General features: G+C 48.9%; 1 protein-coding gene across 2 annotated transcripts; it reads right to left on the reverse strand.

Moving 5' to 3' along the window:
- Window positions 1–2363: 2363 nt before the first annotated feature.
- shc2 (SHC (Src homology 2 domain containing) transforming protein 2) lies at window positions 2364–60463 on the reverse strand. Of its 2 annotated transcripts, XM_078198511.1 has the most exons (13): window positions 59842–60463; window positions 48090–48160; window positions 45878–45938; window positions 45029–45148; window positions 42231–42284; window positions 39619–39670; window positions 38457–38583; window positions 34842–35010; window positions 26299–26395; window positions 25526–25702; window positions 21124–21416; window positions 4535–4671; window positions 2364–2857 (listed from the first exon to the last, which is right to left on the reverse strand). In XM_078198511.1, exons 1-12 carry the CDS (start codon window positions 60325–60327, stop codon window positions 4543–4545), a joined length of 1836 nt encoding a protein of 611 aa, XP_078054637.1. In that variant the 5' UTR covers window positions 60328–60463; the 3' UTR covers window positions 2364–2857; window positions 4535–4542. The 2 variants fall into 2 exon arrangements, with proteins under 2 accessions (XP_078054637.1, XP_078054638.1); XM_078198512.1 differs by lacking the exon at window positions 42231–42284.
- Between the last annotated feature and the right edge of the window lie 485 nt (window positions 60464–60948).

Genomic DNA, 60948 nt, shown 5'->3' on the forward strand with positions numbered 1-60948 from the left:
GACAGTGCGGCACTCTCTCAGCACTGACCCTCTGACAGTGCGGCACTCCCTCAGTACTGACCCTCTGACAGTGCAGCACTCCCTCAGCACTGACCCTCTGACAGTGCGGCACTCCCTCAGTACTGACCCTCTGACAGTGCGGCACTCTCTCAGCACTGACCCTCTGACAGTGCGGCACTCCCTCAGTACTGACCCTCTGACAGTGCAGCACTCCCTCAGTACTGACCCTCTGACAGTGCGGCACTCTCTCAGCACTGACCCTCTGACAGTGCGGCACTCTCTCAGCACTGACCCTCTGACAGTGCGGCACTCCCTCAGTACTGACCCTCTGACAGTGCAGCACTCCCTCAGCACTGACCCTCTGACAGTGCGGCACTCCCTCAGCACCGACCCTCTGACAGTTAAAGCAGGACTCTATCTTCTTTCTGGGGCGATTTTGAAAGTTTCAGTGTGATCTCTCTCCAGTTTCCTGGGCTCCAATATTTCTGCTGGAACCAACATGACAAATTATCCATGCTGCGGGATCTTGCTGTGCACAAACGAGTGTCACATTCTCCACATCAGCCTCTTCAGTTCACATCTTGTTCCTCGTTTGTAAAACGCTTTTGGATTCAAGGACATTGTAGGCGCTACAGAAATGCAAAGTCTTTATATTATTTTCCTGGCAGCTGCTGCCCCCCCTGGGGAACCAGGTCCCAGTATGGGGTGGGGGGGGCAGTCCCTTCACCTACTCCTGTCACCTCCACTCAGGCCTGTCTGGGGATCAGGTTCTGGGACTCACTGAGCCATTTGGAATTAGTCTGGGGGTCGGGATGGGAAACTGCGGATTCTGAATCCTGAGCCAGGCTGTGAGAGGTCGGACACGGCTCCGGGAAGAGACCCCAGGGGCAGAAAGCTCTGCAGCCCACTCCCACACCCTGGGAGACTCCGTCTGACACTCACAGAGCAACACCCTGTGGCTGCACCAGGGACGGTGACCTGGGTTTGCGGGGTGGGGAGATGGAGGGAGTGGGGGGGATGGTCGGTGGTGGGGGGGTGATAGTGGGGTGGGGGGGCTGGGGGTGGAGCGGTTAGCAGGGGGGTGGAATGGGTGGGGGTGTCTCGGAGGCTGATGAAGAAATTGGCCCCCGACACGATCACATTCTGCTGCATTCTGAACCCGAGGTTTCCAGTGCGGGAGGAGGCACCAAACACAGGAAAATAGGATTCACACAAAACACCTTCCAATCCGGACTTTCATTTCAAAGATTCAGAAAAGAATCTTAATCACAAAACTTAATATAATCAAATATCACCAGAGGCACACTGCAGGAGAGAGAGACAGAGAGAGAGAGACAGAGAGAGAGAGACAGAGAGAGAGAGAGACAGAGAGAGAGACAGAGAGAGAGACAGAGAGAGAGAGAGAGAGAGACAGAGAGAGAGAGACAGAGAGAGAAAGAGAGAGAGACAGACAGAGAGAGACAGAGAGAGAGAGACAGAGAGAGAGAGACATAGAGAGAGAGAGACAGAGAGAGAGAGAGACAGAGAGAGAGAGAGAGACAGAGAGACAGACAGAGAGAGAGAGAGAGAGAGACAGACAAGAGAGAGAGGGGGGAGACAGGGGGGGGGGGGGAGACAGAGAGAGAGAGAGACATAGAGAGAGAGGGGAGGAGACAGAGGGGGGGAGAGAGAGAGAGACAGAGAGGGGGAGACAGAGAGAGAGAAACAGAGAGAGAGAGAGAGGGAGAGACAGAGAGAGAGAGACAGAAAGAGACAGAGAGAGACAGAGAGAGACAGAGACAGAGAGAGAGAGACAGAGAGAGACAGAAAGAGACAGAAAGAGACAGAGAGAGACAGAGAGAGACAGAGAGAGAGAGAGAGACATAGAGAGAGGGAGAGAGAGAGAGACATAGAGAGAGGGAGAGAGAGAGAGACAGAGAGGGGGAGACAGAGAGAGAGACAGAGAAACAGAGAGAGAGTGAGGCGGAGAGAGGGAGACAGAGAGAAAGGGGGAGACAGAGTGAGGCAGAGAGAGGGGGAGACAGAGAGAGAGGGGGAGACAGAGAGAGGGGAGACAGGAACAGACCCCTCACCAGTATTTGGTCCCCAAATCAGTTTTACAGAACTGTTTGTGGATTTTCTCTGGATGATGAAACAGGAACAGGATATTCACATTCCTCCATCAGCGTCTCAAATCCTGGAGAACTGAAGCGACAATTCCACCTAACCAGCAGTGTCGAGGCTGCTCTTCCACAGTGTCGCCCGATACTCATTCCCATGTTTAGTTTCTTTGGATTTTCCCATGTGGGGTTGTTGGAGAATGTCTCTCCCCCAATCCAATCCCTTTCCCCAGCAAATCCACACCCACCCCCACCCACTCCCTGACCCACAATCTCCAGCGCCGGACCAACCAGCTCAGCTGCTGGCTTCACAATCTGTAAATTGATATTTGGACAAGAGACACACAGACACTGTCGTCCCAGCCGAGGGTGGGTCATCCCTACTACCCGCTGTGAGCTGTTCAGGAGCTGACACTCGCACACAAACAGTCCCAAAAGTCACGATTCCTTCCACCTGTTTATCCTGGTCATGGCGAGATGTCCTGTTCACAATATTAACATTTACTTTTCAAGTTGAGTTGATTCTTTGTTGAGGTTTTGATGATGACTCTCTGATTGCAGTAAGTAACATTATCAGAGAAGCAGCAGCCAGGGGAGAGACAGACAGAGGCAGAGAGGAATCTCATCCCTCCTGGAAACACCGGCACACCCGTTTATAATCAGAGCAACTCCTGCTGCTCAGGTATATCCAATTCCCAACTAAAACCTCCAGAAATCTTCAGAATTCAGCGTGATGTTCACATCTCATCATCCACTCCCTGTGAGAAACACAGAAAGCTGAATAAAGGTCGGAACAATAGTGACATTCGCAACAGCAAGAGAAACAAGATCGATAGCATCCCCCGTGTTCAAATCCATGTCCTCACCTCTCTCTATCACTGTAACCTCCTCCAGCCCCTACACCCCCTCCCTATCACTGTAACCTCCTCCAGCCCCTACACCCCCTCCCTATCTCTGTAACCGCCTCCAGCCCCTACACCCCCTCCCTATCACTGTAACCTCCTCCAGCCCCTACACCCCCTCCCTATCTCTGTAACCGCCTCCAGCCCCTACACCCCCTCCCTATCTCTGTAACCGCCTCCAGCCCCTACACCCCCTCCCTGTCTCTGTAACCGCCTCCAGCCCCTACACCCCCTCCCTATCACTGTAACCTCCTCCAGCCCCTACACCCCCTCCCTATCTCTGTAACCGCCTCCAACCCCTACGCCCCCTCCCTATCTCTGTAACCGCCTCCAGCCCCTACACCCCCTCCCTATCTCTGTAACCGCCTCCAACCCCTACGCCCCCTCCCTATCTCTGTAACCGCCTCCAACCCCTACGCCCCCTCCCTATCTCTGTAACCGCCTCCAACCCCTACGCCCCCTCCCTATCTCTGTAACCGCCTCCAGCCCCTACGCCCCCTCCCTATCTCTGTAACCGCCTCCAGCCCCTACACCCCCTCCCTATCTCTGTAACCTCCTCCAGCCCCTACACCCCCTCCCTATCTCTGTAACCTCCTCCAGCCCCTACACCCCTCCCTATCTCTGTAACTGCCTCCAGCCCCTACGCCCCCTCCCTATCTCTGTAACCTCCTCCAGCCCCTACACCCCCTCCCTATCTCTGTAACCTCCTCCAGTCCCCTCCACCCCCTCCCTATCTCTGTAACCTCCTCCAGCCCCTACACCCCTCCCTATCTGTAACCTCCTCCAGCCCCTACACCCCTCCCTATCTGTAATGTCCTCCAGCCCCGACACCCCCTCCCCATCTCTGTAACCTCCTCCAGCCCCTATACCCCTATCTGTAATCTCCTCCAGTCCCTACACCCCCTCCCTATCACTGCAACCTCCTCCAGCCCCTACACCCCTCCCTATCTGTAACGTCCTCCAACCCCTACACCCCCTCCCTACCTGTAACCTCCTTCAGCCCCTACACCCCTATCTGTAATCTCCTCCAGTCCCTACACCCCCTCCCTATCTCTGTAACCTCCTCCAGCCCCTACACCCCTCCCTATCTGTAACCTCCTCTAGCCCCTACACCCCTCCCTATCTGTAACCTCCTCTAGCCCCTACACCCCTCCCTATCTGTAACCTCCTCCAGCCCCTACACCCTTCCCTATCTCCGTAACCTCCTCCAGCCCCTACACCCCTCCCTATCTGTAACCTCCTCCAGCCCCTACACCCCTCCCTATCTTTGTAACCTCCTCCAGCCCCTACACCGCTCCCTATCTCTGTAACCTCCTCCAGCCCCTACACCCCTCCCTATCCCTGTCTCCCGGTCTGTGTATCTCGGATGTGTCTGTGATTCTCCCAGTCGCAGAGGCCACATTTGAAAGCCCAGGATTCAATTTCTGGAGAACACTAAGCAGGGGAGGTTGCTGCGTGTGACCTCCCCCCTCTGCTCTCTCGCTAACACCTTCCTCTTCAATTAGTCTCTAAGGCAGACTCAGTGACACTTACAGCCGCACTCAGTGTCTCCTCGGTATGATCTGTTTCAGACGAACTTCACTCTCAGCAGCAACAATGGGAACCTCACTCTCAAAGTGATAATTAATCAGGTGAGTGATATTCTCAAACTGTAAATCCTTCGTCCGAACCTGCAAAGAACAAACAGCGTTAGAGCCACAGGGCAGAGGTGGAGGAGGTGAGTGGGGGGAAGGGAGGAGGCGAGGGGGTGGACTGGGGATGGGGAGGGTGGGGGTGACAAGGTGAGGCTGGGGGGGGTGAAGGTGGGGATAGGATGGGGAGGTGGTCTGGGGATGGGGAGGGGTGGGAAGGCGGGGGTGGGGTTGGGGTGGACTGCGGATGGAGAGGTGGGGGCGGGGTGGGTGTGGACTGGGGATGGGGAGGGTGGGGAAGTAGGGGCAGGGTGAGGGTGACAAGGTGAGGCTGGGGGTGGGGTGGGGGGGGGGGAACTGGGGATGGGGAGGGGTGGGGAGGTGGGGGCGGGGTGGGGGTGGACTGGAGATGGGGAGGGTGGGGAAGTGGGGAAAGGATGAGGGTGACAAGGTGAGGCTGGCGGTGAAGATGGGGGTGGGATGGGGATGGGGAGGGTGGGGAAGTGGGGAAAGGATGAGGGTGACAAGGTGAGGCTGGCGGTGAAGATGGGGGTGGGATGGGGAGGGTGGGGAGGTGGGGGCCGGGAGGCAAGGTGGCTAGCAGAAGGAGTGAGGCAGGTGTAGTATAAGGGTCTGGTATATAGCTGGGTGAATGTGGGATTGGGCATTGCCCCTTCAGTGAGGTATCTGGAGCCTGGCTCAGGTTGCGTTAGTCAGACATAGAGTCATAGAGGTTTACAGCATGGAAACAGGCCCTTCGGCCCAACTTGTCCATGCTGCCCTTTTTTGTTAAAACCCCGAAGCTAATCCCAATTGCCCGCATTTGGCCCATATCCCTCCATACCCATCGTACCCATGTAACTATTCAAATGCTTTTTAAAAGACAAAATTGTACCTGCCTCTACTACTGCCTCTGGCAGCTTGTTCCAGACACTCACCACCCTCTGTGTGAAAAAATTGCCCCTCTGGGCACTTTTGTATCTCTCCCCTCTCACCTTAAACCTATGCCCTCTAGTTTTAGACTCCCCTACCTTTGGGAAAAGATATTGACTTTCTACCTTGTCTGTGCCCCTCATTATTTTATAGACCTCTATAAAGTCACCCCTCAGCCTCCTAAGCTCCAGAGAAAACAGTCCTAGTCTACTCAGCCTCTCCTTATAACTCAAACCATCACGTCCTGGTAGCATCCTCGTAAACCTTTTCTGTACTCTTTCTAGTTTAATAATATCCTTTCTATAATAGGGTGACCAGAACTGCTCACAGCATTCCAAGTGTGGCCTCACCAATGTCTTGTACAACTTCAACAAGACGTTCCGACTCCTGTATTCAATGTTCTGACCGATGAAACTAAGCATGCCAAATGCCTTCTTCACCGCTCTGTCCACCTGTGACTCCACTTTCAAGGAGCTATGAACATGTACCCCTAGATCTCTTTGTTCTGTAACTCTCCCCAACGCCCTACCATTAACTGAGCAAGTCCTGCCCTGGTTCAATCTACCAAAATGCATCACCTCACATTTGTCTAAATTAAACTCCATCTGCCATTCGTCAGCCCACTGGCCCAATTGATCAAGATCCCGTTGCAATTGGAGATAACTTTCTTCACTGTCCACTATACCACCAATCTTGGTGTCATCTGCAAACTTACTAACCATGCCTCCTATATTCTCATCCAAATCATTAATATAGATGACAAATAACAGTGGACCCAGCACTGATCCCTGAGGCACACCACTGGTCACAGGCCTCCAGTTTGAAAAACAATTCTCTGCAACCAACTTCTGGCTTCTGTCAAGAAGCCAATTTTGTATCCATTTAGATACCTCACCCTGGATCCCGTGAGATTTAAACTTATGCAACAACCTACCATGTGGGACCTTATCAAAGACCTTGCTAAAGTCCACGTAGACAACATCAACTGCACCGCCCTCATCTACCTTCGTGGTTACTCCTTCAAAAAACTCAATCAGATTTGTGAGACATGATTTTTCCACTCACACAGCCATGCTGACTGTCCCTAATCAGTCCTTGCGTCTCTAAATGCCTGTAGATCCTGTCTCTCAAAATACCTTCCAACAATTTACCCACCACAGATGTGAGGCTCACTGGCCTGTCGTTCCCAGGCTTTTCCCTGCAGCCCTTTTTTAACAAAGGCACAACGTTTGCCACTCTCCAATCTTCAGGCACCTCACTCGTGACTATCATTGATTCAAATATCTCTGCTAGGGGACCCGCAATTTCCGCCCTAGCCTCCCACAACGTCCTGGGATACATTTCATCAGGTCCCGGGCATTTATCTACCTTGATGCGTTTTAAGACTTCCAGCACCTTCTTCTCTGTAATATGTACACTCCTCAAGAGTTTAATCCGGATAAATGCGAAGTGATGCATTTTGGAAGAAATAATGTAGGGAGGAGTTATACAATAAATGGCAGAGTCATCAGGAGTATAGAAACACAGAGGGACCTAGGTGTGCAAGTCCACAAATCCTTGAAGGTGGCAACACAGGTGGAGAAGGTGGTGAAGAAGGCATATGGTATGCTTGCCTTTATAGGACGGGGTATAGAGTATAAAAGCTGGAGTCTGATGATGCAGCTGTATAGAACGCTGGTTAGGCCACATTTGGAGTACTGCGTCCAGTTCTGGTCGCCGCACTACCAGAAGGACGTGGAGGCATTGGAGAGAGTGCAGAGAAGGTTTACCAGGATGTTGCCTGGTATGGAGGGTCTTAGCTATGAGGAGAGATTGGGTAGACTGGGGTTGTTCTCCTTGGAAAGACGGAGAATGAGGGGAGATCTAATAGAGGTATACAAGATTATGAAGGGTATAGATAGGGTGAACAGTGGGAAGCTTTTTCCCAGGTCGGAGGTGACGATCACGAGGGGTCACGGGCTCAAGCTGAGAGGGGCGAAGTATAACTCAGACATCAGAGGGACGTTTTTTACACAGAGGGTGGTGGGGGCCTGGAATGCGCTGCCAAGTTGGGTGGTGGAGGCAGGCACGCTGACATCGTTTAAGACTTACCTGGATAGTCACATGAGCAGCCTGGGAATGGAGGGATACAAACGATTGGTCTAGTTGGACCAAGGAGCGGCACAGGCTTGGAGGGCCGAAGGGCCTGTTTCCTGTGCTGTACTGTTCTTTGTTCGTTGATCACTATTTATTTCCCCAAGTTCCCTAACATCCATGCTTTTCTCAACAGTAAATACTGATGAGAAATATTCATTTAGGATCTCACCCATCTCTTGTGGATCCGCACATAGATGACCTTGTTGATCCTTAAGAGGCCCTACTCTCTCCCTAGTTACTCTTTTGCTCTTTATGTATTTGTTGAAGCTCTTTGGATTCTCCTTTGCCTTATCTGCCAAAACAATCTTGTGTCCCCTTTTTGCCCTCCTGATTTCTCTCTTAACTCTACTCCTACACCCCCTATACTCTTCAAGGGATTCACTTGATCCCAGCTGCCGATGCATGTCATGTGCCTCTTTCTTTTTCTTGACCAGGGCCTCAATATTCCGAGTCATCCAGGGTTCCCGACTTCTGCCGGCCTTGCCCTCCACTCTAAGAGGAATGTGTTTACCCTGAACCCTGGTTAACACACTTTTGAAAGCATGCCACTTACCAGACATCCCTTTGCCTTCCCACAGACTCCCCCAATTAACTTTTGAAAGTTCCTGTCTGATACCATCAAAATTGGCCTTGCCCCAATTTAGAATTTTAATTTTTGGGCCAGACCTATCATTCTCCATAGCTATCTTAAAAGTAATAGAATTATGGTCACTGGTCCCAAAGTGATCCCTCACTAACATGGAGACATCGCTCGGAATGTTCACAGTTACAATTCGTTCATAAAAATATTGTTAACATATAAAAAAACGGCAAAGATTTCTTTAATTGATGCATTCTGTAACCAAAATCTTTATAATATAGAACATAGAAAAAATATAGCACAAACAGGCCCTTCGGCCCACAAGTTGCGCCGGTCATGTCCCTACCTACCGAGGCTTATATATAGGCTTACCTATAACCCTCAATCCTATTAAGTCCCATGTACTCATCCAGAAGTCTCTGAAAAGACCCTATCAAGTTTGCCTCCACCACCACTGACGGCAGCCGATTCCACTCGCCCACCACCCTCTGTGTGAAAAACTTCCCCCTAACATCTCCCCTGTACCTACCCCCCAGCACCTTAAACCTGTGTCCTCTCGTAGCAGCCATTTCAGCCCTGGGAAAAAGCCTCTGAGAATCCACCCGATCTATACCTCTCAACATCTTATATACCTCTATCAGGTCACCTCTCATCCTTCGTCTCTCCAAGGAGAAAAGACCGAGCTCCCTCAGCCTATCCTCATAAGGCATGCCAACCAATCCAGGCAACATCCTTGTAAATCTTCTCTGCACCCTTTCAATCATTTCCATATAGCAACAGCCAGAGAACAAAAACCCTCAACCGCACCGGACAGCTGAAAATCTCCAACGGATTCACGAGTGAAAGAGGCTCAGAATCCAGCCAAGAAAACACGGAGAAAATCCATCAGCAAAGTTTCACACTCCATAGAATCTCCCAGGAGGCCAGCAGCATCACCCATCACCCAGCGCCATCGTCCAGCACCCAGCCCCATTGTCCAGCCCCATCGCCCAGCACCCAGCCCCATCACTGAGTGCCCAGCACCCATCATCTAGCGCCCAGCGCCAGTGCCCAGCCCCATCGCCCAGCGCCCAGCTCCCATCGCCTAGCGCCCAGCCCCATTACCCATCGCCCAGCCCCATCGCCCAGCACTGAGTGCCCAGCACCCATCACCTAGCGTCCAGCGCCAGTGCCCAGCCCCACTGCCCATCGCCCAGTATCCAGAGTCCATCACCCATCACCATCGCCCAGCCCCATCGCCCAGCCTCCAGCACCAAGTGCCCGGCACCCATTGCCCAGCCCCATCGCCCAGCTCCGAGTGCCCAGCACCCATCGCCTAGCGCCCAGCCCCATTGCCCATCGCCCAGCATCCAGAGTCCATCACCCATCATAATCGCCCAGCACCGAGTGCCCAGCACCCATTGCCCAGCCCCATCGCCCAGCACCATCGCCCAGCACCCATCGCCATCGCCCATCACCAGAGCCCATCGCCCAGCACCCATCGCCCAGCACCCATCGCCATCGCCCATCACCAGAGCCCATCGCCCAGCACCATTGCCCAGCACCAGCGCCCATCACCAGAGCCCATCGCCCAGCACCCATCGCCCAGTGCCATCACCCATCGCCATCACCCAGCACCATTGCTCAGCACCCATCACCCATCGCCATTGCCCAGGGCCATTGCCCAGAGCCCACCGCCATCGCCCAGTGCCCGTCATCCAGCACCATCGCCCAGTGCCAACGCCCATCACCCAGCGCCGTCGCCCAGTGCCATTGCCCAGCGCCAAGAGCCCAGTGAGGGTGGCTAAATCTTTCTAACTTTGACAAATGTTTTCATCTTCAAGTGGAGGAGACAGAGAAAGTCCCCAACAAAAGGGCAAAAATGCTAAAGACAATACTCAAACAAACTACATGAGGGTGCCAAAGAGGCACAGAACTTTCTGGAAGCTCCAGTAATATATCTCTATGGGACACCAGGGCCGGAAGTCCCAAGTGATTCCCTTTCCAAAGACGTTGGTGTTTCCAGGACTATGCCAGCAGCTGGGAGGGAACAACAAGGAGAAGCCTCATGGAAGAATGTTCATCTCACAGCTGAGTGGGGAGAAATCAACCTGAAACACAGCCAGAGATACTCCAAAAGATTAATGTCTTGGAAAACTCTTTGACAATCTGATGTGTGTCTCTGGAAAAACATGAGCAGTTATGATAGGCTATTTCAGGACGAGCTGCGTTTGGAGCTATCTGCAATGACAAAGCTGTACACTGATGTGCAGCGTGAGAAAACAGTAAATAAATAGTTGAAAGAGCAGCCAAGGGATGCGTATTCAGAGACTACCCCTGAGTAAGACGCAGACTGAGTGAGCAGTGAATTCGGTTCACATGAGTATCATAAGTCATTGGAGGCAAAGTCCCTTCACCAGAGTCCCTTTATTCACAATTCCAACAGCAGTGCAGAGAGTGCTCGCAGTCAGCAGTCTACCTTTGGGAGTGCCAGAGGAACTGACATTCCCAATTAAATACAAGGAAAGAACTCCCCGATTGGCCCATCAATTGACTCCTTAATCAGGGACATCTTTTGATGGTCACAAGGTTTACATTAACACTGCAATGAGGTTACTGTGAAATTCCTCTCGTCGCCACAGTCCGGTGCCTGTTTGGCTCAATGCACCTATGATGTGGTGATGCTGGCGTTGGACTGGGGTGAACACAGTAAGATTTTAACAACACCAGGTTAAAGTCCAACAGGTTTATTTGGTAGCAAATGCCATTAGCTTTCAGAGCGCTGCTCCTTTGGCAGATGGAGTGGATATCTGCTCTCAAACAGGGCACAGAGACACAAAATCAAGTTACAGAATACTGATTAGACTGTGAATCTCTACAACCAACTCGGTCTTAAAGATACAGACAATGTGAGTGGAGGGAGCATTAAGCACAGGTTAAAGAGAGATGTGTATTGTCTCCAGACAGGACAGCCAGTGAGATTCTGCAAGTCCAGGAGACAAGCTGTGGGGGTTACCGATAGTGTGACATGAACCCAAGATCCCAGTTTAGACCGTCCTCATGTGTGTGGAACAATGCATCTAACCAGCACATCTTTCAGACTGTGGGAGGAAACCAGAGCACCCGGAGGAAACCCACACAGACACGGGGAGAATGTGCAAACTCCACACAGACAGCGACCCAAGCTGGGAATCGAACCCAGGTCCCTCACGCTGTGAGGCAGCAATGCTAACCACTGTGCCATCGTGCCAACCCACTCCTTAATCAGGGTGTTCATATTCCAATAGACCAACCTCAATGGCCTGCTTGAAGACATTGCAGTAAGAATTCAGGACACATTGGAAAGAAGTTCTTTAAGGTTAATTGCAACTAGTAAAGTGTATTAAGTATTAATTAGATTTATCAGTACCAGTATTATTTATCAATAGTTATAAGGTTCATTAAGTTAAAGCCAAATAAAATAACGTTAATATAAGTAAACAAAAGTTAAAAAAGTAAAATAAAGTTAACCCTGGTAAGGTAAAGGCACAGTAAGAAGTCTCACAACACCAGGTTAAAGTCCAACAAGTTTATTTGGTAGCAAAAGCCACTAGCTTTCGGAGCGCTGCCCCTTCGTAAAGGCATTGGCAGCTTGCTCCCTGGATTAAGTTCCTGTGGTATTTGGGTAGTTATGAATGATACCCAGCTGACCACCTGTGCAGAAAGTGTCACCAGCTGCAGAAACTCGAGCTCTGGGTTTCAGCGCTTGGGTAGCGGCTGGAGTCACTGTGACACATCTACAAGGCTGAGAGACAGGCCAATAGCACGTTCTGAGGGGTGGTCACACCACAGGCTAAGAGCATAGAGGTGGAGATGCCGGCGTTGGACCGGGGTGGGCACAGTAAGAAGTCTCACAACACCAGTTATAAGGAGAGGCTGGATAGACTGGGACTTTTTTCTCTGGAGTGTAGGAGACTGAGGGGTGATCTTATAGAGGTCTATAAAATAATGAGGGGCACAGATCAGCTAGATAGTCAATATCTTTTCCCAAAGGAGTCATAGAGGGCATAGGTTTAAGGTGAGAGGGGAGAGATACAAAAGTGTCCAGAGGGGCAATTTTTTCACACACAGGGTGCTGAGTGTCTGGAACAAGTTGCCAAAGGCAGTAGTGGAGGCAGGTCAAATTTTGTCTTTTGAAAAGCGTTTAGACAGTTGCATGGGTACGATGGGTATAGAGGGATATGGGCCAAATGCGGGCAATTGGGACTAGCTTAGGGGTTTAAAAAAAAGGGCGGCATGGACAAGTTGGGCCAAAGGACTTGTTTCCGTGCTGTAAACCTCTATGACTCTATGACCAGGTTAAATGAACCGGTTTATTTGGAATCACAAGCTTTCGGAGCGCTGCCCCTTCATCAGGTGAGTGATTCCAAATAAACCTGTTGGACATTAACCTGGTTTTGAGAGACTTCTTACTTGGAGCATAGAGGCAGAAATGGAATGGGTGACCATCAGACTGTCAAAGAGAACCGGGCGGATAGTATAGGAATCCCGACAGAATATTTCTTAAATAGTGAGAGGTTGGGGAGTGCGGATGTCCAAAAGGACCTGGATGTCCTTGTTACTGAGTCAGTAGAAGCCAGCATGCAGGTGCAAGAAATAATTAGGAAGGCAAATGGGACATTGGCCTTCATCACCAGGGGATTTGAGTAAAGAAGTAAAGATGTCTTGCTGTAGATCTCATCTGGAGTATTGTGTACAGCTTTGGTCTCCTTATCGAAGAAGGGATATAGCTGCCATGGAAGGAGTGCAATGGAGGCTCACCAGAGTGATGCCTGGACAGGAGGGATTGGCTTATGATTTGATTTGATTTATTATTGTCACATGTATTAACATACAGTGAAAAGTATTGTTTCTTGCGCGCTATACAAACAAAGCATACCTTTCATAGAGAAGGAAACACGAGAGTGCAGAATGTAGTGTTACAGTCATAGCTAGGGTGCAGAGAAAGATCAACTTAATGCAAGGTAGGTCCATTCAAAAGTCTGACAGCAGCAGGGAAGAAGCTGTTCTTGAGTCGGTTGGTACGTGACCTCAGACTTTTGTATCTTTTTCCTGAAGAAAGAAGGTGGAAGAGAGAATGTCCGGGGTGCGTGGGGTCCTTAATTATGCTGGCTGCTTTGCGGAGGCAGCGGGAAGTGTAGACAGAGTCAATGGATGGGAGGCTGGTTTGCGTGATGGACTGGGCTATATTCACGACCTTTTGTAGTTCCTTGCAGTCTTGGGCAGAGGAGGAGCCATACCAAGCTGTGATACAACCAGAAAGAATGCTTTCTATGGTGCATCTGTAAAAGTTGGTGAGAGTCATAGCTGACGTGCCAAATTTCCTTCATCTTCTGAAAATGTAGAGGTGTTGGTGGGCTTTCTTAACTATAGTGTCGGTGTGGGGGGACCAGGACAGGTTGTTGGTGATCTGGATATCTAAAAACTTGAAGCTCTCGACCCTTTCTACTTCATCCCCATTGATGTAGACAGGGGCATGTTTTCCTTTGTGCTTCCTGAAGTTGATGACAATCTCCTTCCTTTTGTGGACATTCAGGGAGAGATTATTGTTGCCATACCAGTTCACCAGATTCTCTATCTCATTCCTGTACTCTGTCTCATCATTGTTTGAGATCCGACCCACTACGGTGGTGTCATCAGCAAACTTGAAAATTGAATTGGAGGGGAATTTTGGCCACACAGTCATAGGTGTATAAGGAGTATAGTAGGAGTCTTTGAAACTGTATTAGTTTCAAAGAATGAGGGGTGACCTCATTGTAACCTATAAAATTCTTACAGGTGTGACAGGGCAGATGTAGACAAGATGTTTCCCTGGCCTGGGGCATCGAGAAGCAGGGGACACGGTTTCAGAATAAGAGGCTATTTGGGGCTGAGAGGAGGGGGAATTTCTTGTAGAATATGGAATGGGTGTGGAATGGACTGCCTGCTGTGATAGTGGAGTCGGACACTTTAGGAACTTTCAAGCGGTTATTGGATAGGCACATGGAGCACACTAGAATGATAGGGAATGAGATGGCTTGATCTTGGTTTTGGACAAAGCTTGGCACAACATCGTGGGCCGAAGGGCCTGTACTGTGTTGTGCTGTTCTATATTCTATATTCATTCTGAGGTGGAGAATCTTTGGAGGGCTGTGGAAACTCAATCATTGAACAAATCCAATTGACTTCATCCGAAGGCCTACAAAGAAGTGAGAGAGTTGTTGTATCGGTTTTAATTTTCCAAAATTCCCCAGATTCAGGGAAAGTCCCATTAGATTGGAAGATAGCAAATGTAATTTATTCAGTAAGGGAGGGAGACAGAAGGCAGGAAGCTACAGGCCTGAACATCTGTCACAGGGAAATTGTTCAAAGCTATTATTAAGGAAATTATAGATGGGCACTTGGATAAGCTCAAGGTAATCAGGCAGAGTCAACATGGTTTTGTGAAAGGGAAATCATGTTTAACCAAATCATTGGAATTCTTTGAGGAAATAACCTGTGCTGTAGATAAAGGGGAACCAGTGGATGTACTGGACTTAGATTTCCCAAAGACATTTGAAAGGTGTTAGATCAAAGGTTATTGCAGAAAATAGAAGCTCCTGGTGTAGGGGGTAACAGATTGGCCTGGTTAGATGATTGGCTGGCTAACAGGAAGTAAAGAGTAGATATAGATGGGTCTTTTTCAGGTTGGCAGAATGTGCTGAGTGGTGTGTCACAGGGATCAGTGCTGGGATCGCAACTGTTTACAAGTTATATACATGACTTGGATGAAGGGATTGAAGGAATGGTTGCTAAATTTGCTGATGACACATAGATAGGTAAGAAAGTAAATTGTGAAGTGAACGTAAGGAGTCTACAAAAAGATATAGAAAGGTTAAGTGAGTGGGCAAAGATCTGGCAAATGGAAGGTAGTCTGGGAAATGTGAAATAGTCCATTTTGGCAGGAAGAATAGAAAGTCTGAATGGTGAGAGGGTACAGAGGGATCTGGGTGTCCCAGGGCATGAATCACAAAAGGCTGGTGTGCAGGTACAGCAAGTAATTCAGAAAGCTAATAGAATGTTATCACTTACTGCAAAGATTGAATACAAAGGTAGGGAGGTTATGCTTCAGTTGTACAGGACACTAGTGAGACCACATCTGGAGTACTGTGTACAGTATTGGTCACATTTAAGGAAAGATGGAAATGCATTGGAAACAGTTCAGACAAGGTTAGACTAATACCTGAAATGGGCGGGTTGTCTTATGAGAAAAGGTTGGACAGGCTAGGTCCGTGTCCACTGGAGTTTAGAAGAGTAAGAGGCAACTTGATTGAAACATACAAGATCCTGAGGGGTATTGACAGGGTGGCTGTGGAGAGGATGTTTCCTCTTGTTGGAGAATCTAGAACACGGGGTTCCTGTTTAAAATAAGGGATAAAAGCAAATTACTGCGGATGCTGGAATCTGAAACCAAAAGAGAAAACGCTGGAAAATCTCAGCAGGTCTGGCAGCATCTGTAAGGAGAGAAAAGAGCTGATGTTTCGAGTCCAGATGATCCTTTTGTCAAAGCTTTCAATGCCTTCTTTGCCTTACCAAAAGGTCATCTGGATTCGAAACGTCAGCTCTTTTCTCTCCTTCCAGACGCTGCCAGACCTGCTGAGATTTTCCAGCATTTTCTCTTTCGGTTTATAAGGGGTTGCTCATTGAAAACAGAAAACATGTTTTTGACGAAGAGAAGGTGTTACAGGCTAGGCTGGAGGAAATAGATGTTCGGAGGGAGGATGTCCTGGCAGTTTTGAATAAAGTGAAGGTCGATAAGTCCCCTGGGCCTGATGAAATATATCCTAGGATTCTTTGGGAGGCAAGGGATGAGATTGCAGAGCCTTTGGCTTTGATCTTTGGGTCCTCGCTGTCCACGGGGATGGTGCCAGAGGACTGGAGAATGGCGAATGTTGTTCCTCTGTTTAAGAAAGGGAATAGAAATGATCTTGGTAATTATAGACCGGTTAGTCTTACTTCGGTGGTTGGTAAATTGATGGAAAAGGTCCTTAGGGATGGGATTTACGACCATTTAGAAAGATGCGGATTAATCCGGGATAGTCAGCACGGATTCGTGAAGGGCAAGTCGTGCCTCACAAATTTGATTGAATTTTTTGAGGAGGTAACTAAGTGTGTTGATGAAGGTAGGGCAGTTGATGTCATATACATGGATTTTAGTAAGGCGTTTGATAAGGTCCCCCATGGTCGGCTTATGATGAAAGTAAGGAGGTGTGGGATAGAGGGAAAGTTGGCCGATTGGATAGGTAACTGGCTGTCTGATCGAAGACAGAGGGTGGTGGTGGATGGAAAATTTTCGGATTGGAGGCAGGTTGCTAGCGGAGTGCCACAGGGATCAGTGCTTGGTCCTCTGCTCTTTGTGATTTTTATTAATGATTTAGAGGAGGGGGCTGAAGGGTGGATCAGTAAATTTGCTGATGACACCAAGATTGGTGGAGTAGTGGATGAGGTGGAGGGCTGTTGTAGGCTGCAAAGAGACATAGATAGGATGCAAAGCTGGGCTGAAAAATGGCAAATGGAGTTTAACCCTGATAAATGTGAGGTGATTCATTTTAGTAGGACCAATTTAAATGTGGATTACAGGGTCAAAGGTAGGGTTCTGAAGACTGTGGAGGAACAGAGAGATCTTGGGGTCCATATCCACAGATCTCTAAAGGTTGCCACTCAAGTGGATAGAGCTGTGAAGAAGGCCTATAGTGTGTTAGCTTTTATTAACAGGGGGTTGGAGTTTAAGAGCCGTGGGGTTATGCTGCAACTGTACAGGACCTTGGTGAGACCACATTTGGAGTATTGTGTGCAGTTCTGGTCACCTCACTATAGGAAGGATGTGGAAGCGCTGGAAAGAGTGCAGAGGAGATTTACCAGGATGCTGCCTGGTTTGGAGGGTAGGTCCTATGAGGAAAGGTTGAGGGAGCTAGGGCTGTTCTCTCTGGAGCGGAGGAGGCTGAGGGAAGACTTAATAGAGGTTTATAAAATGATGAAGGGGATAGATAGAGTGAATGTTCAAAGACTATTTCCTCGGGTGGATGGAGCTATTAAAAGGGGGCATAACTATAGGGTTCGTGGTGGAAGATATAGGAAGGATATCCGAGGTAGGTTCTTTACGCAGAGAGTGGTTGGGGTGTGGAATGGACTGCCTGCAGTGATAGTGGAGTCAGACACCTTAGGAACATTTAAGTGGTTATTGGATAGGCACATGGAGCACACCAGGATGATAGGGAGTGGGATAGCTTGATCTTGGTTTCAGATAAAGCTCGGCACAACATCGTGGGCCGAAGGGCCTGTTCTCTGCTGTACTGTTCTATGTTCTAAATGAGGAGAATTCTAGTTTCTCTCAGAGTCTTGAGTTTTTGGAACTTGGTGGAAGCATCTTTGAATATTTTTAAGGCAGAGGTGGATAGATTCTTGTTCAGGGAGTGATGGATTATCAGGGGCAGGAGGGATGCGGATTTGAGGATACTATCAGGTCAGCCATGATCCTATTAAATGGCGGAGCAGGTTCGAGGGGCTGAATGGCCTTCTCCTGCTTCTTGTTGATATGTTGAAGACTGAAATCGATAGAGTTCTGGATACGATACAAGAGAAAATACTAATCAACAGAGAAATGTCAACTGATTGGTATTTTCTGGGCAGAGTAAAATTCCTCTGAGCAAACGTTCCAGCTCACATTCTGTAACTGCCTCTGCTTCTCGTTTCTGAAAGATCTGATGCAGTGTTTGAGAACTTCTACCTTCACTCGCTATAGAACAAAGAACAAAGAAAATTACAGCACAGGAACAGGCCCTTCGGCCCTCCAAGCCTGCACCAACCATGCTGCCCAACTGAACTAAAACCCACAGCTATGCTTCATCTTCTCCATCTCTTTCCTCTTGGTGAGTGTAATGTTTTCCCAGCGTCCTGTTTCTGTCGGTGTTGCCATCTCTTTCTTGTGTCTCTCACTTTCTCCCAGAATAGTGAACATTCCGGAATCTTCTCTGATAAATTGGGACATCGGTTCTTTCAGAATGGCATTACGTTTATTTGGTTTTGTTCCCATATGTTTCCTTGGGACAAACCCGGACCGGAGGAATCCTCGTCTCGTGTGAAAGTTCTTCAACACCGTTTCCTTTGAATTGTGAAGCTCAAGTACTTTGTCTTGAGTTTTCTTCGCGGGAGTCTCGTTGAGTTTGCTCTGCCACTCAGGGCTTTCTTTGTTCTGTCCTGTCGCTGATGTACGTAATCCATCACCAGCCTCTCTCTCCTCTGAACAGCGATGCCCGAGTCCCTCCAGATCTCCTCCGGACAGCACAGCATGACGACCACTGTCGCTCGCCACTCAGAGCAGCAGAGTCCTGAGACCTCGGACACCAAACAGATCCCGCCTCAGATTGCACCTTCAATCTCCTGTCTTTCTCTGTGGAGCAGGTTTGTCCATTATCCTGAGGGACAGGATTTATGAACATTTAGAGAAGTTTAGTATGCTCAAAAGTAGTCAGCACGGCTTTGTCAAAGGCAAATCGTGCCTTACGAGCCTGGTGGAGTTCTTTGAAAATGTGACTAAACACATTGACGAAGGAAAAGCGGTAGATGTGGTTTACATGGACTTCAGCAAGGCGTTCGATAAGGTCCCCCATGCAAGACTTCTCGAGAAAGTGAGAGGGCATGGGATCCAAGGGGCTGTTGCCTTGTGGATCCAGAACTGGCTTGCCTGCAAGAAGGCAGAGAGTGGTTGTAGATGGGTCTTTTTCTGAATGGAGGTCAGTCACCAGTGGAGTGCCCCAAGGATCTTTTCTGGGACCCTTGCTGTTTGTCATTTTCATAAATGACCTGGATGAGGAAGTGGAGGGATGGGTTGGTAAGTTTGCCAATGACACGAAGGTTGGTGGTGTTGTGGATAGGTTGGAGGGATGTCAGAAGCTGCAGCGTGACATAGATAGGACGCAAGACTGGGCGGAGAAGTGGCAGATGGACTTCAACCCGGATAAATGTGTAGTGGTCCATTTTGTCAGGTCAAATGGGATGAAGGAGTATAATATCAAGGGTAAGATTCTTAGCAGTGTAGAGGATCAGAAGGACCTTGGGGTCCGGGTCCATAGGTCTCTTAAATCGGCCTCTCAGGTGAAGGAGGTGGTTAAGAAGGCGTATGGGGTGCTGGCCTTCATCAATCGAGGGATTGAGTTTAGGAGTCGGGAGATAATGATGCAGCTTTATAAGACCCTCGTCAGACCCCACTTGGAGTACTGTGCTCAGTTCTGGTCGCCTCATTACAGGAGGGATTTGGAAATGATTGAAAGGGTGCAGAGAAGATTTACAAGGATGTTGCCTGGATTGGTTGGCATGCCTTATGAGGATAGGTTGAGGGAGCTCGGTCTTTTCTCCTTGGAGAGACGTAGGATGAGAGGAGACATAATAGAGGTGTACAAGATGTTGAGAGGTATAGATCGGGTGGATTCTCAGAGGCTTTTTCCCAGGGCTGAAATGGCTGCTACGAGAGGACACAGGTTTAAGGTGCTGGGGAGTAGGTACAGAGGAAATGTCAGGGGTAAGTTTTTCACTCAGAGGGTGGTAGGTGAGTGGAATCGGGTGCCGTCAGTGGTGGTGGAGGCAAACTCGATAGGGTCTTTTAAGAGACTTCTGGATGAGTACATGGGACTTAAAAGGATTGAGGGTTATAGGTAAGCCTGTATATAAGCCTAGATAGGTAGGGACATGACCGGCGCAACTTGTGGGCCGAAGGGCCTGTTTGTGCTGTATTTTTTCTATGTTCTATTATCATTGCAGCTTCTGGAACGTCCCCAGTTTACTGGACCAACCCACCGTCCGCAAAGTTACCACCACATCTCCACCAGAAGTGGCAACAGAGCACCCGGCTTCCTGAGAAGCCTCTTCCTCTGATGGTAGCGATGGTCAAGCTGGTCGACATGGCAACCACTGCGTGCATACCGCAGCTTCCAGGCAGCATGCCACAGCCAGACGGGACGCTGGAGCCCCGCTGCTGCTCCCCCAACATCCAAACAAAGTGCAGATGGGAGCACTAAACCCCGAAACCTTAGAATAGAATCTCTACAGTGCAGAAGGAGGCCATTCGGCCCATCGAGTCTGCACCGACCACAATCCTACCCAGGCCCTACCCCCACAACCCCATGCATTTACCCAAGCTAGTCCCCCTGTTACTCAGGGGCAATTTAGCATGGCCAATCCACCTAACCGTACATCTTTGGAGTGTGGGAGGAAACCGGAGCACCCGGAGGAAACCCACGCAGACACGGGGAGAACGTGCAGACTCCGCTCAGACAGTGACCCAAGCCGGGAATCGAACCCGGGTCCCTGGTGCTGTGAGGCAGCAGTTCTGACCACCATGCCACCGTGCGTGCCGGCCCATCTCCTGACCCCACAGCTCACCCTGGGTCTGAGAGAGCATCAAGGTGGCTCACAGCGAGAAAAGCAGTGCCAAGAAGCTGGATACCATGTTCGTCCACCCCCACCCCCCGCCCTCCCTCCCACCCCGTTACTCCCATAGCCTGGGGAGTGGGAGGCACCTTGGCTGGGAAGCCATTCTTTATCATTGCACCTGGTAGTGAATGTCAGAAAACTATTTGATCACAGAGGCATCATCCTCCCCAGCACCACCTACTGCCCCACCCACTCCCCCCATCCACACCCCCACCCACTCCCCCTCCCCTACCCACTCTCCCACCCACCCCCTCCCCCAACCCCCCACCTACTCCCCCACCCCCGAACATTCTCACAGTTGACATTACACAGCCATGGGCAACAGGAACCCTCCCTAACCCACAAACACCCGCCTCCCCCAACCCCCTGTTGCTCACCACTCCCTCTGGGTCGACCAGTAGCAGGTGCTTGGCTTGGTTGTTGTGCATTCCAGTCAGGACGTACTGCCCACGGCTTGTCAGACTCTCTCTCACCAGAAAATCTCCGTCCAACACCAGGAGCCTCTCAGCCACTTTCCGACTAATCTTCCCATGATACCAGGATTGCTGCTTTAACTGTTCCTCCTCAATGGCCCTGGCTGTGCCAAAATGTAACCGCGAGATACCCGTTCCTCGACCTTTACACTTGCCGGATTTGGCATCGTGCAGTTTTAAGGCGTCCTCGAATGGCCCTTTGGTAGAAGTAATGAAGGTGAGTTAGTGCGCGCTGTAACACTAACAGGCTCCTTTCACACTCTGAGAGAGCTCCTAACGCACTCACACCGAGTCCCACAGACAGACCTGTGCACAATATCACACAGCGTACCACAGGAGCGTGACTCAACCACACACTGTGGTGTCAGGACAGATGACCTGAAGCTTGGCCAAAGAGGTTTGAGCAGCATCTTAGAGGAGGGGAGAGGAGGAGAGAGGGGTACAGGAGGTTTAGGTAGGGAATTGCAGAACTTCAGGCCGGAGAAACTGAAGGTTATTAGTTTAGTTTATTTATTTATCAAGGGATGGGCACAATTGAAATGTGGAGCTTGTTCAAGGAACAGCTACTGCGTGTCCTTGAGAAGTATGTACCTGTCAGGCAGGGAGGAAGTGGTCGAGCGAGGGAACCGTGGTTTACTAAAGAAGTTGAATCTTTTGTGAAGAGGAAGAAGGAGACTTATGTAAAGATGAGACGTGAAGGCTCAGTTAGGGCGCTTGAGAGTTACAAGTTAGCCAGGAAGGACCTAAAGAGAGAGCTAAGAAGAGGCAGGAGGGGACATGAGAAGTCTTTGGCAGGTAGGATCAAGGAAAACCCTAAAGCTTTCTATAGGTATGTCAGGAATAAAAGAATGACTAGGGTAAGATTAGGGCCAGTCAAGGAGAGTAGTGGGAAGCTGTGCGTGGAGTCTGAAGAGGTAGGAGAGGCGCTAAATGAATATTTTTCGTCAGTATTCACACAGGAAAAAGACAATGTTGTCGAGGAGAATTTTGAGATACAGGACTAGACGGGATTGAGGTTAATAAGGAGGAGCTGTTAGCAATTTTGGAAAGTGTGAAAATAGATAAGTCCCATGGGCCGGATGGGATTTATCCTAGGATTCTCTGGGAGGCGAGGGAGGAGATTGCAGAACCTTTGGCTTTGATCTTTATGTCGTCATTGTCTACAGGAACAGTGCCAGAAGACTGGAAGATAGCAAATGTTGTCCCCTTGTTCAAGAAGGGGAGTAGAGACAACCCTGGTAATTATAGACCAGTGAGCCTTACTTCTGTTGTGGGCAAAGTTTTGGAAAGGATTATAAGAGATAGGATTTATAATCATCTAGAAAGGAATAATTTGATTGGGGATAGTCAACACGGTTTTGTGAAGGGTAGGTCGTGCCTCACAAACCTTATTGAGTTCTTTGAGAAGGTGATCAAAGAGGTGGATGAGGGTAAAGCAGTTGGTGTACTGTAGATGGATTTCAGTAAAGCGTTTGATAAGGTTCCCCACGGTAAGCTATTGCAGAAAATACAGACGCATGGGATTGAGGGTGATTTAGCGGTTTGAATCAGGAATTGGCTAGCTGTAAGGGATAAGGGATAGGATCTACAAATATTTGGATAGACAGGGACTTATTAGGGAGAGTCAACATGGCTTTGTGCGTGGTAGGTCATGTTTGACCAATCTATTAGAGTTTTTCGAGGAGGTTACCAGGAAAGTGGATGAAGGGAAGGCGGTGGATGTTGTCTACCTGGATTTCAGCAAGGCCTTTGACAAGGTCCCTCATGGGAGGTTAGTTAGGAAGGTTCAGTCACTAGGTATACATGGGGAGGTAGTAAATTGGATAAGACACTGGCTCAATGGAAGAAGCCAGAGAGTGGTTGTGGAGGATTGCTTCTCTGAGTGGAGGCCTGTGACTAGTGGTGTGCCGCAGGGATCGGTGTTGAGTCCATTGTTGTTTGTCATCTATATCAATGATCTGGATGATAATGTGGTAAATTGGATCAGCAAGTTTGCTGATGATACAAAGATTGGAGGTGTAGTGGACAATGAGGAAGGTTTTCAAAGCTTGCAGAGGGATTTGGACCAACTAGAAAAATGGGCTGAAAAATGGCAAATGGAATTTAACGCAGACAAGTGTGAGATATTGCACTTTGGAAGAACAAACCAAAGAAGAACGTACAGGGTAAATGGTAGGACTCTGAAGAGTGCAGTTGAACAGAGGGATCTGGGAATACAGGTACAGAATTCTCTAAAAGTGACGTCACAGGTGGATAGGGTCGTAAAAAGTGCCTTTGGTACATTGGCCTTTATAAATCGGAGTATCGAGTATAAAAGTTGGAGTGTTATGGTAAGGTTATATAAGGCATTGGTGAGGCCGAGTTTGGAGTATTGTGTACAGTTTTGGTCACCTAGTTACAGGAAGGATGTAAATAAGATTGAAAGAGTGCAGAGAAGGTTCACAAGGATGTTGCCGGGACTTGAGAAGCTGAGTTACAGAGAGAGATTGAATAGGTTGGGACTTTATTCCCTGGAGCGTAGCAGATTGAGGGGAGATTTGATAGAGGTGTATAAGATTTTGATGGGTATAGATAGAGTGAATGCAAGCAGGCTTTTTCTGCTGAGGCTAGGGGAGAAAAAAACCAGAGGGTATGGGTTAAGGGTGAAAGGAGAAAAGTTTAAAGGGAATATTAGGGGGGGCTTCTTCACACAGAGAGTGGTGGGAGTGTGGAATGAGCTGCCGGATAAAGTGGTAAATGCGGGGTCACTTTTAACATTTAAGAAAAACTTGGACGGGTCCATGGATGAGAGGGGTGTGGAGGGATATGGTCCAAGTGCAGGTCAGTGAGACTAGGCATAAAATGGTTCGGCACAGACAAGAAGGGCCAAAAGGCCTGTTTCTGAGCTGTAATTTTCTATGGTTCTATGGTAAGAAGACAGAGGGTGGTGGTTGATGGGAAATGTTCATCCTGGAGTTCAGTTCCTAGTGGTGTACTGCAAGGATCTGTTTTGGGGCCACTGCTGTTTGTCATTTTTATAAATGAGCTGGATGAGGACGTAGAAGGATGGGTTAGTAAATTTGCGGATGACACTAAAGTCGGTGGAGTTGTGGACAGTGCGGAAGGTTGTTTCAGGTTACAGAGGGACATAGATAAGCTGCAGAGCTGGGCTGAGAGGTGGCAAATGGAGTTCAATGCGGAAAAATGTGAGGTGATTCACTTTGGAAGGAGTAACAGGATTACAGAGTACTGGGCTAATGGTAAGATACTTGGTAGTATGGATGAACAGAGAGATCTCAGTGTCCATGTGCATAGATCCCTGAAAGTTGGCACCCAGGTTGATAGGGTTGTTAAGAAGGCGTACGGAGTGTTAGCTTTTATTGGTAGAGGGATTGAGTTTCGGAGCCAGGAGGTCATGTTGCAGCTGTACAAAACTCTGGTGCGGCCGCATTTGGAGTATTGCGTACAGTTCTGGTTGCCGCATTATAGGAAGGATGTGGAAGCATTGGAAAGGGTGCAGAGGAGATTTACTAGGATGTTCCTGGTATGGTGGGAAGGTCTTATGAGGAAAGGCTGAGGGACTTGAGGCTGTTTTCGTTAGAGAGAAGAAGGTTAAGAGGTGACTTAATAGAGGCATACAAGATGATCAGAAGATTAGATAGGGTGGATAGTGAGAGCCTTTTTCCTCAGATGGTGATGGCTAGCACGAGGGGACATAGCTTTAAATTGAGGGGTGAGAGATATAGGACAGATGTCAGAGGTAGGTTCTTCACTCAGAGAGTAGTAAGGGTGTGGAATGCCCCGCCTGCAGCAGTCGTGGACTCGCCAACATTAAGGGCATTTAAATGGTCATTGGATGAACATATGGATGAAATTGGAATAGTGTAGGTTAGATGGGCTTCAGATTGGTTTCACTGGTCGGCGCAACATCGAGGGCTGAAGGGCCTGTACTGCGCTGTAATGTTCTATGTTCTATGTATTAGTGTAACAAGTAAGCTTACATTAACACTGCAATGAAGTTACTGTGAAAATCCCTTAGTCGCCACACTGCGACGCCTGTTCTGGTATACGGAGAGAGAATTTAGCACGGCCAATACACCTAACCAGTGGTGGAATTTTAAAATCGGGGATAACCAAGAGGGCCGAGTTGGAGGAGTGCGGAGATTTTGGACAGGGTGTAGTGCTGCAGGAGGTTACCAAGGCAAAGAGTACCTGGCAAGCGCTGTGAATGGCAGGTGGTTTAATCCCAGCCTCAGAGCTATTGTGCTTCATTGCACTTTGGGCTGACGGATGGTCAATGGAACCAAATGTGTCGAGAAATACTTACTCATGTCAAACACGTCTTTCTCGGGACTCTCTGCCGTGTCCCCTGCTGCGCCGTTCAGTGTTGCACTCAGCTCACTGCTGCTCCATTCCCCCTGCTCAACACACTGGGTGTTCACGTATAGGTGCTCCTCACACACAGATTTCCCATAAGGGCGAAGGTAACCGTCACTGAACATTCCTGTAATGGACAATACCAACGTGTCGTCAGTGCCATCGGGTAACGGGGAAGGCAGCTGTCCAACAAGTGGCCTGATCTCATTGAGTCCCCAGAACAGTCTGGGGGGACAGGAGGGGATGGTGGCGGGAGGGGGGGTGGGACTCATTCTCATTGAGCAGAATTTAAATGTTGAAAACATTGGTGGAAGTTCCTTCCTGGAGCCAAGTGACTGGCTCAGGGGCAAAGTGGTTCTGAGCTTTACACTTTGTGCTATAGCTGAAATGTGGGTTTGGATTTTATAATCAGCCTCAGAGCTCTGAGGTAGTGAGGGGTTGGGTGGAGGTGAAACGCATTGGTTTGGCCTCCCCTACTCGACAGGGGCCATTCCTGGGAACTGTGTGTGTTTCTCACCCCCAGAGTGAGTTCACCACAGGCAGCACTGGGCTCCTTGTTGAAATATCCCACAGAGTGAATGGGGCTCAACGTGGAAGAGTGTAAACTGTGTCAGTGGAATGAGAACGGGGAATGAGTGACACATTCTCTCTGCCACATCACTTGGGGCTGTGTTCCTTCACTCAGGCAAAGGCCAAAGAGTACAAAAATGGACCATCTCTGACCTGCGACAGACTGTCCCAGCTCCTGAGTGTGATTCTTGATGTTCTCCTGTCCGTTTTGGTGCATCTCTTTCTCACATTCTCTCTTTAGATTACTGAGCTGTAATGAAAAGAATCAAGAGGGAGTTCTGTGAAGGCCCACACAACATGTCAAAGATTAACAACAAATTGTGGTCCGAGTTTATGTCCAATTGCGAGAATCCAGGCCGGAGATGTGACAAAGTCTGGATAATTATCCGGTTCACAATGTCCAGTGAGCTATTACACCACCAATATGATTGGAGAGGGGAACTTTCAGAACCAAGATGTCAGGAGCCTAAAATCAAATCCAACCCAGAACTGAGAAACTTTTATTAAAACCTATAATAACTCAGGCAACAAATCACTTCTCCCAACAGACAGGAGACACTGAAACACTCCTTCAGTGGGTTTTCCCCCACTTCCTGGTCTCGGCCTGTATAGAATAAAGTTAACAATTCCATCACGTGACCCTCAGGATTGGGAGAGGGTGAATTTCCGGGTGCAATGTTCTCAAAGCATTACTGAATGCAGCAGAACGCATCGTTCCCCAATCCGTTCACCCTGTCCTGAGACCAAAGCAATTTGATTGGTAATCAGGCAGCTTCTACAATGGGAGAGAATCCGCTCCAACAGAACATCGTCCGGTGAAAATAAACTCCAGCCCAATGTGATGAGAGCAGATTATTATACAAATGGGGCACACTCTGGCGTGGATCCTGCTTTGTGAATATAGGATTCACCTGCACTTGTTTTCATAGAAACACAGAAACTAGAAGCAGGAGGAGGCCATTCGGCCCTTCGAGCCTGCTCCGCCATTCATTATGATCATGACTGATCATCAAATTCAATATCCTGATCCCCCCTTCCCCCCATATCCCTTGCTCCCTTTAGTCCCAGGAGGTATACCTAACCCCTTCTCGAGAATATTCACTGTTTTGGCCTCAGCTGCTTTCTGTGGGGGTGAATTCCACAGGCTCACCACTCTCTGGGTGAAGAAGTTTCTCTCCTCTCTGTCCTAAATGGTTTGCCCTCTACTCTCAGACTGTGACCCCTGGCTCTGGACTCCCCCACCATCGGGAACATCCTTCCTCCCTCTACCCTGTCTCGTCCTGTTAGAGGTGATGGCCCAGTGGTATTATCTTTCAACTATTAATCCAGAAACTCAGCTGATGTTCTGGGGACCCGGGTTCGAATCCCCACCACGGCAGATGACGGAATTTGAATTCAATAAAAAAATATCTGGAATTAAGAATCTACTGGTGACCATGAAACTATTGTTGATTGTTGGAAAAACCCATCTGGTTCACTAATGTCCTTTAGGGAAGGAAATCTGCCATCCTTACCCGGTCTGGCCTACATGTGACTCCAGAGCCACAGCAATGTGGTTGACTAGAGATGGGCAATAAATACAGGCCAGCTAGTCACGCCCACATCCCACAAATGAAAAATAAAAAAAATTTAAGGTTTCTATGAGATTCCCCCCTCCCTCATTCTTCTGGACTCCAGCGAATACAATCCTAATCGACTCAATCTCTCCTTATACGTCAGTCCCACCATCCCAGGACATCCAGCGGAGGAAGGAAATGAATGGCATCCTACACACAGCAAGGGTGAGTCACCATCTGTCTCCTCCTGGCGTCATTCCTGTCTATCACCCGTGATCCACTCCCTGCCACCTCCCAATACCCAGCCTCCCAGCATCTCCCTCATCACCACCCTGTCTGGCTCGATACGGTGCCCACACATGGCACCTGCTATAGACCCCCACGAACCGCCAGCTATCTGGGTCAAAATGTCTTTTTGTGTCCCAGAGGAGAAGGTTTCTCACAAAGAGGGAGGAGATAGGCAGGAAGATGCCAAGGTTACACGTCCCCCATGAGGAAAGGGTGCAGCTTGTAGGTTTAGGGCAAATCCTCCATGATTAAAAAACCCAGAGATAAGGAAAATGGCCAACTGGTTGTCAGGCCACATGAATATGCAAGAGGCTGGGAATAACGAGAAGGTCGAGACAGGGATGATCTATTCAAAAGGAAACAAAGGAGAAACCATGACCAGCAGACAAGGAGTAAATAGCCCAGCAGCGAGACAATGGAAACAGAGATCATTCCATCCACAGACAACATCAATGACTCAGCTCGCTGATGGGATTCCAATCAGGATGACTCAGAACATTTAAAAGACATTAAAATGTCAATTAAGGCTGTCGGCCCTTTTGTCCCAGTCAATCGAAGCTATCAATGATCAGAAACTGTTTTTGTGTGAGAGAATCACTGCTTCAGGTTTTAAAAAGGGACAAGCAAGCTTTGCTCGCTCTCTCTTTTCTCTTCGGCCCAGCATGGCAGCACCCTCCACTCTCTTCTCCTGTTCCTGCCTCTCGTTCATCTCCAGCACGCAGCCCGAAGCCCACTGAGCAATTTAAACTAGGATTGTGAGTATCCCCTGGTAATTCGCGAAGTTCCCGAGATCATCATAGTGGATGAGGCTTTGGGGAAAGGGGGGGGGGGCTTTTGCATGCATCTTTCATAGTTTAAGACACTGGTAAACTTGTGTAAAATAAGCATTCCGTTGTGTCCGTTTTAGTATTCCTTCCATAGCTATAGTCTTATAGAGCATAAGGCATTGTGTGTTGTTTTCCTGGTGTTTGGTGATTGATCTTAGAACATAGAACATTACAGCGCAGAACAGGCCCTTCGGCCCACGATGTTGCACCGACCAGTTAAAAAAAAAAACTGTGACCCTCCAACCTAAACCAATTTCTTTTCGTCCATGAACCTATCTACGGATCTCTTAAACGCCCCCAAACTAGGCGCATTTACTACTGATGCTGGCAGGGCATTCCAATCCCTCACCACCCTCTGGGTAAAGAACCTACCCCTGACATCGGTTCTATAACTACCCCCCCTCAATTTAAAGCCATGCCCCCTCGTGCTGGATTTCTCCATCAGAGGAAAAAGGCTATCACTATCCACCCTATCTAAACCTCTAATCATCTTATATGTTTCAATAAGATCCCCTCTTAGCCGCCGCCTTTCCAGCGAAAACAATCCCAAATCCCTCAGCCTCTCCTCATAGGATCTCCCCTCCATACCAGGCAACATCCTGGTAAACCTCCTCTGTACCCTCTCCAAAGCCTCCACATCCTTCCTGTAATGTGGGGACCAGAACTGCACACAGTACTCCAAGTGCGGCCGCACCAGAGTTGTGTACAGTTGCAACATAACGCTACGACTCCTAAATTCAATCCCCCTACCAATAAACGCCAAGACACCATATGCCTTCTTAACAACCTTATCTACTTGATTCCCAACTTTCAGGGATCTATGCACACATACACCTAGATCCCTCTGCTCCTCCACACTATTCAAAGTCCTCCCGTTAGCCCTATACTCAACACATCTGTTATTCCTACCAAAGTGAATTACCTCACACTTCTCCGCATTAAACTCCATCCGCCACCTCTCGGCCCAACTTTGCAACCTGTCTAAGTCTTCCTGCAAACTACGACACCCTTCCTCACTGTCTACCACACCACCGACTTTGGTGTCATCAGCAAATTTGCTAATCCACCCAACTATACCCTCATCCAGATCATTAATAAATATTACAAACAGCAGTGGCCCCAAAACAGATCCCTGAGGTACACCACTTGTAACCGCACTCCATGATGAATATTTACTATCAACCACCACCCTCTGTTTCCTATCCGCTAGCCAATTCCTGATCCAATTTCCTAGATCACCCCCAATCCCATACATCTGCATTTTCTGCAGAAGCCTACCATGGTGAACCTTATCAAACGCCTTACTAAAATCCATATATACCACGTCCACTGCCTTGCCCCCATCCACCTCCTTGGTCACTTTCTCAAAAAACTCAATAAGGTTAGTAAGGCACGACCTACCTGCCACAAAACCATGCTGACTATCACCTATCAATTCATTACTCTCCAAATAACTATAAATCCTATCCCTTATAATTTTTTCCAACATCTTGCCGACAACAGAAGTGAGACTCACCGGTCTATAATTCCCGGGGAAGTCTCTGTTCCCCTTCTTAAACAATGGGACAACATTCGCTAACCTCCAATCTTCTGGTACTATACCAGAGGCCAACGACGACCTGAAGATCAGAGCCAGAGGCTCTGCAATCACTTCTCTTGCCTCCCAGAGAATCCTTGGATAAATCCCATCCGGACCAGGGGATTTATCTATTTTCAGACCCTCCAGAATATCCTGCACATCCTCCTTATCAACTGTAATACTGTCTATTCTACTCCCTTGCAACCCAGTGTCCTCCTCAGCTATATTCATGTCCCCTTGCGTGAACACCGAAGAGAAATATTGGTTCAATGCTTCACCAATCTCCTCCGGTTCCACACATAACTTCCCTCTGCCATCTATAACTGGCCCTAAACTTGCCCTAACCAACCTTCTGTTCTTGACATACCTATAGAACGCCTTAGGATTCTCTTTAACCCTATCCGCCAAAGTCTTCTCATGTCCCCTTTTAGCCCTTCTAAGCTCGCTCTTCAACTCCCTCTTAGCCAATCTAAAGCTTTCTAGTGCACTACCCGAGTGCTCACGTCTCATCCGAACATAAGCCTCCTTTTTCTTTTTAACCAACAAAGAAACTTTTTTGGTGCACCACGGTTCCCTAGCCCTACCAATTCCTCCTTGCCTGACAGGGACATACCTATCACAGACTCGCAGTAGCTGCTCCTTGAAAAAACTCCACATGTCGGACGTTCCCAGTCCCTGTAATCTCCTAGTCCAACCTATGTTTCCTAATTCTCTCCTAATAGCCTCATAATTACCCTTCCCCCAGCTAAAACCACTGGCCCGAGGTTCATGCCTATCCCTTTCCATCACTAAGGTGAACGTAACCGAATTGTGGTCACTATCACCAAAATGCACACCAACTTCCAAGTCTAGCACCTGGTCTGGCTCATTTCCCAGCACCAGATCCAATATAGCCTCACCTCTAGTTGGCCTGTCTACATACTGAGTCAAAAAACCTTCCTGCACGCTTTGAACAAAAACTGACCCCTCTAACGAGCTAGAGCTATAACAATTCCAGTCAATATTAGTCAAGTTAAAATCCCCCATAACAATTGCCCTATTACTTTCACTCCTAAGCAGGATTGACTCCGCAATCCTTTCCTCAACCTCTCTAGAACTTTTAGGAGGTCTATAAAAGACTCCCAACAGGGTGACCTCTCCTCTCCTATTTCTAATCTCCGCCCATACTACCTCAACAGATAAGTCCTCATCAAACCTCCTCTCTGACACTGTGATACAATCTCTGACCAATAATGCTACCCCTCCCCCTCTTCTACCTCCTTCCCTACTTCGACTAAAACATTTGAACCCCGGGACCTGCAGCATCCATTCCTGCCCCTGCTCTATCCATGTCTCTGAAATAGCCACAACATCGAAGTCCCAGGTACTGATCCACGCTGCAAGTTCACCCACTTTATTGCGAATACTCCTGGCATTGAAGTATACACATTTCAAACCCTGCTCCACCCCACCTCTGCAATGCCGTGCATTGCAGTCCCCATCCATGCATCCCTCACTTTCAGCCCCACTACTCAGGATCCCTCCCCCCCCCCGAATCAGTTTAAACCTCCCTGCATGGCCTTAGCAAATTTACCCCCCAGGATATTGGTCCCCTTCTGATTAAGGTGTAGACCATCCTTCTCATAGAGGTCACACCTTCCCCAGTACGAGCCCCAATTGCTTAAGTACCTGAACCCCTCCCTCCTGCACCATCCCCTCAGCCATGAATTCAAACCTTCCCTCTCCCTATTCCTCTCTAAACTATCCCGTGGTACAGGCAAGAGTCCAGAGATAACCACTCTGTCAGTCTTGGCCTTTAGTTTCCACCCCAACTCCATAAATCCCTGCCTAATATCCCCTTCCCCTATCCTCCCTATGTCGTGTGTCCCCACATGTACAATAACTTGTGGTTTATCTCCCTCCCCCCTAAGAGTCCTGAATACCCTGTCAGACACATCCCGGACCCCAGCCCCTGGTAGGCAACACACCAACCCTGAGTCCCTACCTTTAGTTCCGACCCTCCTATCTGTCCCCTTAATTGTGGAGTCTCCAATCACAAGGCCCAGTCTTTTACAGCCCCTAACCACCTGAGCTTTCTCACTCGGCTCACCCCCAGAGATCTGCTCTCTATGCTCAGTTGATTCCTCCTCAACTGTAGCCTCCAGCACCGAAAACCTATTATGGAGGGGAACCGCCCCAGGGGATTGTCTTCCCGATTGCTTCTTACCCCTCCTCCTGGCATTGACCCAAGCCTCATTTCTAGGAGTTACTATTTCTCTATAACTCTTATCAACTTCCACCTCCGCCTCCCGAATTATGCGGAGTTCCTCTACCTCCCCCTCCAGCTCCTTTACACGCTCCTCCAGAAGCTGCAATCTAATGCACTTCTTACAACTAAAATCTCCTGAAACACTACTGGATTTCCTCACCACATACATCCCACAGGAGATGCAGCATACTGCCTGAACTGCCATCCCTGAAGCCATTACCAGCAAGAAAAAAAGAAAACAAAAAACTTCCCCACACTTATAATTAGGTTAGAGGAGGATGGAAGGGTGGGATCCTCTACCAGGATCCTCTACTCTTGATGTTTTAACAAATATATATATATATCTTTGACTTCCATTGGAGTCCGTTTTGATCTTTTCAATTTCTCACCAACGATCTCTGACCAAGTCACAATATTAAATATCCCTTACCATAATTCCGGAGTCTAGAACTGAGGGTACCCTGGGCGCTTCGAAACCGCCCACTCAGGAAAGGCTGCCAGGTAGTGAATAGGCAGCAGTTTCCTTTTCTCTCTCTTGGGAGCGCTACTCTAGTGAAGTAGATACAAGGTGGCCGTTGTTCCATCGGCGAGAGAGAGAATCACTCGGGCATTGGTGGGGTTTGGGTAACAGAGAACCAAACCTAAAATAAGCCCAGTGGAGTTAAAAAGAGGGATCCCGCTACAAGCTCTCCCTGACTGAACTGCTGACAGCCCCTGGGGCTGCCAACCTTCACTCTGTGGACCCCCTCCCACCCAGATTAGAAGCCCCTATCCCCCATGCCATTGACAGCAACATCAGGGGGATTGAGCTCAACTCTCTGACTCTGTGCAGAGTCGCTGTGAGAGGGGCCTGATTGAGGAACCCCTGCACACAATGTTGTGTGTGTTGCCAGCCTTGCAAAGTGGGATATCACCTCCTGGACAGGCAGAAGAGGCTCAGCAAAAGCCACTTTCAGAGCACCTGCCCTGGCGAGGACCAGAGGGGAAAGCCCGATGAAAATAAACTCCGGTTACACTGAACACTTGCTCAAACGAGGGAGCACTTCAGAGTTAATGGACCATGAAAGAGCTTTTGTAAACAAATAAGCATAATCCCTACTTTGAAATAGCCGAGACCTGTCAATCAAACACCTTGTAAAAGATAATGGACCACAAGAGTGAATGTAAACAATTCGGTTCAAAGCTTTTAAGCAGCTCCACTCACCCAGAGGGTTTAGAAAGTTAAAGAGTGTAAAGGGTTAAAGTGACAAGCTGAAAAAGAGTTCAAATCTTTTCAAAGCCCCGTGACCCCCATCCCGGGAGTGACCCCCATCCCGGGAGTGACCCCCAGCCTGAACCCCTCCAGCCCAACGTTCCTCAGTCAGGCTGAGTGAGACAGGGGCAGAAAGATCACCCCCAGCAGCACAGAGTAACTGGGGAAGAGGGGACACCCCCTTTCTACAGCACTCGCCGTGTGAGACTGGTCGGGGTGTTTAAATAGTTACTCTGGAGTTAGGAGTGACTTCCTTCTAAATCTTACAGAGTAACAATCAGGGTAAAAGTGACAGAACCATCCCAAGTTAGTGATTTAAATCGCATTGTCAGATGGTTCCGAGCCCAGCGCACTTGTCCAGGGCAAGTTAGGTTTTCTGGACAATTTCCAGGTAAACACTTACCTGGGAACGTCCTGGAGGGATTTGGGGAGAGTAGCCCCCTGGAGGGAGTACCCAGATTGGGGGGGGGGTACTCCCCCCAAACGCGACACTGGAGAACCCGGATGTTCTGGGCCCTGGTGTTTAATTTGATCTGGAAGCCTGGTCGGTTATGTGGCTCCTCGCGGAATGTTTCTCAACATGCAGAACATTCCAGAAACTTTAGAAAATTCCATAGTTGCGTTGGAGATAATTTACATTTAAAATTCATTTTGTTCCAAAAACGATCCCTTGGAAGAATTGCTGAATATTTAGCAGCCGTTACGATGAGATACAATTCCAGAGATCGGCCGAGGGGCAGGACACTGTGAGGCCTCATCCGGCCGAATATCCTGCCGACACTGACTGACTGGGTGCCACATGAACCAGGGACAGACTACCAGAGACCAGCTGGTCCACATGGACCCCAGGTTCAGGCTTTACTGACACAGGGAGTGATGTGAATAAGGGGTATGGAGGTTGTTACTAACAGACCCGTGCAGTGGACAATCAGGGACAGACTCTGACCTGCACCGTGCCTGCTGGCCTGGATTCCTGTGTCTGAACGTTCCACTGCCTGTTCCGAGTGTCCACAATGCCTCCCAGAGGAGGCTCCTTTCCTGGAATGCTGTTATAATAATTATGCTCTGACACCTCCTCCTCCTCACCCCAGGCAGATTCCTCGCCGCTGGTCATCCTATCATTAACCCAAGGAAGAAATAAATGTTACAACCGAGGCAACAAATATTCAGCCAAAATGTTCATGATCTGTTAGGACCCTGGCTTTTCTTGATTCATACTGACCGAGACCTTGGCACAGAACACAATTTCAAAATTTGCAGATGATACGAAACAGGGAAACACTGCGACCTGTGAAGAGGAGAATGTAGAACCTCTGCAGCAAATGGACAAGTTGGTGCAGTGGGCAGATCGGTGGCAGATCAGATTAATGCAGAAAAGTGTGAATGATTCATTTTGGGAGGAAGAACAGAAAAGGAAAGATAGAATAAAGGGTGTGAATGTCTTATCAATTACATTGCTGAGATTTGTTATGTCTGTTACATTGTGAAGCAAAACAGGTGATGGTTATTTCAGCACATTGCGATGATACTGTGCCTTTAAAACATGTATTTATATCACGTTTCTTGTGAGGGGTATGTTTAAAATTCAGCTCTGTTTACCCAGTGCCAATCTGTCTGAGGGTGCAAGAGAACAATTGATCCGAGATAATGGGGTGTTTGTTCTAATCTGAGTTAATGCATTCTTGTTTCTTTTGGTTTTCCCCTCAGAGTGGCAATTAATTAGGTTGATTGACAAGAGACAGTCATGTACTAATGGGAGGAGTTAAGCTTACAAGGAAAAGCAAGCGGTTTCTGCTTGAATCTACATAGAACATAGAACAGTAGAGCACAGAACAGGCCCTTCGGCCCACGATGTTGTGCCGAGCTTTATCTGAAACCAAGATCAAGCTATCCCACTCCCTATCATCCTGGTGTGCTCCATGTGCCTATCCAATAACCGCTTAAATGTTCCTAAAGTGTCTGACTCCACTATCACTGCAGGCAGTCCATTCCACACCCCAACCACTCTCTGCGTAAAGAACCTACCTCTGATATCCTTCCTATATCTCCCACCATGAACCCTATAGTTATGCCCCCTTATAATAGCTCCATCCACCCGAGGAAATAGTCTTTGAACATTCACTCTATCTATCCCCTTCATCATTTTATAAACTTATTAAGTCTCCCCTCAGCCTCCTCCGCTCCACAGAGAACAGCCCTAGCTCCCTCAACCTTTCCTCATAAGACCTACCCTCCAAACCAGGCAGCATCCTGGTAAATCTCCTCTGCACTCTTTCCAGCGCTTCCACATCCTTCTTATAGTGAGGTGACCAGAACTGCACACAATATTCCAAATGTGGTCTCACCAAGGTCCTGTACAGTTGCAGCATAACCCCACGGCTCTTAAACTCCAACCCCCTGTTAATAAAAGCTAACACACTATAGGCCTTCTTCACAGCTCTATCCACTTGAGTGGCAACCTTCAGAGATCTGTGGATATGGACCCCAAGATCTCTCTGTTCCTCCACAGTCTTCAGAACCCTACCTTTGACCCTGTAATCCACATTTAAATTTGTCCTACCAAAATGAATCACCTCACATTTATCAGGGTTAAACTCCATCTGCCATTTTTCAGCCCAGCATTGCATCCTATCTATGTCTCTTTGCAGTCTACAACAGCCCTCCGCCTCATCCACTACTCCACCAATCTTGGTATCATCAGCAAATTTACTGATCCGCCCTTCAGCCCCCACCTCTAAGTCATTAATAAAAATCACAAATAGGGCGGCACGGTAGCACAGTGGTTAGCACTGCTGCTTCACAGCTCCAGGGTCCTGGGTTCGATTCCCGGCTTGGGTCACTGTCTGTGTGGAGTTTGCACATTCTCCTCGTGTCTGCGTGGGTTTCCTCCGGGTGCTCCGGTTTCCTCCCACAGTCCAAAGATGTGCGGGTTAGGTTGATTGACCATGCTAAATTGCCCCTTAGTGTCCTGGGATGTGTAGGTTAGAGGGATTAGCGGGTAAAATATGGAGGGATATGGGGGTAGGGCCTGGGTGGGCATGGGATTGTGGTCGGTGTAGACTCGATGGGCCAAATGGCCTCTTTCTACACTGTAGGGTTTCTATGATTTTCTATGATTCAGAGGACCAAGCACTGATCCCTGATCTGAAAGAAGTAAGAGTCTCTCTCTCTCTCTCTGGAGGCTGCTGTTTGGGGCTGTCTCTCTCTTGCTCTCTCTCTCTCCCCATCCAGCAGTGTTCAAAGGCTCTCAGACTGTTAACAAGTGTAAAAACACATAAGCCTGTGTTATTTGCTAACTGATTTTGAAGAGGCTTTAAGTCTATGAGGAATATTGCTTAACTAGAATAAAAGAGGTACGTCAGCAGTTAAAAATTGTATCTTGTCATGTTTAAGTTTTTCAATTGGTAAAGACTAAGCTAATTCATTTGTTATAGTTAAACTGTATTGTTAAATAAAGTTTGTTCTCCTAGGGAGTCAATAGAATCACACCTGGAGTGAAACACCTTGTCCTCACACTAATGCCAAAATAGGAAAACCCTTGCGGTCTAGTCTAACTTCATAACAGTTTCTGGAGTTTCTGATCTGGTCACTAACACCACAAACGGGGGGTAGCTGCGACAGGATGTGGAACAATATCAGAAATGCTTCTCAGCAAGTCTATGAGCCTTCGTTTTGACTTCACCAATGCGGAGTGAAGAAGCTGAGGGAACCTGGGTGTGTATGTGCATAAATCATTGAAGCTGACACAACTGAGAGTGAGATAAATAAAGCATTCAGCATCCTGAACTTTCTCAGGAGGGGTGTAGAGTACAAAAGCAAGGAAATTGTGTTAAAACTGTACAAAACACTGGTTTGGCCTCAATGAAGCATTGTCCTGTTCTGGGTAACACACGTTAGGAAAGGTGTGAGGGCATTAGAGAGCGAGATTCATGAGAATGGTTCCAAATAAAGTCAGCACCTTCAGGGGAGGAGGGGGACCCTGTACCCCAGTGAGAGTCGGCACCTTCAGGAGAGGAGGGGGATCCTGTACCCCAGTGAGAATTAGTACCTTCAGGAGAGGAGGGGGATCCTGTACCCCAGTGAGAGTCAGCATCTTCAGGAGAGGAGGAGACCCTGTACCCCAGTGAGAGTCAGCGCCTTCAGGAGAGGAGGGGATCCTGTACCCCAGTGAGAATTAGTACCTTCAGGAGAGGAGGGGGATCCTGTACCCCAGTGAGAGTCAGCACCTTCAGGAGAGGAGGGGGACCCTGTACCCCAGTGAGAATTAGTACCTTCAGGAGAGGAGGGGACCCTTTACCCCAGTGAGAGTCAGCACCTTCAGGAGAGGAGGGGACCCTGTATCCGAGTGAGAGACAGCACCTTCAGGAGAGGAGGGGGACCCTGTACCCCAGTGAGAGTCAGCACCTTCAGGAGAGGAGGGGGATCCTGTACCCCAGTGAGGGGAGGAGCTCAGAGACAAAGCTGAGAGCTGTGAATATAATGATCTGATTCATTAGTCTGACTTTTCTCTGGAGGGTGTGAATCACTCAGTCTGCCGTGTTGACAAACACCGCAATCTTACCTATCGAGAGGAGCAACTGCTTTCGGAGGGCTATGGAGATACTGTTTGAACCTCAGTTCAAAGGCTTGTCCAATGGTGCTGATGACAGTCTGTGCTAACCCCTCACAACACTCCAGAATATGACAGGCTGTGGAGGATTGAAAGGAGGTTCCATTATTCCGACTATCCAGGTAAACATCGGCAGGTGAGGCACAATCTCAGGACACTTCAGTAACTCTCCAGACGTGCTGGGATCTTCCTGTTCACCTTCCTGTTGTACCATCTCCTGCAAACTGTTTATCTCACTAGGTTTGAAATTTCTCAGTGAAGCTCCCTCGTTACATCTCCCAGCATCACCTCCTTCAGTGGGATCGTTCTGTGCCCCAGGGCTGGCTCCCCCGGCCCCTGTGCAACTCATCCAAACAGTACTCAGGACCGAGTGCTCCCTCCACAGACCCATGAATCCCTCTCCTTATGCAAACTCTCAGCCTCTTTCCCATCCTCCGCACATCCCGCCTAACCCCCCTAACCCCTTTGCCCCTCCCCAACTCCCCTCTGCCCCTCTCCCAATCCCCTTTGCCCCTCCCCAACTCCCCTCTGCCCCTCTCCCAATCCCCTCTGTCCCCTCCTCCAACCTCCTCTGTAGAAGAGTCCCCCTGATGTTGGATTCAATGTCCGTTCTGTCGTATTTTTGAATATCGTGTAATTTGTCTGAGTTTTCTGATATTAGAAATGAAATTGTTTTTAATGCATGTTCCAATCACAGTTAATATCAGGAACAGGCTCCACTGTAACCAAGTTCTGACCAATCGTCACCCTCTGACCTCTGACTTCCACTGGCTCCTGGAACTGCAATACTTTGGTAGTAAAATTTTCATCCTTATCTTCAATTATCTCCAGAACCTCCCCCCCCTCCCTATCTCAGTGATCTGATCCTACAATCCCATAGCCTTTCGCAATCTCTGCTCCCTTGCTGATCCCCAATTTCAAGCTCTCCACCAATGGTGGCCGTGCCTTCACCCCCTGGACTCCAAGCTCTGGAATTCCCTCCTTTCATGTTGTGCCTTCAGCCCATCGCTTTGACCAAGCTGAGTCCCTGAGGTCTCACGCGGCCCAGTGTCACATTATGTTTGACAATCGCTCGTGTGAAGCGAGAGCCTCAGTCACTGCAGTCAATACTCACCCCTCTGGTTGACGGGATCCTTTGCTACGTAGGCAACGTAATCGGTGGTGTCCTGTATGAACAGAGATAAAATTAGCAATGACTTTCTCATGACAATCAAAATTAGGGAGTGACATTTAATCGGTTTGGAGATTTCAGGAGCTTGAACGCTGGGAGAATTTGGTAAATTTGTCCTGAATTAAACAGATGTTGAGAATGGAGAGAATTCAGTTCCTCCCAGTTTCTGAAATTCCTTTCTCTGCTATCTTTATGGAGGAACAAACCTGCTTAAAAAACAAGTTAATGGGTTGATGGGTTAACAGGTTGATGGGTTAACGGGTTGATGGATTAACGGGTTGATGGATTAACGGGTTGATGGGTTAACGGGTTGATGGGTTGACGGGTTGATGGATTGACGGGTTGATGGATTGACGGGTTGATGGGTTGACGGGTTAACAGGTTGCTGGGTTAACAGGTTGCTGGGTTGATGGGTTAACAGGTTGATGGGTTGCTGGGTTAACAGGTTGCTGGGTTGATGGGTTAACGGGTTGATGGGTCAACGGGTTGATGGGTTAACGGGTTGACGGGTTAATGGGTTAATGGGTTAACGGGTTGATGGGTTAACGGGTTAATGGGTAAATGGGTTAACAGGTTGCTGGGTTGATGGGTTAACGGGTTGATGGGTTAATGGGTTAATGGGTTAACAGGTTGCTGGGTTGATGGGTTAATGGGTTGATGGGTTAATGGGTTAATGGGTTAATGGGTTAACAGGTTGTTGGGTTAACAGGTTGTTGGGTTAACAGGTTGATGGGTTAACAGGTTGATGGGTTAATGGGTTAACGGGTTGCTGGGTTAACGGGTTGATGGGTTAACGGGTTGCTGGGTTAACGGGTTGCTGGGTTAATGGGTTAACAGGTTGCTGGGTTGATGTGTTAATGGGTTAACGGGTTGCTGGGTTGATGGGTTAATGGGTTAACGGGTTGCTGGGTTGATGGGTTAATGGGTTAACGGGTTAACAGGTTGCTGGGTTGATGGGTTAACAGGTTGCTGGGTTAACAGGTTGCTGGGTTGATGGGTTAACGGGTTAACAGGTTGCTGGGTTGATGGGTTAACAGGTTGCTGGGTTAACAGGTTGCTGGGTTGATGGGTTAACAGGTTGATGGGTTGCTGGGTTAACAGGTTGCTGGGTTGATGGGTTAACGGGTTGATGGGTTAACGGGTTGACGGGTTGATGGGTTAATGGGTTAACAGGTTGCTGGGTTGATGGGTTAATGGGTTAATGGGTTAACGGGTTGATGGGTTAACGGGTTAATGGGTAAATAGGTTAATGGGTTAACAGGTTGCTGGGTTGATGGGTTAATGGGTTAATGGGTTAACAGGTTGCTGGGTTGATGGGTTAACGGGTTGATGGGTTAACGGGTTGATGGGTTAACGGGTTGACGGGTTGATGGGTTAATGGGTTAATGGGTTAACGGGTTGATGGGTTAACGGGTTAATGGGTAAATGGGTTAATGGGTTAACAGGTTGCTGGGTTGATGGGTTAACGGGTTGATGGGTTAATGGGTTAATGGGTTAACAGGTTGCTGGGTTGATGGGTTAATGGGTTGATGGGTTAATGGGTTAATGGGTTAACAGGTTGTTGGGTTAACAGGTTGATGGGTTAACAGGTTGATGGGTTAACGGGTTAACGGGTTGATGGGTTAACGGGTTGATGGGTTAACGGGTTGCTGGGTTAACGGGTTGCTGGGTTAATGGGTTAACAGGTTGCTGGGTTGATGTGTTAATGGGTTAACGGGTTGCTGGGTTGATGGGTTAATGGGTTAACGGGTTAACAGGTTGCTGGGTTGATGGGTTGACGGGTTAACATCGCTATTAAAATAGCAGTCTGAGGAATTTCATGCCAGCTCTAAGTATTCCTGGAATAATGTTTACAGAGTGGAGGTTATTCCATAACCTGGACTGCAGGAGATTGGGGCACACAGTCCATTCGATCCCCTTCTCCGAGCCGCTGCTGTGTGAGTTGATTGAGTCAGTGTGGAACTGATTCCAGGATCCTCCCTTCCAGGATAGCTGCTTCCAATAAATTCCAGCTAAATGCAATGATTGGTACCCACCAGTAAGCAAACAAATGACACGGGGTTTATTACTATTCACAGAGTGCTACAATCGGTGTTCTCATTCTCAGTTCCAGGGTCAGTCTGGCTGTAAAAGCCCACGCTTTGCCCCAAGATCTCAGCGCTCATTCTGCATGGGGCAATCGGGTCAGGGGACCCTTCCCATTCATGCCCCTTAGAGGGGCAACTACTACAGCAGTGAAAGTGGGCACCATATCAAACTGAGCTGCGATGCCACAATAAATAAACTGTCATTACCGACTGTCTCTGACAGGGGGAGGGAGTCACAAAGCCAAACATCCGCTTCTCTCCACACCAGTGGTAAATATTGTGGAGTAGTCACACACACCCTCCAACAAACACCCAGCAAGCAGCTACTGCGCAGCACTCCACACGCGAGATCCCAGCTCCAATACAATTGGGTGATTTAGGGAGTGCTTGCACTGTTATCTGAAGCTGCTGTTGTGATGAACAGTGAGGAGGAGAGACAGAGAGAGGGTCAGTTAAACAGCTCCTTACCGTATCCCCACCAGAAGCAAAGGAGATCGATTGCATGTGATGGTTTGCAATGATCTGTGAATTAACCAAAAAAACCACTTCATTAAACACAGTCAGAATCTCTCAGCCCCATGAAGACAGCGACACTGACATCCCGAGCTCTCAGTCCCACACAGGGCAACGTAACCCACACACTGTCTGCAACAACAGAACCTCACAGTTAACCCAGGCTGAAATCTCCATCCAAACTTCCCTGTCTGAGTGTCTGCGACAGAATGAGGGTGTTCACACCTACCCAGCACGGTGTCAGTGTTCACACTTACCCAGCGTGGTGTCAGTGTTCACACTTACCCAGTGCGGTTTCAGTGTTCACACTTACCCAGCGCGGTGTCAGTGTTTATTCACACTTACCCAGCACGGTGTCAGTGTTTATTCACACTTACCCAGTGCGGTTTTAGTGTTCACACTTACCCAGCACGGTGTCAGTGTTCACACTTACCCAGCACGGTGTCAGTGTTCACACTTACACAGCGCAGTGTCAGTGTTCACACTTACACAGCGCAGTGTCAGTGTTCACACTTACCCAGCGCGGTGTCAGTGTTTATTCACACTTACCCAGTGCGGTGTCAGTGTTCACACTTACCCAGCACGGTGTCAGTGTTCACACTTACCCAGCGCGGTGTCAGTGTTTATTCACACTTACCCAGCACGGTGTCAGTGTTCACACTTACCCAGCACGGTGTCAGTGTTCACACTTACCCAGCACGGTGAGTGTTCACACTTACCCAGCACGGTGAGTGTTCACACTTACCCAGCGCGGTGTCAGTGTTCACACTTACCCAGCACAGTGTCAGTGTTCACACTTACCCAGCACGGTGAGTGTTCACACTTACCCAGCGCGGTGTCAGTGTTCACACTTACCCAGCGCGGTGTCAGTGTTCACACTTACCCAGCACGGTGTCAGTGTTTATTTACACTTACCCAGCACGGTGTCAGTGTTCACACTTACCCAGCGCGGTGTCAGTGTTCACACTTACCCAGCACAGTGTCAGTGTTCACACTTACCCAGCACAGTGTCAGTGTTCACACTTACCCAGCACAGTGTCAGTGTTCACACTTACCCAGCGCAGTGTCAGTGTTCACACTTACCCAGCGCGGTGTCAGTGTTCACACTTACCCAGCGCGGTGTCAGTGTTCACACTTACCCAGCACAGTGTCAGTGTTCACACTTACCCAGCACAGTGTCAGTGTTCACACTTACCCAGCGCAGTGTCAGTGTTCACACTTACCCAGCGCGGTGTCAGTGTTCACACTTGCCCAGCACGGTGTCAGTGTTTATTTACACTTACCCAGCACGGTGTCAGTGTTCACACTTACCCAGCGCAGTGTCAGTGTTCACACTTATCCAGTGCGGTGTCAGTGTTCACACTTACCCAGCGCGGTGTCAGTGTTCACACTTACCCAGCACAGTGTCAGTGTTCACACTTACCCAGCGCAGTGTCAGTGTTCACACTTACCCAGCGCAGTGTCAGTGTTCACACTTACCCAGCGCGGTGTCAGTGTTCACACTTACCCAGCGCAGTGTCAGTGTTTATTCACACTCACCGTTGGTGTAAGGTGCTTTTTATTGCTGTGTTTTAACCATTCCTCAATCAGTATCCGTTACTCTGATCATCGCGAGCACAGTGTTAGTCACATTAACCGTCTGTGTATCTCTCCCGTTGCCCTGGCGATGGGACCCGTTCCCCTGGCGATGGGACCCGTTCCCCTGACGATGGGGCCCGTTCCCCTGACGATGGGGCCCGTTCCCCTGGCGATGGGGCCCGTTCCCCTGGCGATGGGGCCCGTTCCCCTGGCGATGGGGCCCGTTCCCCTGGCGATGGGGCCCGTTCGTCTGGCGATGGGACCCGTTCGTCTGGCGATGGGACCCGTTCGTCTGGCGATGGGACCCGTTCGTCTGGCGATGGGACCCGTTCGTCTGGCGATGGGACCCGTTCGTCTGGCGATGGGACCCGTTCGTCTGGCGATGGGACCCGTTCGTCTGGCGATGGGACCCGTTCGTCTGGCGATGGGACCCGTTCTTCTGGCGATGGGACCCGTTCTTCTGGCGATGGGACCCGTTCCCCTGGCGATGGGACACATTCTCCTTGTCGCTTTTCATTTTCACTTATTTGTGTCTTGCTGAAGCCTCTGCACTGAACAGGTTTGAGATGGTGACTGTTTCCTCTTCCCAGATTGTATCAGTCCCCCATGTTTGAGTTGTAAGGAGAGGCTGAATAGACTGGGACTTTTTCCCGTGGAGCGTAGGAGGCTGAGGGGTGACCTTATAGAGGTCTATAAAATAATGAGGGGCATAGACAAGGTAGACAGTCAATATCTTTTCCCAAAGGTAGGGGAGTCTAAAACTAGAGGGCATAGGTTTAAGGTGAGAGGGGAGAGATACAAAAGTGTCCAGAGGGGTAATTTTTTCACACAGAGGGTGGTGAGTGTCTGGAACAAGCTGCCAGAGGTAGTAGTAGAGGCGGGAACAATTTTGTCTCATAAAAAGCATTTAGACAGTTACATGGGTACGATGGTATAGAGGGATATGGGCCAAAGGCGGGCAATTGGGACTAGCTTAATGGTTAATAAAAAAAGGGTGGCGTGGACAAGTTGGGCCGAAGAGCCTGTTTCCATGCTGTAAACCTCTATGACTGATACAATCTCTGCCCCCACTCCCCTCCCCTTCCCCTCACTGCCCCATGAGCCTCCACTCCTCTCTTTGCACCCCCCACCCTCGCTGTTACCCCTCCGCCCCTCACTCGCCTCATTGCCGTTACCTGTCTGGTGGTTGGCAGTGCCAGGTTTAACCCTTCGATGGAGATGTTGATGGTGATGCTCATTCCAGCAAATCGCAGGTTGCTTCTCCCCAGGATGGACTGAAGGTATTGGTTCGAAGGCTAAAGGGGATAAAACACAAAGTCAGGTAATAATTATGAAACAAATTTAACCGGTTACTAGCTACTGACTAACCAAACCAAACAATCCGTAACCCCTGGCAGCAGCGGCCCTGCGGCCTCATTTCACATGGGGTTAGTAAGAGGACTGATCAGACGGTGGCGATAAAACCCCTTCCCCTGGCAATGGGACTGTTGCCCTGGCGATGGAACCCGTTGCCCTGGCGATGGGACCCGTTGCCCCGGCGATGGGACCCGTTCCCCCGGCGATGGGACCCGTTCCCCCGGGCGATGGGACCCGTTCCCCCGGGCGATGGGACCCGTTCCCCCGGGCGATGGGACCCGTTCCCCTGGTGATGGGACCCGTTCCCCTGGTGATTGCAACCCGTTCCCCAGAACGTTCCTCATGTTCATTAACATTCCTTATCCCTAATTCCCATTCTGCAGTGACAGTCTTGAGGGAATCAGTGACCGGGTTTGAGAGTCGTTGGGGGGGGGTCTTGAAGGGAAACCCCCACTTCGTTTGTGGCAATGAGCCTCGAGGGCAGCGCTGGTCACAGGGTGGGTGACACATGGAGCCTGAGACCCAAACTTGGGGGGTCTCCAAAAGCTGTCGGATCCTCGTGTCACCATGACGATGTTCCGAAATGAAGCCCCCCCTGCCCCCCCCCCCCGCCTCCCGGGGCGATCAATCAGATGCAGTCCCAGCTCACTCACTGCATTGGTTTATACCTTCCTTTTCCAAACGCCTCTCACCCCGGGAACCGTCTCGTGCAGCCGGTTAATGGCTTCCCTGCAAAAGGAAACATCATTGAATATCAGACGCTGCACTCTGTCATTGTCCCAAACATTCCTCCAGCCCTCACTGCACCCCAGACTGCCAAATTAGACTCTCCCACCCCTCCAAAGAGGAGTCACAACTCAAATGTGGGCAGCCAGTTTTGACAAAGCAAGATCCCAAGAATAGCTTGGTGTGAAATAAGTCACAGGGTTTTCTGGTCCTGTTGGTTGTGGTATAAACAATGGGGAGGAGTCCGATAGTCTTCTTCGGAACGAGGACACGGGAACATCTCGGGAAAGGAGGGGACCCTGTACCCCAGTGAGAGTCAGCACCTTCAGGAGAGGAGGGGACCCTGTACCCCAATGCGGGTCAGCACCTTCAGGAAAGGAAGGGTCCCTGTACCCCAGTGAGAGTCAGCACCTTCAGGAGAGGAAGGGTCCCTGTACCCCAGTGAGAGTCAGCACCTTCAGGAGAGGAGGGGGACCCTGCACCCAGTGAGTGGTGGGGGGGGGGGGCGGGGGGCGGGGGGGGGGCGGGTGGAGAATGGGGACTAGAGATGCTGGGAGTTGGTGTTTTTCGGAAATGTTTTAGCTGGGAGCAGCTGCCTCTGGGAAAAGCAAATTAGCAGCAGGGACTAGAATCAAGAATTTGAATCCTGGGACGGTTTTAAAAAGCAGTTTGTGAGCTGTTGGTCTGTTATTTGTATTTGCAAATATTAAACAAATAAATTTTAAAATAAAAATCAACTTCAAACGGAATGCAGCTACGTGCTGACAAATTGTGTTAAATTGTGATCCATTTCTGCTCACAAATGGGAAATGGAAACCTGGCTTTGTTTGTCCTTTACCAAGTACGTTTTATCTCAATTGGCATCCTAAACACCCAAATAATAGGAGCTGTTTCCACCCAGGAACTTTACAGCCGATTTTATTCACTGTTTGTGAGTTGGTTTCAGTTTTGTCTCCAGTCCTGATATTCTCTGTTATATAAGAATAAGACTGGCCCTTTAATGAACACCATCAATATTAGATTAGTGCTGCAGTCAGCTCTCACTTCACTTTATCGATCTGCCCTGCTGTTTCCACCCTCTCTCAGCACTGCACCACTTACTCTGCTCTGCACGGCCAAGGACTGATCACCATTAAATACAAAACCGTCAGCGCAACAAATCTTGTCTGCTCTTCAAATCCCTGTGTGATGATCTCACAAACACCAGCACACACAATCAACTACTTATTGCTGTGGGGAGACAGACAGAGACTCAGAGACAGAGACACTCAGAGAGAGAGAGACAGACACTCAGAGAGACACTCAGAGAGAGACAGAGGAAGAGAGACACTTAGAGAGAGAGAGGGACACTCGGAGAGAGAAACTCAGAGAGAAACAGAGAGAGAGAGACACTCAGAGAGAGACAGAGAGAGAGACAGAGACACTCGGAGAGATATAGAGAGAGAGAGACATTCAAAGAGAGACAGAGGTACTCAGAGAGAGAGACACTCAGAGAGAGAGAGACAGACACTCAGAGAGACACTCAGAGAGAGACAGAGGAAGAGAGACACTTAGAGAGAGAGAGGGACACTCGGAGAGAGAAACTCAGAGAGAAACAGAGAGAGAGAGAGACACTCAGAGAGAGACAGAGAGAGAGACAGAGACACTCGGAGAGATATAGAGAGAGAGAGACATTCAAAGAGAGACAGAGGCACTCAGAGAGAGAGACACTCAGAGAGAGACACTCAGAGACAGACAGATAGACAGAGAAGCAGACACAAACTAAGAGAGAGAGAGATGCACACACACACAGGAAAACAGAGGGAGAGAGAGACACAGAGAGAGAAACAGACAGAGACTGAGAATGAGAGAGGGAGAAAATGAGGAAGGTGCAAAGGAGAGAGAGCACGAGGGACTGCACACCCTGTGAATGTGTGAATATTTGCAGAGAATGCTCAGAGATCGACTCCCCGAGTGAAAGCAGCACAATAAGCAGATACTTTCTTTAAGAAAGATCTTTGAGGATAAAGTTCGAATATTGATTGTATTTATAGTGTGACCCGTTTGCATCTAAGCTTCTTTAGTTGAGTAACAGTCAATGATCAGAAGCAGTTTTAATCCTATATATTGACCCATTCTATGAACATTCCGTCAGCAATATAGACATTGTCTTACCTTGTGACTTGTGTTCTCGTGTTGAAGTCAAGGGATCTCATTGATTTTACCACTTCGATACAGCCCATATACTGTTAGCAGAAGATCCAGGATCAAACAGAAACACAACCAAAATTAGACACAGCCTCACAACTCAGAAGATGGCCATTCAGCCTTTTGTAGCTATGCTAGCTCTTTGAAGAAACTATCTAATTAGTCCCACTGCATTCTCATAGAAATCATAGAAACCCTACAGTGCAGAAGGAGGCCATTCGGCCCATCGAGTCTGCACCGACCACAATCCCACCCAGGCCCTACCCCCACATATTTACCCGCTAATCCCTCTAACCTACACATCTTCAGACTCTAAGGGGCAATTTTTCACCTGGCCAATCAACCTAACCCGCACATCTTTGGACTGTGGGAGGAAACCGGAGCACCCGGAGGAAACCCACGCAGACACGAGGAGAATGTGCAAACTCCACACAGACAGTGACCCGCGCCGGGAATCGAACCCGGGACCCTGGAGCTGTGAAGCAGCAGTGCTAGCCACTGTGCCACCGTGCCGCCCTCTTTCCAATGATCCTGTGAAAGTTCTGTTTGAATCTGTACCTCCGCAAATGTTTATTCTTTTACAGGATGTGGGCCCCAGTGACAAAGTCCAGATTTATTACCCATCATGAAATGCATTCGAGAATGTGGTGGTGAGCTGCCTTTCTGAATCGCTTGCAGGAACTCCCTCAGCGCTGTTAATGATGGGACATCCATCCAAATTATTTCCTTCTGACTTTATTGGAGAAGTCTCGCTCATGCCACACTTGGTTCTTTCAATAATCACCTTAAATCTGTGTCTTTGATTAGTGATCCGTTCACTTTATCAACACCCTCCATCATTTTGAACATCTGGAGTAAATCTCCTCTTAACCTTCTCTGCTGTTGGGAGAGGGGGAGCTGGTAGAATTTCAATTCACAGAATCTGGAATTGAAAGCTAATCTCAGTAACAGTGACCCTGAAACCTTTAGGGAAGGAAGTCTGCCGTCCTTACCCGGTCTGACCTACATGTGACTCCAGACCCACAGCAATGTGGTTGACTCTGAAATGGCCGAGCGAGACACTTTGGGGCAACAAATGCTACCTTGTCATTGATGTCCACACCCAAGAAAGAGAGAAATCACGGACGTTCCCCCTCCCTGGAACCACTGGAGTAAATTCCTCCACACCCCAAGGCCTTGACATCCTTCCTAAAGTGTGATGTCCGGAATTGAACACAATACTCCAGCTGACAGGGTCTTGGATACCCATACACATGCACCACAGAGACTTGACATGTCAGTACAGCAAGTGTTAAGGAGAGGAAATCCATTATTACAAAGGAATTAAGGTACAAGAGTAAAATAAATCTTCCTACAGTTGAACCTTGGTGAGATCACACCTGGAGTGTTGTGGACAACTTTTGATCTCCTTACTTAAGGAAGAATATACTTACTATGGAGTGAGTGCAACAAAGGTTCACCAGGCTGATATAGAAACCAAATTACTGCAGATGCTGGAATCTGAAACTAAAACTGAAAATGCTGGAAAATCTCATCCTGACTCGAAATGTTGGCTCCATTCTCTCTCTCCACAGACGCTGTCAGACCTGCTGAGATTTTCCAGCATTTTCTGTTTTTGTTTCAGATTCCAGCACTGACTCCTGGAATAAGTCCTAGAGTTTGGGTAGACGAGGAGTATATTCCCTCAAGTTTAGAAGGATGCGAGGTGATCTCTTTGAAACATATAAATTTTTGAAGCGGTTTGACAGTGTAGATGCTGACAGGATGTTTCGCCTGACTGGGGAATCTGGAACAAAGGGTCACATTCTCAGGAGAAGGGGTTGGCCATTAGGACTGAGATGAGGGGAAATACCTTCACTAAGGGAGTCGTGAATCTTTGAAATTCTCCCCCAGAGAGTTGCAGACGCTCAGTGATTGAGAATATTCAAGACTGAGATTGATGAGCTTTTGGACACTGAGGGAGCGCAGAGTCCTGGGGAAAGTGCAAGATGGTGGATCAGCCATAGTCTTATCGAATGGCAGAGCAGCTTGAGGGGCCGAATGGTCATCCACTCCTATTTCTTACATTCTTCAAAAGAGTTCAGTGCAAATTCCTTGCTTTGTACTCGAACGCACTGTTAATAAAACCCAGGATCACAGAGACTTTTTGTTTTGAGATTTTGAGACTTCTCAAGTTGTACTCCCTCCTGTGTCTGTATTTGTGATGTGGAGAGGCCGGCGTTGGACTGGGGTAAACACAGTAAGAAGTCTCACAACACCAGGTTAAAGTCCTGGAGGAGCCTGAGACTCCGAAAGTCAGTTTAGGACAGAGTTGAGGAGGAACTTCTTCTCTCAGAGGGTGGTGAATCTCTGGAATTCTCTGCCCACTGAAGTGGTGGAGGCTACCTCGTTGAATATGTTTAAGTCACGGATAGATGGATTCCTGATCGGGAGGGGAATTAAGGGTTATGGGGAGCAGGCGGTAAGTGGAACTGATTCACTTCAGATCAGCCATGATCTTATTGAATGGCGGGGCAGGCTCGAGGGGCTAGATGGCCAACTCCTGCTCCTATTTCTTATGTTCTTATGTTCTTATTAGTGCCAAATAAACCTGTTGGACTTTAACCTGGTGTTGTGAGACTTCTTTCTGTATTCGTACCAGACAAGGCAAACACAGGGCTCCTTTTCCCTTTATAAATCGAGTCTGTAAAGAGAAAAATCACAGTAAGAAGTTTAACAACACCAGGTTAAAGTCCAACAGGTTTATTTGGTAGCAAAAGCCACACAAGCTTTCAGAGCTCCAAGCCCCTTCTTCAGGTGAGTGGGAATGACAGAATTCTCACTCACCTGAAGAAGGGGCTTGGAGCTCCGAAAGCTTGTGTGGCTTTTGCCACCAAATAAACCTGTTGGACTTTAACCTGGTGTTGTTAAACGTCTTACTATGTTTACCCCAGTCCAACGCTGGCATCTCCACATCAGAGAAAAATCAGCCAGGGTCCCTGCTCTGGATCTCAATCCAGCCGCTGATGGGAAGTGAGTGAGAGGTTGCTGATTGTGGAGATAGTTAACAGATCATCAGCACAGAAACGAAACAAACACACACACGTTGCTGTTCCAACAACCTGTCCTGGTCCCCCCCATGCCGACACTATAGTTAACAAAGTCCACCAACGCCTCTACTTTCTCAGAAGACTAAGGAAATTTGGCATGTCTGCGACGTCTCTCACCAACTTTTACAGATGCCCCATAGAAAGCATTCTTTCTGGTTGTATCACAGCTTGGTCTGGGCTCCTGCTCTGAAGAAACTACAAAGGGTCATGAACGTAGCCCAGTCCATCACTCAAACCTGCCTCCCACCCATTGACTGCCTCAGAAAAGCATAATGAAGGACCCCACGCACCCCAGGCATACTATCTTCCACCTTCTTCCATCGGGAAAAAGATACAAAGGGCGGCACGGTGGCACAGTGGTTAGCACTGCTGCCTCACAATACCAGGGACCCAAGTTCGATTCCCGGCTTGGGTCACTGTCTGTGCGGAGTCTGCATGTTCTCCCTGTGTCTGTGTGGGTTTCCTCCGGGTGCTCCGGTTTCCTCCCACAATCTGAAAGACGTGCTGGTTAGGTGCATTGGCCGTGCTAAATTCTCCCTCAGTGTACCTGAACAGGCGCTGGAGTATGGTGACTAGGGGATTTTCACAGTAACTTCATTGCAGTGTTAACGTAAGCTTACTTATGACATTAATAAGTAAACTTTTACAGAAGTCTGAGGACACGTACCAATCGACTCAAGAACAGCTTCTTCCCTGCCCGTCAGACTTTTGAATGGACCTATCTTGTATTAAGTTGATCTTCTCTACACCCTAGCTATGACTGTAACACTACATTCCGCACTGTCTCATTTCCTTCTCTATGAATGGTATGCTTTGTCTGTATAGCGTGCAAGGAACAATACTTTTCACTGTATACTAATACACGTGAGAATAATAAATCAAATCAAATCAAAACATGCCGACACACACACTCACACACAATACAAACAGGATTGAAACCTAGGAAGACATATTTCACACAAGGACTGGGCTGCGTTCGAGAGGTGATATATTAGCATGAATGCAGGGAATAGCAGCAGCACAGCCCGAGAGCCGGGAGGGATTCTACTGGCTGGGGGAGGGCTGGATACTGAGTTTCACAGCTGCTCAAATTACATTTTGGTCTCTTAAGTAGCTCATCACAGCTCCCAGCACTCAGATGAGGAGGCAAGGTCACACAGGGCACAAATAATGCTGGAAATGGATAAAGCGCTGAATCATTTAGGATTCTGCCCACCATCTCCGCTACTATCATCTCTCACTGCCCAATACACCAGAGATTCAGCTCATCATATTTCACTTTGGGTACAAACCAGTGTACAAAGGGAACTCACTGACCCAGCAGCAATTCAAGGCAGTCTGTGTAAGTAAAGGGAAATGGGATAAGATAGGCTGAGCACAATAACCATCATAGAATCCCAACAGTGCAGAAAGAGGCCACTCGGCCAATCGAGTCTGCACCAACTCTCCGACAGAGCATCTTACCCAGGCCCTATCCCTGTAACCCCACGGATTTACCCCGCTGATCCCCCTCATTTACACATCTTGGAACACTAAAGGGTTATTTACTACGGCCAATCAACTGCAAGATGGAGTAGATAGACTAGCAAAATAGACAGATAAGTGGCAGATGGAATGAAAAGTGAGATTTGTTGCATTTTGACAGGAGATCAATATGGGCTTAGTGACACAATTCTAAAGCGTCTACAGGGACAGAGAAACCTGGAGGTTCACGGGCACAGCTTACAGTAGGTGGCAGGAATATTGAGAGAGAAATGAAGAACGTATATGAGATCTTGGGATTTTCATATATAATGGGTAGTAAGTACAAAAACAGAGAAATCCTAGATAACCTTCTTCACTGTCCACTATGCCACCAGTCTTAGTGTCTTCTCCAAACTTACTAACAATGCCCCCTATATTCTCATCCAAATCATTAATATAAATGACAAATAGCAGTGGGCCCAGCACTGATCCCTGAGGCACACCGCTGGTCACAGGCCTCCAGTTTGAAAAACAATCCTCTACAACCACCCTCTGGCTTCTGTCATCAAGCCAATTTTGTATCCAATTGGCTACCTCACCCGGGATCCCAAGAGATTTAACCTTATGCAACAACCTACCATGCGGTACCTTGTCAAAGGCCTTGCTAAAGTCCATGTAGACAACATCGACTGCACTGCCCTCATCTACCTTCTTGGTTACCCCTTCAAAAAGCTCAATCAAATTTGTGAGACATGATTTTCCACTCACAAAGCCATGCTGACTGTCCCTAATCAGTCCTTGCATCTCTAAATGCCTGTAGATCCTGTCTCTCAGAATACCTTCCAACAACTTACCTACGACAGACGTAAGGCTCACTGGCCTGTAGTTTCCAGGCTTTTCCCTGCAGCCCTTCTTAAACAAAGGCAAACATTTGCCACCCTCCAATCTTCAGGCACCTCACCTGTGGCTGTCAATGATTCAAATATCTCGGCTAGGGGACCCGCAATTTCCTCCCTCGCCTCCCACAACATCCTGGGATACACTTCATCGCGTCCCGGGGATTTATCTACCTTGATGCGATTTAAGACTTCCAGCACTTCCTTCTCTGTTATATGTACACTCTTCAAGACATCACTCTTTATTTCCCCAAGTTCCCTAACATCCATGTCTTTCTCAACAGCAATTATTGATGGGAAGTATTCATTTAGGATCTCACCCATCTCTTGTGGATCCACACTCTTCAAGGTATCCACTTGATCCCAGCTGCCTATGCATGTCATGTACCTCCTTCTTCTTCTTGGCCAGAGCCTCAATATCGACATGATGGATGTGTTGTCCAAGATGGGGTTTGGAGAGGGAATCTGCTGTTATGAATGGGTTAACAGATCTTCCAACTAAGTCCTAATTTGATGTCAATTGTCCAATGGAAATCACAGATATACAAAGAGGCTACAGGTGGCATTATTTTGTTGCTGGAGAATTGTGTGGAGTTGGATCAAAGGAATAAAGGTATTTTATGAGGAAGCTGAACTTGTGTCTCCTTTACTCCACAGCATCCGAGAGGCTCAAACGCCTGCAATTGGGTCCAAGCGCTCTACACAAGCATCAGTCGTGCAGTTTCAATCAATGGGTGAGAATCAAAAGTTTTCAGATCAAATCTGGTCTCCTCAGTCCTGTTTGTGTGTTGCAGAGAGCTTTTGCTGAGTCCATCAGGAACAGTCCGGGCATAAGAGGAGTGATGATCCCAGCAGCTGAGGCACTTGGGTCGAAGGCTCCCTGTACATGGACGATGTTGCTGTCTTCAGCTCGGATCCGATTTTAGTGCACAGGCTCCTGAACCTCTGTGACTAGTTCAAACTGGCCTTGGGAGCCATGGTCAACAGTAGCAAAAGCAAGGCCATGTTCTTTGGGAACTGGGCTAGCCGATCGTTTGTCCCCTTCACCGTCAGGTCGGATTACCTGAAGGTGCTGGGTTATGATTCAGGGCAAATGGAGCATGTGCCAAAAACCGGAAGGAGCATATTGACAGGATAAAGCAGAAACTGGGCATGTCCTCTCCATTGTGGACAAAATCCTGCTCATCAGGTATGAGGTACTCTCAGGGTTGCTGCACGTGGCACAGGTCTGGCCCATATCCCAATCCTGAGCTGCAGCCATCTTCAATTCACCTGGAGATCCAAGATGGATCGTGTCCAAAGAGACACAAATCTCTGGATAAGGGAGGAAAAAAACGCACCAACATCCTGATGTCCACCTCTATGTGCAGCTGCATCAAGCTGTACGTAGATTCTCGGTACGCAAACACCAAGTGTCACTAAATCTTGAGCTTCTACCTATCTCTGGTGTTGCGATGGATGGGCCTGGCCACATTGCTGCAAAATGCTCCGAGTAGTTAGACCGTGTCATATCACCTGTCCTCGTGGAAAAACTTTGTTCAGGAAAACACCTTTGACCACAAGGCAGCGATCTCATAGAATTCCTACAGTGCAGAAGGAGGCCATTTGGTCCATCAAGCCTGCACCGACAACAATCCCACCTAGGCCCTGTCCCCATAACCTCACTATTTACCTGCTAATCCCCTGACACTAAGGGGCAATTTAGCATGGCCAATCCACCTAACCCGCACATCTTTGGACTGTGGGAGAAAACCGGAGCACCCGGGGGAAACCCACCCAGACACAGGGAGAATGTCCACACAGTCACCCAAGGCCAGAATCGAACCCGGGTCCCTGGCGCTGTGAGGCAGCAGTGCTAACCACTGTGCCACCATGCTGCTCTGGTCTGTACATAATGCCTACAAAACCCTGAGTGAAAAGGGTGGATCCCATCAGCTGATTCCCCGAGCAGACTGATAGTCATCTTCAGATCAGCCATGATCTTATTGAATGGTGGGGCAGGCTCGAGGGGCTAGATGGCCTACTTCTGCTCCTATTTCTTATGTTCTTATCTGGCAGAACGCCTCATCAGCAGAACTTTCAAACAAGCACCAAGACCTAGCTTGGCTGGTGGTGAGAAGGGCACTTCCCATCAGGTCCTTTATGCATGCCCGAGGTATCTGCACCACCACATGCTGCCCTCAAAGTGGCTGTGGGAAGGGGGAAAGAGACACTCGCACACCTCCTTGTGAAGTATGCCTTTCTTCGCAGAGGACGTCTGGAAAGAAATGCGGTGATGTTTGTCGATGGTCATCCCGAGCAGCTCTGAGACGTTGTTCCCTGGGACGCACTCCGGGACAAACGTCAGCTGCTGCTGGAGAATGAAAGATGCTCCTAGGGCTGCCTGAAACTTGGTGATCTTCCAGTGCAAAGAAATGTCCTCGAACAAGTGTTGCAGACTGGCACATTCCAAGGTCCAGAGCTTTGTGCTGAGGGACGCACTCAAGCTTGAGGCAGCTGCCACCAAGTTAGAATGGGGTAAGGGCACTGTGTAAGGCCTTTCAACCAATGTACACTGAGGGGACAGGAATCATAAAGGACCCCCTCGGGCTGTGTGGCTCACAGTGAATTAAATATGTATCATGACAACTCAAATACCCTTAGACTATCTGCAACGAGCATTTTGAAATTCTCAGTGTGATGTCTCAGGGATTCTCAGTGTGATGTCTCAGGGATTCTCAGTGTGATTTCTCAGTGATCAGCGTTCGCTGCACTGCATTAATAACGGGCGGCACAGTGGTTAGCACTGCTGCCTCACAGCGTCAGGGACCCAGGTTCAATTCCCGGTTTGGGTCACTGTCTGTGTGGAGTTTGCACATTCTCCCCGTGTCTGCGTGGGTTTCCTCCGGGTGCTCCGGTTTCCTCCCACAGTCTGAAAGACGTGCTGGTTAGGCGCATTGACCCGAACAGGCGCCAGAGTGTGGCGACTAGGGGAATTTCACAGTAACTTCATTGCAGTGTTAATGTAAGCCTTACTTGTGACTAATAAATAAACTTGAAACTTTAAAAACTTTAACTTCAGTTCGGGTGTTCAGTATTTCAAAATGGATAACAAGACTCTAAGAGGCCATTGACAAACTGTTGGAATGGGCAGTTACATTGACTGATTCAATTCAGTGCAACAATTGGCTAATGTGAAAAACGATACAGTTTGGGAGGAAGCCCAAGGAGGAGCAATAAAAATTAACGATGCAATTCTAAACGAGGTGCAGGAGCAGAGGGACTGGGGGTGCATGTGCAGAAATCATTGAAGGTGGCAGGGCAAGTTGAGAAAGAAGGTGTTCAGGAACCTGGGCTTTATAAGCAGAAGGATAGAATGCGGAGAGAAGGGGATTATGGTGAATTTGTATAAGACTCAACTGGAGTATTGTGTCCAATTCTAGGTATCGTGCTTTAGAAAGAATACGATAGCATTAGAGAAAGTGCTGGAAAAAAAGATAAGAATGTTTCCAGAGACGAGACTCCAGTTAGGTGGAAAGATGAGAGAATCTGGAATTGATCTTACAGACTTTGAGAGGAGAAAGTGTTGAAAATCACAGAGCAGCCTGAACAGAGTTGACAGGGAGAGATTGTTCCCATTGGCAGAAGGATTGAGAACCAGACAACATCGAGTTAAGCTGGTTCGCTAAAGAACCAAAGGCAACATGAGGAAATCTCTTTTTATGCATCAAATGGTCAGGATCTGGAACTGCCCGAGAGTGTGGCGGAGACTGATTCAATATAATTTCCCAAAGGGAATTGGATAATTATCGGAATTGAAAAAATGTTCAGGGCTGTGGGAAAAAGATTGATGAGCTGTCTCGCCGAGATGTTCTTTCAGAAGCTGAAACAGCCATTAGAACAAATGAAGTAGGAGCAGGAGGAGGCCATTCGGCCCATCAAGCCTGCTCTGCCATTCCATTAGATCATGGCTGATCTGACTGTAACCTCAACTCCACTTTCCTGCCTCTTCCCCCCATAACCATCAACTCTTGTCAGTCACAAATCTGTGTAACTCAGCCTTGAACAGATTCAGTGACCTAGCCCCCACTGCTCTCTGCGGAAATACATTCCACAGAACATTGGAAAGAAATTCCTACTCGTCTCCATCTTAATGGGAGGCCGCAAATTCTGAAACTGTGCCCCCTAGTGAGGGGAAACATCCTTTCAGCATCAACCCTGTCAATGTGAGGGGCTGAATGGTCTCTTACTGTGCTGTAACTATTCTACAATAAACAAATCCCTACAGTGCAGAAGGAGGCCATTCGGCCTATTGAGCCTGCACTAACAATCCCACCCAGGCCCTATCCCCATAACCTCATGGATTTACCCTGCTAGTCCCCCTGACACTAAAGGGGCAATTTAGCACGGCTAATCCACCTAATCTGCACATCTTTGGAGTGTGGGGGGAAACCAGAGCACCTGGAGGAAACCCACGCAGACACGGGGAGAACGTGCAAACTCCCGAGGCTGGAATTGAACCCGTGTCCCCAGCGCTGTGAGGCAGCAGTGCTAACCACTGTGCCATCGTGCCGCCCAAAATGCTTTCTGGAAGTCCAGATAAACCACATCCATCCACATTCCACTGACAAAATTCACTCAGGTCCATTCAGCAAAATCTATCCAAACAAACCCATGTGCGATCTCTCTCACCAACTCCAATTTCTCAGCCTTCAGTCACTCAGTCCTTAATGAGAGATTCCAGAAACATTCCCACAGCAGATGTTAGAGTAACAGGGCTGTCATTCCCTGTTCTCTCTCTGTCTGTCTGTGTCTCAGTGACACAGCTCTCTGTCTGTCAGTCTCTCTCTCTCTGTCTCTCTCTCTCTCTCTGTGTCTCAGTGACACAGCTCTCTGTCTGTCAGTCTCTCTCTCTCTCTCTGTGTCTCAGCTCTCTGTCTGTCAGTCTCTCTCTCTCTGTGTCTCAGTGACACAGCTCTCTGTCTGTCAGTCTCTCTCTCTCTCTGTGTGTTTGCTACCAAATAAACCTGTTGGACTTTAACCTGGTGTTGTGAGACTTCTTACTGTGCTTACCCCAGTCCAACGCCGGCATCTCCACATCGTGTCTCAGTGACACAGCTCTCTGTCTGTCAGTCTCTCTCTCTGTGTCTCAGTGACACAGCTCTCTGTCTGTCAGTCTCTCTCTCTGTGTCTCAGTGACACAGCTCTCTGTCTGTCAGTCTCTCTCTCTCTCTCAGTGACATAGCTGTCTGTCTGTCAGTCTCTCTCTCTCTGTCTCTCTCTCTGTGTCTCAGTGACACAGCTCTCTGTCTGTCAGTCTCTCTCTCTCTCTGTGTCTCAGTGACACAGCTCTCTGTCTGTCAGTCTCTCTCTCTCTGTCTCTCTGTGTCTCAGTGACACAGCTCTCTGTCTGTCAGTCTCTCTCTGTGTGTCTCAGTGACACAGCTCTCTGTCTGTCAGTCTCTCTCTCTCTCTCTCTCTGTGTCTCAGTGACACAGCTCTCTGCCTGTCAGTCTCTCTCTGTGTCTCAGTGACACAGCTCTCTGTCTGTCTGTCTCTGTCTCTCAGTGACACAGCTGTCTGTCTGTCTGTCTCTCTCTCTCTCTGTGTCTCAGTGACACAGCTCTCTGTCTGTCTGTCTCTGTCTCTCAGTGACACAGCTGTCTGTCTGTCTGTCTCTCTCTCTCTCTCTCTCTCTCTCTGTGTCGCAGTGACACAGCTCTCTGTCTGTCTCTGTCTCTCAGTGACACAGCTGTCTGTCTGTCAGTCTCTCTCTCTCTCTCTCTGTGTCTCAGTGACACAGCTCTCTGTCTGTCTGTCTCTGTCTCTCAGTGACACAGCTGTCTGTCTGTCTGTCTCTCTCTCTCTCTCTGTGTCTCAGTGACACAGCTCTCTGTCTGTCAGTCTCTCTCTCTCTCTGTGTGTCTCAGTGACACAGCTCTCTGTCTGTCTGTCTCTCTCTCTCTCAGTGACACAGCTGTCTGTCTGTCTGTCTCTCTCTGTGACACAGCTGTCTGTCTGTCTCTCTGCCCTCCCAACAATACAACTTCTGTTGTAACTTTTCTCGAAAGCCTTTCCCTGCAGAATGATTGGGGCAGTTTGCAGTGAGTGAGGAAGGGGCAGTGTCTGAGCAGAGGGTGCTGTGGGCACTCCCTGTGTACCAGCTGGATGGGTGCTGGTGGGTGCAGGGTGTCAGCACCCTGGGGTGTCAGCACCCTGGGGTGTCAGCAGCACCCCCCCCCCCCCCCCCCCCCCAGCCCCCAGCCCCCAGCCCCCAGCCCCCATACTCACCCGCACCATGTAGGAGACCCCCGAGCCCAGGATCTGGGTGTCCGGGTGCAGCCAACCCTCCGAGGGTTTCTGGATGAAGCTGCCTCTGCGCTCGCAGCCCTCCCCGGCCAGGCGGAGCCCCTCCACCCGCAGCCTCCTGGCGGGCAGCCGGCCCGGGGAGCAGGGAGGGGGGCAGAGTGAGTCGCAGGAGCCCAGCACCGTGGCCAGGCCGGCCCGCGGGGCAGGCAGCTCCTTGGCCGGGCTCCGGCCGCTCAGGAAGCTGGGGGAGGAGGGCGAGAATTTCCAGTGCGGGATCCTGGGGATAAAGGTGCAGAAAGTGGTGCCGTCCTCCGGCTCTTCGGCCACGGGAGCTGCACCCAGCCGCCCGCTCATCCTCACGCTGCCCGCGCTCACCCACTCGCTCCGGAACCGGTCATATTTGGGTTTCATTCGCCGAGAGCTGCCCCCTGGAAGCGGCAGGTTCTCCAGCCCCGCCGCTGATGTCATTGAGGGAGTGAATCATCCACTGACCGCAGCATCGCAACCCCGGGGGAGAGAGACTGGGATAGAGAGAGAGAGACTGGGATAGAGAGAGAGACTGGGATAGAGAGAGAGAGAGACTGGGATAGAGAGAGAGAGAGAGAGACTGGGATAGAGAGAGAGAGAGAGACTGGGATAGAGAAAGAGAGAGAGACTGGGATAGAGAGAGAGAGAGAGACTGGGATAGAGAGACTGGGACAGAGAGAGAGAGAGAGAGACTGGGATAGAGAGAGAGAGACTGGGATAGAGAGAGAGAGAGACTGGGATAGAGAGAGAGAGAGACTGGGATAGAGAGAGAGAGACTGGGATAGAGAGAGAGAGACTGGGATAGAGAGAGAGAGAGAGAGACACGGATAGAGAGAGAGAGAGACTGGGATATAGAGAGAGAGAGAGACTGGGATAGAGAGAGAGAGAGACTGGGATAGAGAGAGAGAGAGACTGGGATAGAGAGAGAGAGAGACTGGGATAGAGAGAGAGAGAGAGAGAGACTGGGATAGAGAGAGAGAGAGAGAGAGACTGGGATAGAGAGAGAGACAGAGACTGGGATAGAGAGAGAGAGAGACTGGGATAGAGAGAGAGAGAGACTGG

This window comes from Mustelus asterias, chromosome 26 (genome assembly GCF_964213995.1).
Source record: "Mustelus asterias chromosome 26, sMusAst1.hap1.1, whole genome shotgun sequence".
NCBI lineage: Eukaryota > Metazoa > Chordata > Chondrichthyes > Carcharhiniformes > Triakidae > Mustelus > Mustelus asterias.

Bases quoted from the DNA above. Each gene is read 5' to 3' on its own strand.
- shc2 (XM_078198511.1), bottom strand. From the start codon at position 60,327: ATGACATCAGCGGCGGGGCTGGAGAACCTGCCGCTTCCAGGGGGCAGC. The intron at 26,396-34,841 runs GTCAGAGTCTGT...TTTTCATTACAG, and splicing joins GGCCAGCAGGCACGGTGCAG to CTCAGTAATCTAAAGAGAGA. The intron at 4,672-21,123 runs GTGAGCAACAGG...TGTTCTTTGCAG, and splicing joins TGGTCGACCCAGAGGGAGTG to GTTCGGACGAAGGATTTACA.